Source organism: Rhododendron vialii, chromosome 6a (assembly GCF_030253575.1).
Source record: "Rhododendron vialii isolate Sample 1 chromosome 6a, ASM3025357v1".
NCBI lineage: Eukaryota > Viridiplantae > Streptophyta > Magnoliopsida > Ericales > Ericaceae > Rhododendron > Rhododendron vialii.
The window spans coordinates 10,792,510-10,864,598 of NC_080562.1; the positions used below are offsets into that span (position 1 = coordinate 10,792,510).

The 72,089-nt window shown below is 38.2% G+C and overlaps 3 protein-coding genes, 1 long non-coding RNA gene and 1 pseudogene across 7 annotated transcripts; all 5 read left to right on the plus strand.

Moving 5' to 3' along the window:
• The first annotated feature begins 6,172 nt into the window (after positions 1-6,172).
• On the plus strand, positions 6,173-10,166 carry LOC131331394 (transcription factor bHLH143-like). 2 transcript variants are annotated; one of them, XM_058365316.1, is made up of 4 exons: positions 6,173-6,339; positions 7,221-7,923; positions 8,060-8,229; positions 8,330-10,166. In XM_058365316.1, exon 4 carries the CDS (start codon positions 8,347-8,349, stop codon positions 9,424-9,426), a length of 1,080 nt encoding a protein of 359 aa, XP_058221299.1. In that variant the 5' UTR covers positions 6,173-6,339; positions 7,221-7,923; positions 8,060-8,229; positions 8,330-8,346; the 3' UTR covers positions 9,427-10,166. The 2 variants fall into 2 exon arrangements, with proteins under 2 accessions (XP_058221299.1, XP_058221298.1); XM_058365315.1 differs by having other exon boundaries at positions 6,174-6,339; positions 8,060-8,222.
• Positions 10,167-13,673: 3,507 nt separating this feature from the next.
• On the plus strand, positions 13,674-40,917 carry LOC131331395 (protein ALTERED SEED GERMINATION 2). Of its 3 annotated transcripts, XR_009201373.1 has the most exons (21): positions 13,675-13,955; positions 14,837-14,905; positions 22,114-22,191; positions 27,836-27,970; positions 28,059-28,166; positions 28,283-28,411; positions 28,829-28,944; positions 29,392-29,509; positions 32,680-32,779; positions 33,085-33,230; positions 33,354-33,524; positions 33,614-33,724; positions 34,378-34,489; positions 34,805-35,154; positions 35,841-35,931; positions 36,130-36,225; positions 36,400-36,470; positions 36,546-36,673; positions 39,598-39,695; positions 40,494-40,629; positions 40,883-40,917. XR_009201373.1 is itself a non-coding variant. In XM_058365318.1 (20 exons), exons 1-19 carry the CDS (start codon positions 13,884-13,886, stop codon positions 39,677-39,679), a joined length of 2,283 nt encoding a protein of 760 aa, XP_058221301.1. In that variant the 5' UTR covers positions 13,674-13,883; the 3' UTR covers positions 39,680-39,695; positions 39,819-39,855. The 3 variants fall into 3 exon arrangements, 2 of the variants coding, with proteins under 2 accessions (XP_058221301.1, XP_058221300.1); XM_058365318.1 differs by lacking the exons at positions 40,494-40,629; positions 40,883-40,917 and adding an exon at positions 39,819-39,855 and having other exon boundaries at positions 13,674-13,955; XM_058365317.1 differs by lacking the exon at positions 40,883-40,917 and having other exon boundaries at positions 40,494-40,839.
• LOC131331653 (small nucleolar RNA snoR100) lies at positions 14,252-14,378 on the plus strand (annotated as a pseudogene).
• On the plus strand, positions 23,847-27,262 carry LOC131331396 (uncharacterized). Its single transcript, XR_009201374.1, has 2 exons — positions 23,847-25,793; positions 26,326-27,262. It is a non-coding gene; the product is annotated as an uncharacterized LOC131331396 (long non-coding RNA).
• Positions 40,918-45,646: 4,729 nt separating the features above from the next.
• On the plus strand, positions 45,647-46,777 carry LOC131331397 (uncharacterized). The gene is made up of 2 exons (XM_058365319.1): positions 45,647-45,940; positions 46,110-46,777. Exons 1-2 carry the CDS (start codon positions 45,825-45,827, stop codon positions 46,549-46,551), a joined length of 558 nt encoding a protein of 185 aa, XP_058221302.1. The 5' UTR covers positions 45,647-45,824; the 3' UTR covers positions 46,552-46,777.
• The last annotated feature ends 25,312 nt before the right edge of the window (positions 46,778-72,089 follow it).

A 72,089-nucleotide genomic window follows, 5' to 3' on the forward strand; every position in this document is an offset into this window, starting at 1 on the left:
GACCCAACGGATTAGGTCTACGCCCACATGAAAAAACCTCAAGTGGATCAGATTCCCAACAAGTGGTATTAGAGCCAATGACTGAAAATCTATAGACAGACTCTCCTTGAAGCAGCGGAGTTCCTAGTGCATGTGGTAGGTGGCGAACAACAAGTTGACTCTCAATGGAGTGGGTATGGTGGCTCTCAATGGAGTGGGTGTGGTAAATAAGCTTGGGGTTCAGACACAGTGTTGGAGAATGGTAATAGATTAAGAATTAAGAGGGAGTTAAATGGATCAAATTGAGGAGATGAAGGGCTTGAGCCGCACCAAGAGGGGTGAAGATTACAATGCTCACTTTGGGTTTGGATGGGGTTGCAAGTAAGGAGTCTTGAAGTGGGAGATTGTTACGGCTGCGAAGCCTGAGAGCTATACCGGCTCACGCCATAGGCCGGGCGGGCAGTGCACGAAAAGGAGAAAATAAATAGGTGCTTAGAGCATCCGCAATGTAATAATCAAAAGTGAATAATCAAAACTTATCACGTCAGCTTTTGATTATTCATTTAGAGGGTAGCTAAAGTTAGTAATGTGAATTCCCACATTGTTACTTTTGATTATTCAAATGCCCAAATTTGATTATTAGTTAAGAGATTGCTAACTTTGATTATTATAATATAAGTACTTTTTTAAGTACACATTGCTAATTTTAACAATATTTTGATTTTGATTATTACATTGTGAATGCTCTTATGGAATTTCCCATTTGGTCGTTCGGAACGTGGACAAAATGAATATAAAGCCCCAAATCAGTTTTATAGGGTTAAAATATAATACTTATTGGGAGAAAAAGCTATTGTACTTGTAGAGAGGAACTTCGAGGGTTTCCTTCATTGATCATAATGAATTGGCATGGCTTTCGAGGAGTAAGTAGTTGTCGAATCTCGCAAATCTGTGTGCTCTGTCTCTCATTCTCTCCCTCTTTTTTCTCTGATTTGTTTTCTGTGATTCATAGCATCCAAGATCGTGATCGGTTTGTGTGTCGATGAGTTTGAGCGCGTAGTTCAAATAATATCAGAACTACTGATATCAGAGCCGTTAACTAACGATCTATAGGTTGACTCTCCAGGAAGCATTAGGGGTCATGAGCTTGCATGGAGAGTCTTGGAGAGCGGAAAATTCATTGTAACTCTCGACGAAGGAAAAATACCGGATGCATGAGGCAGGTTAAGGGGGAGCCAAATGGATCAAATCGAGAGGAAACTAGGCCCAATGCATGATTTCCACATGGGGGAGAGATTGTTAGATACATGTGTGAAAAATTGAGTCTCACATTAGATAAATAAAAAAAGATTGAACCATAATATACAGGGACTGGGGGGAGCTGCTGTCCCTCGAAGGGACAACAGCGTGCTGTACCGGCCGAGGGGGTCTTGCTCCGGTCTTATTCCAATGATCGAAAACGTTCACTTCGTAGAGCTCGTCGAGTTAAATAAGTATGTAAAAAATCAGTTTTATCGGATATTATTAAGTGCCTGATGAATACGTATAACTTGCCAATAATGGGTTCTAATAGATTTGATCCAGCGTTTCGGATCCATTCTTTTCAAAACAAAAAGGTTTCGATTAGACACTTAATGATATCTGATCGAGTTGATTTTTTACATATTCGTTCAACTCGACAAGCTCTACAAAGTGAACGTTTCTGATCAATAGAGCGAGACTGGAGCACAGCCCTCTTAGCCGGGACAGCAGGCTGTTGTCCCTTAAAGGGACAGCAGCTCCCCCAACTCCAATATACAATTAGATATGCAACATTCAATGTATACTGGGTCCAGATAATATGGTGTAGACTCACAGATATTCTCCAACGAAATGGGCCTACGCGCCAATAGAGAAAATCTCAGGTGTATCAAACTCCAACAAGAGAGGGTGGAGCATTTGATGCATGATTAGAGTGCCAAAAGAAATCATAATGTGATTTATTGCAACATTTCCGTATAATCCATCTTTATGACTCGGACATCAGCATAATTTTCACTCTCATGCGGAGAGAGAGATTGAAGAGGGTAAAGTGTTAAAGCTTAATGGGAAAGGTAAAGTTAATGAAGCATACTTGTCAAAAAGTGACACCTCGTGTATAATGTGGTTAGGGGGCGTTTTCGATAAACAATAAGTTTGAGTCAAGTTGTTTTCACTAAACAAGGTTTTAGAAAACGTGTCAATGATGTTTTAGTTCAGAAGGAAATAACTTAATTTTTAACAATTTTTTTACTTAATTTAATATAAACAACTTAACTATAGCAAAAAAATTGTAGTGAAAAAAATTTAAGGGAAAATGACGGCCCATGAAATATTTTGATAATTAATATCCGATAAGGATATTTTCAGTATTAACAAATGTTCTTAGCATGTTCTTGACGAATATTTATTATCAAAACACGTCATTGGGCGTCATTTTTCCAAAATTTAATGGAAACCTTAGCCTGGACTTGTTCGTTTTGAATTTTGAAGAAGGTTTTAAAAGAGACTTGATTGAAGGAAATAGATAGATAAAGAAAATATATTAAGAAGCATTCGCACATGTTTTAAAGCCCAAACAAACAAGCTCCAATAATAGAATAAAGTCATTAATTAAAAAAATAAATGCCCTCAATCCATGGTTTTGGAGTCTCCATTGATGACTCTCTCGATGGTTCAGACACGGCCATAAATCACATCAATGAAAAGAGCATTTTTCTAATCTTTAATTTGGTGGAGGCCGTTTCCAAATAGCCCCTTTTTTTTCCTTTTTCCTTTTTATTTTTATGTGGGATCTTTTTCCAAATGGCCTTTTTAAGCCCCCAATTTCTTTAGGAAAATGATGTTGGCATTTCAAAAATTGATGCATGCATTCCAAAATCAGTGTTAATTCAAAGCCAATTTTCATTATTTTTTGGAATGCCTCCATCAATTTTTAGAATGCCAATATCATTTCCCTTTGGCTCCGTTCAGTTGCCAGGAATGTTATACATGAAAGTTATTCTCAAGAAAAGTCAAGTAAAGTGAAGTAAAATAAAAAGAAAATTTTTTTCCTGTGAGTGTTCATTTGATAAAAGAATTTTGCAAGAATAATTAAGGTTTAGTTGTTCATTTGTCAGGAAAAAGAAACTTTCGGGAAAATTTTGTGAGTGTTCACTCATTTTCCTTTTCCCGCAACGCAAAATCCTGTGTTTTTTGCAGGATCACTTTTGCAAGAAAGTAATTCCTGCAGGAAAACTTAAAAATGTGTTTCCTACTACTTTCCTGCCAACTGAACACTACAAAAATCATGGGAAAGTTGATTTTTCCATCATTTCCTGTACTTTTCTGGCAACTGAACGGAGCATTTCTTTATATGTAGGTTATTGACGGATAATTCTGGTGTTCCCAACTTCCCAAAATATATATTTCTTTTAAATTGTGGATTTTAACAGCTCTCGAGCTCTTCCTCTCAAGTCACCTCAGAATTTAGGTTTTAGGTGTGTATGAAAAAGAAAATAATTGTTTATTTTTTGTGAGATCGCATATTCGAATCACATGGAAGTCAAAAACTTCAAACCTTGGGACTACTGAAAATTTAAACCGGTCGTTAACTCCATGATATTAGAATTAGTCGAGATGCTCGAAACCTAACTCGAACATTTGGATAGAGAGAGAAAAAAGTAATCTCAAATTTGCCAAATATACTCGATGATTAACCAAAAATCTCAGCACTCAAACACCTTAGCTGGTCAGTGGGCCCAACATTGCGTTTATACGATTGGAGTTTAAACGGTCAAGCTCCAAATAATTGGTCTTCATGTCACACATAGGATACCATCTCCTTTGATGTTACAAATATTTTACTACCTCTTTCATGTACTTTCCTGTTGGAATGCATAAATAACCAACTCTTATTTACCAGGGAAAAAAAAAAAACTTTTTAAAATGGCCAAAGTATGAGTGTTGTGCACCAGCTGCCCAACACCGTACTGTGTAGCATTCGAGCCATTCGTTTGACTCGAAACAGACAGCCCGAATGTGCACGGTGGCGCACAACATCTCTTCGGATTGGTAAATTAATCACACACGAAAGCGTTGTCAAGTTAGCTTAGACGCACCTCTATTAATATTTGTGAAATCCATTACAATGTCTATTAACGGGACTCGATTAAATTGTCAGGATAAAAATCTAGTAGATAATGACCCACAAGAGTGAACTAATTCTAAGAGGACTCAAAAGACTATGAACCTGAGATATAGGAGTACTTAGGAGAGAGCAAATTAATTTTAAATCCTCAGACATTGATAGGGAAAACCTGTGATTCGAATGCAATAGACATGATGGTACGTGCAATTAAGTGTTGAAGGTTCTAAATTCGAGTTAATGGAATAGTATTGACATCTCTATAGTAATACAGAGTAACTAAACTCACTAACCAACTACCGATAGTAATGACAATTTTTTAAAAATATCTGTTAGCACTTTTAAAGGTAATGTACAGCCTATTTTAAGCATCTTAAGAATTTTTGGCCCTTATGACACACATTAACAAATTTGCAATATTAATAACAAATTTTGTTATATTATCAGACAAAATATAAGGAGAAAAATGACAAGAAATTGTTATTAGATTGTGTAGATGTATGATTTTAGTAAGATAATTAGTAAGATTAGAAATGGAGGTATCGCTGGTGTTCCAACTCTATCTAATACTCCTATAGCACTCGACAAAGTAGTGTTGTGTGATTGGAGTTTAAGTTCTTTCTGGATGAGGTGGAAACTCATGTGCATCCTAATGTGCATTCATTGTAGTTATCTGAATCGTTCATTTTGTGGACCTGAGAGTAGTAGTATATCAACGCAAAAAATTAGCTTGATCAGACATCAATAACTATATAAAAAATTAAATTCTTATTTATAAAATGGGCAGTCATCGATAGTTTAGCTTAAAAAAACTAGTGACAGAATCAGGCCGTCTATTTTACAAACATAATTTTATTTTTGATGTAACTATTGATGTTCGATTAAGTTGATTTTTTACGTGAATATATTATTTTGCAGGCTTTACAAGATGAATGGTTCAAATTAGTGCAATGAACGCTTGGTAGGGCCCATAATGGGCAATGATACTCGTGCAATTACCGGAAGAAACTGGCTCCCAAAAATATAAAAACTAAAATTTCACTATAAAACTATGGAACATATTTGGAATGCAGGAAGGGAGGGTTGGCGTGCATGATTTTATATTATATTATAATAATATAGTTAGAAAAGAGGAAAGATTCAACAACAATGGATTCGTATAACCCGAATAATGGCTTTGTTCGTTTGCTATTTTAGTTTTGTTTTTCAATCATTACCCTACTTCTTTCTCTAATCATTACCTTATTTTTTCAATTATTACTTTCACATCTCTCTCTATCTCTCTCCAATCATTACTCCTATCTTCAATTATTATTCTATTTCTCTCTCCACCTACTACCAAAACTAAACTCTCAACCAAACACAAATAAAAGTTTTACCCAAGTGGGGGTTCGAACTGTACAAAAGAACGGGTCAAAAAGAACCGGACAGGGACTCTACAAGAATCATTATAGAGCCACTCACGGGGCCACCCACGCTCCTAATAGTCCCTTTATATACTTGCATTTCTTTTTAAAACCCGAGATTCGGGCTAATTTATGTGCACATTGAGTGAATTTTGAAGCTCTTAAATTAATGATCGGACAAAGTTTACGGTAACTCCTAAAGTTTGAAATATTTAGCTTCTGTTTAGTTTCAAATGTTCAAGCCATAGATGATGAAAATTTAGTATTTGTTTTCTTATGTACACATGATCAAACCCTCGGGTTATATTCTGGCATCTTGTTATCTTGTATCTATATCAATCATTCTAGCACCACAAACACACTCATATGCACTGTGAGTCCCGCACACACTTCACACCTTCAATGTATGTGAGACCCACGGCACATGTGAGTGTTTTTGTATATGCATTTGTGTAAGTGTTTGTGGTGATACCGTTTATACGCCTAAATGTAAATAGTCATTGATTGAACTGTAATTCCAAGCGTGCGTTCCGCACGTATGAAAACAAGACTAGAGGCCCCACCACCACCACCACCACACGAGCTAGAAGGGGCATTGATGTCAATTCGTTCTTCTATATAGTGCGTGCACTCGCCACTCTCGCCTTATCTTCAACACTTTGACTGTGCGCTCTCTCTCTCTCTCTCTCTCTCTCTCTCTCTAGCTGCAAAGCCTGCAATTGGATCTGGGTTTTCGTCGTTCTTGGAAATTCTGAGGATAATCTATTGGAATTGGGTTTCGATTTCTCGGCTTCTTGGTTAGCTCTCATTGTAAGTTCGTAGCTTTTCGATCTTTTCCTGTCTTGATATTTAGCTATGCTTATTATTTTGTCCCTTTGAGGCTGTGATGAGAAACAACGCTTTCTCCTCCATCTTCTTCTACATTTCTTACCATTTCTCACCAAATTACTCGATCCAAGTGAGGTATTGGTGAGAAACCCTACTACTTTCTTTTCTTTTCTTACCAAATCATTCAATCCAAAGGGCTGTTAGTTTTGCTTGAGCCCTTCTGCTTTGTTTTTTCTTCTCGTTCATTGGTTTATTTTAGATCCGTATTTATTTTTGTGTTTTATCCTGGAATTTTCTCCAGCTTTCGGTTCCTTAGAAGAATTAGGCAGCGATATTAGTTTCTTTTTCTTACCATTATCAGGGTTCTCAAATTACACAAAGCCCAATTTTATTGAAGCAAATTAAGTCATCGATTTCTTGAGCTGTTTTTTCTTGCTTAATAAGAGAGATCTCAGTTTGGTTGGTATTTTCACAATATATTCGGCAGAATACTTTTCACAAACTTTTTTAAAAACTTTTTTTTTTCCCTGGGAATTTTCTGTAAAGAATTCTACTTTTTAGGAAAATATCAGTTTTTTTTTTTGTTTTTAAAATTCTGTGTAAAGAATTCAACTTTTTTGTTGATGGGAAGTTTTTTGGAAGAATTCAATTTCTTTTTCCCCTGGGGAATTTTGTGTAAAGAATTCAACCTTTTAGGGGAAAAAATCATATATATTTTCTTTTCCTTCGTTTTCTCAGCAAACAACCAGGGAAAATATCCTTTTTTCAGTTAGATCTATTTCATTCCCTCTTGCATCCGTATGTGTACTGTGTAAACACACACGTATATGTATACATATGCCTGATATGTGTAACCCTTGCAGGTATTTGGAACAGGTGGCGAGGTGAAGACTTCAAAAATAGTCGTGGCGATCGGATTATTGGAACAGCATGCGGTGGTATTCTCTCTCAGTTGATGTTTTCCGGAAAGTAGTCTCCTTGAATTTGTACTGTCGCGTTATTCTGTAGCAATACCCTTAAATCAATTCAAACACAAACCCTTTAACTCGCCCTTTTTGTCAATACCTTCTTAATCCTCCATGGGATCCAATCTGTTTGTTGTCATTCCCTGCTACGTCCGCTGGATTAGCTGAACCTCTCTTGATTCCCTGCTTCATTGTTGAATCTATAATCTCTACATTTAATCCAGTCAATCACTGGTCTTTTTCCTTAGTACCTCTGTTCAATCCTTGCTGGCATTTTCTTTGATTCTTGTTTATTCAAAGGTAGCGGTGTTGTTTCGGTAAGAACTGTTGTGAAAAGTTGTGGGTTTTTCTTTGATTCTCGATAGCTGTGTTGTTTTCGATAAGAAGGGTTGTGAAGTTGTGGGTTTTGCGTTGATTCTCGTTTCGTCGAAGATAGCGGTGTTGTTTAGATAAGAAAGGGTTGGGGGAAGTTGTAGTTATGGTGTGCCAAGCAGCGAGCCAAACAAGATTTCGTGCACTGAAACACGAGAGCGGGATTGCTGGTAGTGCAACCATTATAGTCAGAGTCATAGCATGCTTTCAACCTCTGCAGGATTGCCAGGTACTTGGAAGAATTAGATTCAAATCATATTGGAGTTTCTTTTTATTTCCTTTTTTCGCTGTCTTTATCTTAGATGCCTTATGTATCTTTTGATGGTGGAGAATCTTATTCTATTCTGTTTGTTGGGCATTTGCAGGCTGAATATTTTCGTCACTTGCTTAAGCCTGTAACGTAGGTCGATTAGTTTCCCACGCATTTGTGTTTCAAGTTAAGCTGGATTATTTTAGTTCTTTTCTTTGTTCCTGGAAGAAAAATATCAAGTAATCAGTGATCAGTAATCTACAACTTCTGTTGTACTGGTAAGTGGTATGTTTCATATTCTCTATCTTTCCACTTAACTACAAAAATTTCCTCTACGTATTCTGATAGTTGTGTAATTTTCTGTGCTGTGTTTTCTTGATTTTAGGTGATTGTTGCGGTTGGATGGAAAACGACTTTGGGTCCTGGTTTCGTCACCAGATTTCTGATCGTCAATCACCCAATTTGAACGCCATGGGCACTCCATTCGACATTGGGCTGCAGAATACTATCCCTGCTCATATGAGCCCTTGCCCTAATGTCCTTCTCACGAAGGAGAATGCTCCAGTGTTTCCATTTTCCGGGGTTCCACATTTTAATGCGGGTCAACAGCTGAACGAACCTCAAGGATGGTTCTATTGCTTACCTCGATTCCGTCAGGCCTTCACGCCTGCTCCAAGCTCCATTTTCAAAGAAAAACTCTCTTCTGGTCCCAATCCAGAAGCTGGGTGTGCTCAGAAGAGGTTCCTTGTGTTTGATCAGTCAGGCGATCAAACAACCCTCATGTTTACCCCTGGGGTTGGGAGTTCCCCTGTCCAGTGCGCCACTACTTTTGGCCCAAAACTCGACAGTGCTTTTGATTTGAACAACGTAGGGCTTGGAACCAAAAGAGAGACCAGGCTGCACCTAGAGCCCATTTTGACTTGTGAATATTATGAAAATAAAAAAGATGATACGGGAAGTGAGATGTATCACGAAGACACTGAGGAAATAAATGCTTTACTTTACTCAGATGATGATGAGTATGATGATGATGGGGTTTCTTCTGAAGATGATGAAGTAGCGAGCACCGGTCATTCGCCTTGCGGAATGACAGATGATGGTAAACAGGAATTGCTTGAGGAAAGTGAAGAAGTTGCGAGTTCTAAAGGGCCCACCAAAAGGAGGAAACTGTTCGATGGAGGTTGTGAGGTGGAACCGCTCATGGACACTGCAACCTCTGTTAAGTCCAAAATATGCTTTGATTTGGAAGATGATGCTGAATCTAGTTGTGCCAATAGTAAAAATAAGGGCTTGGGCAAATTTGGATCATTGTCGGGCAACAAGAGGTCTAGGAAAGATAAAATAAGAGAGACGGTGGATATATTGCAGAGCATAATTCCTGGGGGAGAGGGAAAAGATGCAATTCGGATTCTGGATGAAGCTATTGATTATTTGAGATCCTTGAAGTATAAAGCCAAGGCTTTGGGGGTTGATACGCTCTGAGATGTACTTGTTCTCATATCATTATAATTTATAAGTAAGTTGTGTACGTGGTGTTCTTAGGAGTTCTACCTTGATTAAAGGTGTTTATGGTGCTGTGCAGAATAACGAGATGTGTCTATATATGAAGAAGTGAAAACTGGAGGTTGTGGATAGAGCTTTGAGCCGTATTGAAGTGTTTGTCCTATGATTTCGGTGGTAGCTTTGGTTTGTGTACTCTCTCCTCTCTCTGTTAGAGATATATTAGCATATTGGTGGCCATAAAGGGCAGTGAATTGGTAGTTGCCATCTTGGCTTTGAGTGAAGATAAAAGAACCTCATCGTTCATTGAGGAAAGCCTTGTCGATCTGAAAACTGCGTCAAGAAAATAACCTAAAGTAGGGGAGAGTGCACGCTTCGATGCTTTCTTTGGGACTCAAGCCTCACTTTTCGCGCATTTTATTTTCAGTTACGTGGTATGTTCTTTGTGGGATTTGCCTTTCTATTCCAGCAAAGTGTGAGAAGTGATCACTTCTCTGTGTCATGTATAGTTTCTTTAGGTCTTTCAATGGACCATCCGCCAAACATGCTTTACTCTACTGCTTCTCTTCCTTCGACCGAATTGAAGCATTGTCATTCGCGTTAGTCCACTGTGTGGAGCACTCCCTCTCTGACTGCTTTCGCGTTTTCAAAGAGATATCCAAGTGTTAATTGTATGTTTGGTGTTCTGCTGTTTAATCTTATTTGAGCTGAAAACTTTATTAGTGGCTTTTGTGGGTATTGATGATGTTGGTGTGTTGTTTTGGATATGCAATTCTATGCCTTTGTTTGGAGCTATTGCTGGTGTCTGTATGTCTATGTACTCACGTCGCATGCATGTATTTATGATGGGAGACAGCAAGTTGTGCTTTTATATTGGTGATTGCAAATTTGACGGCCTCATGAGGGGACCTCAATGTTGTATTATTTGGTTTTTGGGGTTTCATTTGCATGAGATGAATGGATGAGTTGTTGCAGCACAAAAACAGAAAAGAAGGCAATGAAAAACTGGAATGTGTCCCAACCCGGGGATCCTGCTGACCTTTGCATGGGTGTTGTACCCCTCCGAACCGTCCAAAACAATCCACATACTGACCTTTGAGGGTTAGCAGGATCCCCAGTTGAATTTGTCTTGGTTCAATTTGTGATCACATTTTTTATACAGGACCGTCCGTTGAGTTCTTTGCGGGTTTTGTTTGGTTATACTTCGTGACTGGGACCGTTCATCTGGCAACGCTTGTCAAGAACACTTGCATCATGTTAATAATCATGCATACTGGATTGTGATCATTATAATTGTGGGATACATTTTTATTGAAAACATTAAAGTCGTACGTTTAATTAGAAGTAGTAATTTATTTTAAGGTAAATGTGCTGGGATCATATGTTATCCGTTCAACATATTTTTTTGCATGGTTGATGTTAACGAGTTGTAACAAAGGAACGATTCCTTTTATCAAAGCGAAAACCGAAAACCGAAAACCTTCATAAGCAATTCATTGGGTAATTGAAAACCGAAAACTTTTTATGCTGATGATTTATGGTTGGGATCTCCCGAGGCCCAGTTCAGAAAAACTTACTGGATTTATGGTTGGGATCTCCCAAAGGCCCAATCCAGAGGACCAGAGGATTATAGTAATCATTAGTCTTTTTGGAAACTAAGGACTACAGGCCCAAAAACAAAGAAATAAAGGATCAAAATTAAGGTCGGTCTTGCTAACCTCTATCTAGTCCCACTGGGTGGAGGATAATATGCTTATAATTTTAAATAAGTTCTGATATTAATGCACATCTCATGGATATTAATACATTTTTATATATATTCATACACCTTTTCTCGGATATCAATGCACATTTTACATATTATCTAGATTTGTCAATGGACCGAATCCAATCCAAATTCGATAACGTCGATCCGATAATCTGAATCCGGTAATCCAAATACGGATTGGATTGAATTCGGATGGATTGGATTAAATCTGTTATCAATCCAATCCGAACTTTATTTTTTAAAAAAACTGTAAATTTTTTATTTTGAAAAAAAAAAAGCTTAAGAAATTGTATTTTATTTTTAAATTTATTTTTTTTGTAAAATAATATTTTTTTGCTAAATTTTTTGAAGTAAAAAAGTTTTCGAATTGGAACCGATTTTTTCTATTCAGATTACCACTATAAGATTCGAGTCTTATCGGATTCGGATCGGATTCAAGTCTTATCAGATTCGGATCGAATCCGGTCCCTTAACAAGCCTACTATTACCCCACACCATTTAGACGGAGGTTAGAATAATCGTAAAACAATTATAAAATCAAGTAGTGTATGCATAAAATACGGCGAATGACTCTTAAAAAAATAAAATAAAAAAATAAAAGACGAGGAGTCAAAAAAATGGTCAAAAGTGTTTCTTAAGAGGCTTGTGGTGATGATGAAAACCGACACTAAAAAATGGTTGCTCTCCTTAGATCTAGTTTAGAGATAAAAGTCTAAAGGGAAAAAAACTGAAATAGTCCCTGTAGTTAAGTATTTGTGTTAATTTGGTTCCTGTAGTTATAGTTGGCTCGATTTACACTCTGTACTTTTAATTTTGTTTCAATTTGGTCCAATTGCTAACTTCCGTTAGTCCGCCGTTAGTCCTTTAAACAACAAAATCATATGGCCTCCTTTTTGGGGGTTAAAATAGACTTGTTCGGCTAAATAAGCCAACTGGCTTATTTTTTTTATCCTTATTGAAGTTTTTTTCGTATTTGTTAGTTTTTCGTCAATTTTTTGGGGTTATTGTATCGTCATGACGAGAGGAATCTAAAAAGTAGAAAATTATGATCGAAATCTAATTTTTTTTGAATAAAGATGAAAAATTTGGCTTATTGGCTTATTTTTGTCTTTATTCAAAAAAATTAGGTTTTGATCGTAATTTTTTACTTTTTAGATTCCTCTTGTTATGACGATGCAATAATTCCCAAAAAAAAATGATGAAAAACTAACAAATACGAAAAAAATTTGAATAAGGACAAAAAAATAAGCCAGTTGGCTTATTTAGCTAAATAGGGTTACTTATTCCCCTTGCCCTAATATATATCTGAACCAAAACACAGCTTATTCTTCCATTCTCCATTGATAAGGAGGCACTTGGGAAAAAATTTGGTTATAATTTTCTTCAAAAAGTTGCCATCGAATTCAGCATTTTTATGATCAGTTATGAGGCATCATAACCACTGATATTGTCTACATGTTCAACTTGTGGACAAATACTAAGATGCCTTATTTTTCTGCATAGTACTGAAAATGCATATTTCTCCATGTCCAAAAGTCAGAAAATGATATAGATCCAAAAGTCACAACATGATAAATAACCATGTCCAAAAGTCAGAATATTATATAAACTCAGTTCCAAATTTACCATGTCATAACCTAATTCGAAAAATTAACGAAAAACTAACAAATACGAAAAAAAATTTGAATAAGGACAAAAAATAAGAAAATTGGCTTATTTAGCCGAACGGGTCTTTTTTAACCCCAAAAAAGGGGACCATATGATTTTGTTATTTAAAGAACTAACGGAAGTTAGTAATTGGACCGAATTGAAACAAAATGGAAAGTACAGAGTGTAAATCGAGCCAATTATAACTACATGGATCAAATTGACACAAACACTTAACTACAAAGACTATTACAGTTTTTTTCCCAAGTCTAAACAATGAATAGTCTAATCCAAAAAGTCTACGAACACAACTCTAATTACAACTATGTTCGGAGTCGTTAGATATATGTAGGCCCATGTGCATTCAACAGTTCTAAACACAGTTGTATCGTGCATTTTGTTTTGAAATTGTATCTCTAGCATTGGTCACTCCAATTCGGTGCTCTGATTGCCGGTATAGTGCAGGGATCAGGCCTCGTTTTACAAAAAAAAATTCAACTTGTCTTTCTATTTTGTCCTTACTTAAATGTTTTTAGCATTTTTTTTTGTTTTACGTCAAGTTTTTTGTGAATTATTCTTTTGTATATTTTATACTTTTTCTTAGATATTTCAAAAATATTTATATAGAAGTCATGAATTTTTATTTTTTCAAATTTTTTCTTTGTGACGAATCAATAATTAATAAAAATTTGACGTAAAATTGACAACTGAACAAATTTTTCTGAACAAGAACAAAACGAAAAAAGAAGTTGTCTTTTTTTAGGAAAGTGCAATTGACTCTCACAATCACAATCCACTCGATGCAATAAACAGCGAGCTTAAGCCCAAAAAAACAAGAGCGTTAAACGGATTTAGGCAAAACCGACTCTCTCGTCTCTTCTGCTCTGTATGTGTACCCAAAAAGAGAGAGAAAGGAGCTACGAGATACCACCCCAGACAGAGATCAGATAACAGTAGCGATAACCGATCGACTGATCGAGCTTTAGGGTTTCCATCGCTTCTCTCTCCTTCTGAAGCTTCAGCAATGGAGTCTGTCGGCTTTCACGACGGCAACATCACCGACTTGATCGATAAGCGAACTCTCCACGTCCGCCACGTATGTCGTCCCCCTCGAATACAATTTCAATTCTTTAATAAATTCGTCAGCTTCACTGTTTTTGTTTTTTAATTATGCATCAAATGGAGCTACACTGCGTTTCCTTTTTTTTTTTTCTGATTAAAATGAATAGGGAATTGAACTTTGGTTGGGAAATTTCACCATTCATAGTTGATCAAGTTTATCTAAAGAAGCAGCTTGAAACTAGAATTTTACACCAGATGAATTGGAGACAATAGTTGTTTCACTGTGGTGGTGTTTATTTTTTATTTTTTTATTATAATAAAAATAACTATCAATGAAGGAAGCACGGTAATCATGGTAATGTGCACATAAATTGAATTGGGTCGAATTGGGTCTCTAGGCCTACCCTCTCTTTTGCCATTCGGTTTTGATTTGGGAGCATGGTTCCGCAGCAAAATAGGTACGGGGCCACTGTTTCAGTGGAATTTTGAGAGCAGTCACTTTGTGTATATTGTCAAAGATTAGGTCTGTCTCTCCTCTCCCGCCCATACCCCCGATGATTGGGGACTACATGGGTTTTGTTGTTGTTATTTTTGTATAATAAAAAAATAACTCAGGTGGCCGGGTTAGTTTACGCGCACCTCGACTAATCCTGGGGACAAATCCCACCGCCCATTTGCGGGGTCCCACTTAAAGCCATAGCGGACTGGCCCTAAAGGAAACAAAGCTTTTTGTTGCTGTAGTTGTTCATTTTTGAATTTTTCATTAATGTACACATAGTCTACTTCAATCAGATATGCTGCCTACTTCTGTATTGTTTACAGCGCCTTCTGTATTTTTTTTTCTTTCCTTTTTCTCTGCGTTAGAATGTTATTTTATTTTTTGCTTTCTGTAACCAATGCCTGATCATTGTGCAGGACATTAGGCCCAGTTTAGAAATGCACTCTTCGTTGATACAAAGGCTTTCCCAGGAAAGAGAATTGGAGGTTTGTGATGACGTGCTTGAATAATTTTGATTAAGTTTGTTATGGTTACCTGTTGCATCTGTTGTACTGTCCTTGTTTTATTTGCATTATCTGCATTTCTGGTCTTTGTTTATTGATGTGATCACATGATGTTTTGATTATGTCAAAATTTAGATTGGAAAAGTCCCCTTTGAAGTGAACTTGGGAGACTTAAGTTTACCTTGTAGCTTATCTTAGAGTGCGGTGGGAGTCCAGGACTCCAAGCTACATGAAGAATTACGGCAAAACTATTGCATAGAATTGAAGAGGAAAAAAAGTTCCCTTGGGCTATCGTGTTTTGTACAACTCCTACTTCTGTTGTTTTCATTTTGTTTTGTTTTGTTTTGTTTTTTTTTTCTGGATGAGTAGTAGAATATGTTCTATAAGTGGGCATTGAGAGAATGCCCCCTTGTACAAAAATATAGACCGAAACCAAAAGACCTTGTACATCATCCGTTTGCATCAAAAAGCTCTATGAAGTCTATTAGATTGTTAACCACCAACTCATCTAAAAGCTTAAGGTGTTAGAGAGAGTGACAACTTTATTATTTATATTCTCAACACACCCCCTCACGTGTAGTCAGACTCTCCTCCATAAGCAGGCTAAACACGTGTAAATTTTAATCATTAGGTAGGCGGTGAGTTTCAAATCTAGGATCTATTGCCTGCTCTGATACCACATTAGATTATTAACCACCAACTCATCTAAAAGCTTAAGCTGTTAGAGAGGGGCAACTTTATTATTTATATTCTCAACAAAGTCTAAAAATTGGTCAAGAGAGAGGTTACCCTCTCTTGACTCCTGTCTAAGGAACATAGAATTAATCTAAATTATATATAGAGGGCTCTCACGCTAAATGAGCCAAATCAAGTGCAAAGGAGTCGCAAATCCATCGCATTTTCTGGAATCACTTGTTGCATACCCACTCAAGACAAAACCGAAGTCTAAAGCTCCAAGTTGCCGAGTAATGCAAAACAAGGTGTGGCACTTCATATTTTTATTTATTTGGCATGAAACACCATTTGAATGTTAAAAGTCTTGAAGCATCCAACCTCCAAAAAAGGACATTGTCCCTTGATACAGTTCGCCGAATGGTATAGATTCTGATTCTATGGAGATGTCATCCACCTCCCCAACCCTGAATCTCCCTTTGGAGTCTAATGACTAACACAACTTCTCCCGATGTCTATGTGCATAGTCAACCCAGTCACTTGCTATAGTGCCTCTCTCTAAGTATCTATTGCCACTTGTGATACCTCTATCTATTAACAAAGGGTTGTCCAATGCTCAAGGCTCTTACTATTGCAGGATCTGGGGAAGGGTTGGATGCACGCAGCCTTATCTCGCAAACGAAGAGGCTGTTTCCGTTGTAGTGTCTATTAATTAGCAATTGTAAATAGTTCTTTGAGCTTTTCCCCTCTATACTAAACTTCCAACCAAAACCTTACCCCTTTGGCCATCCCCCACCACAATTTTATAACATGACATAGTGCTCCCAATCTTTCTTAATTCCCTAAACAATTGCACCAAATTAGTCATGGTTTACCTCTTGCAACATCTATCACACTTATTAACCTTCCGCCCCTATCTTTCCCTCTTAAGTGAATCTCCATTAGTACTCACCGTATGGATCCGTGTTGAACTACTTCTGGATTTAATCCCCAAACCGCCTTCTCTAATGATGTCACACTGTCTCCTAATCCGCCAAATGATACTTGAACTCTTCCCACCCATCCTCGTGCCACTTATGTAGGGATGACGAAGTGGGACAGGAAATAAGTTGGTAGGCTTGATAAAGTAATTTTTTTTTATCGAACTAAGTCGTCTCTTTTTATAAAATTAGTGCCTCTTCCAACATGACAACTTCTTTTGGATCTCTCTTCTATGGAATACTATCATGGCCTAAATAGCTGAGCAATATAAATAGATAAATACAAGAGAAGGTCTCAATTTGTAAGTAGAGTAGAAATGTAGCCTGCTTCTCCCATAGGCACATCAAGAAAATGTTCCTCTTGGTCTTATAAATAAGAATCTACCAATTCATAGTGCATGGACTTACGATCCTGAGAGCAAGCAGCACAACGTGAAGCGACCCTTAAAAAAGTTGTATATCCACCACTTTCAGTAAAAGAGTAAAACTCTTGCAGAGGTTTTCTCCATAACCTTTCTTCAGGGAATCTCACCACGTTGCTCTGTCCTCCTGCATGCCAAGGCTGCATCTGTGGCAGCAACGACCAACTCTTATCCTTAACTCGGTCCAAATACTTTTTCAACACCGGGCCATCAACTCTAGGAAAAAGCAAAGAAAACCCATCCTCACGCATGTTTAAACAAGTAAGAAGCAGAGAAACTATTGATGAAGTCGATTTGTACTTGTTTGCGACCGCTTAAACGCATTGTGCTGGAAACATTGACCATCACTCCACTAGCAATACAAGCCATCCCTCAATTCCAAATTCGGTGCAATGTTCTGACATTGCTCGAGAACAATTCAAAAACCTCTCTTACAAAGCTTGTCTTCAATTTTCCATCTACACTTTGAAGCAGCAGTTAGATTTCTTTTTGTTCTTGGATGAAGAGAGGCAATTTTAATTGCATGATTCATGATCGATTTTGGAGGAGGAAAGTATTTAGAATAGGAAATTACCCATAGGAGAGAGAGAGAGAGAGAGAGAGAGAGAGAGAGAGAGAGAGAGAGAGAGAGAGAGAGAGAGAGGGGCAATTTCAAGTGCATGATTCATGATCGATTTTGGAGGAGGGAAGTATTTAGAGTAGGAAATTACCCAGTCGGGGAGAGAGATTGATTTTAGGGACAGGTTATGCTTGCAGAAGGGGAATAACTGTGATTGGAGAAGGAAATTAAGGAAAAGATAAGGAAAAGAGAGAAATGTGGGAATAGAGAAGATATGGAGAGGAGAAGTGGTGAGAGAGAGAGAGAGAGAGTCACTTGGAGAAGGAAACATTGAATTTATAGTGGGTAATTTGCAGAGTAATCAAGCGGCAAGATTTGGCCCCATTGAATTTTCAATTTGAAATTTTGGAGCCACAATTTTTGGAGAAGTACCTTTCAATTGTACATCAAAATTTTTCTCTTAAAAGTTGAAATTCCCAAAAGTGTCAAACTTTGCGGGATGGAGGGAGTATAATCTCAAAACCAATTGGCTATGAGTGGAGAGGTCGCCCAAACTCATATACTACTTTTGGATGTGATAATTAACTAATGCGGGACAAGCTCTAACACATACCCATAGTGCGACCCCTAACTTGCACGTGGAGAGATAAACAAAGGATCCATAGCATTGGGATCATAATGACACATGGTGTACTTATGGCACAAATAATGGGGCAATCAATTAAAAGAGTCTCGTCTAAAAGCTTCCGCCTGATAAACATTCGACTCAAAACCCATTAGCTTTGAGTGGAGAGGCCGCCCAGGCTCATATACTAGTTTTGGAGGTGATAATTAACCAACGTGGGACAAGTTTCTTACAATTTCCTTACTGCAGCTCTTCCATAAGAAATTGATTTGAGTTTATCTAGCCTTCGAACCATTAAAGAGGAAAAGTAACATTTGGTATAAGATAATAGGAAGTTTAGACTATGTGTCTTTTAAAAGGGATGTGTTTTCCTCCATTTGAAAGCTATTGCTTTTTTCACCTAATCAATCTACTTTCCGAATGTTTTACAACACTATGTTACCTAGCCACTGCACTAAAGGAATGTCAAAGCAGGTGGCTAGGTCTGAAGACCCACAACCCTCCAATTTAAAAAATTCCCATTTTCGTACACTCATTTTAATCCTAAGGTAGATATTGCCTCAAAACACAAAAACACGTGTGAGATACGTTGCCTGGCTTTTGGCAACAGACCGCTCTGTCAAAAGGTGGCAAGTAGTCAGCAGATATGGATTCAGCACCTAGTTGACCAACCTCAAGCATCTGGCTTCTAAGTATACCACCATAAACTGCCATTTTAACCGATCTACTCATTGTCTCCAATATAATTGTATAAAGCAGGGTAATCAAAGGGTGGTCTTGTTGTATACTCCCTGAACTTAAGAGGAAATGCTAGATATCCATCTACTAAAACAAGGAAGCGAACAATAGAGATCCAGAATTTAGTCAAAGAGTAGCATTTGCCAATCATAGCGGTGCCATTTTCTCCAAACCAATTCGGAGAAAATCACATACACAACATGTACTCTCCATGTATTGGGCTGGATATCGGGTCATCCATTTAGACTGTCTGAATGGGCCCAGCCTCGGGAAGGCCAAGCGGCTTGACGGTCAACGCCCATTGGTGACCAAACAAGTCGCCTAGCTCGGAGCTTTGTGGGCGTGCCGAGGCGTTGGGTTGTATCTTGGAAGATCACGTATAGAAGGGTCAGCGACACATCAGAGCCAAGTTTGTTCGGTTCGGCCACTTGGCACCATTCTTGGGTTTGGCCACATGCCGCCTGACAGCGTGGCATTCGACGTTCGTCATGCATGAGATCAAACCAAGAAGTGGTAATTTGTGACATCATGGAAGACACGAGCTCGGCACGAGCTATCTTGGAGGGTAAGGCAAGTAACTCCGTATATGAGGTATAGTACTAAACCCTAGAGAGGTACGCTATCCTTGCTTATTCTAGCTCTATGCTTACCTTCCTCGAACTGGGACTTACTTTGCCATCAAAGTGCGCCTACCGGTCATCTCCGGCAGACTAGGCACTAACATGGTTCCCTATTTTGAAGAGCTAGGTTGGGAAGAAGGAGCTCAGTCCAAATCTAATTCAAGAGATGCAAGAGAGGAGATCCAACTGGAACACCACCCCACCCTCCATATGCAACTTTTATACACACCTGGGACCAACACTACACAACCTCATAAGGATGTGACTTTGTCCCATGGAAGGATTTTGATAATAGGAAATAAACCCAGTGAGGTACCTGTGCTTATAACTTCTCGGTGTGACTTCTTCCTTTCATTGCGTTTGCATGTAACTTATATGACGATCTTTTAGACTGCTGGGGAAGAAGAGAAACCTATGTTTTGGAAAGGACGGCCAACACATCGTTGTTACACATGTGGTTCTAACTTTGTGAACCCTTCTATATGTCAAGGGAACACGTCATTTGGTATTCCATATTTTAGGAATCTAAATTGCATTTGTAGAGGAATTCCTACTCTGAGAAATTGTTAATCTACATATGTTGAGATACTGCTTGACGATTTCCTAGTCCTAAATTAATGGGTTGCCCCAAGCATAGGACGGAGACCGACGTAGCACAATATCTGGTAAGTCTGGAGTCGAATCCACAGAGACGGTGATGTGTGTTCCTCAAAAACTCGGGTTATTACTATTAAAAACGGGCTCTTAAGTAGCCACTCGTTGTTTTATGCGGAGATTAATTAAAACCTAGAAATTGATTGTACTTTTCAAATAATTAAAAGAAGGTACGGTCGTAGGGTTCATAGCATTCGCAACCAAGTCAGACTTATCTGCTCCATTTGGTGTTCTTAAAAACGTTCGACTTTAGAGAGAAAAAGATACCCCAAAAGATGCGAACCTTAATGGTCGCCGTTTACCCATGCGCAGCGGGGAATGAGTTTTGGACCCTCATTCCCCCGTTCACATGAGCTCCGACAATGCCTGAATTCGTCTAACAAATGTTCTTTAATAACCTAAAATTGCTTTTGCATTACTTCCTCCGTCCCAGTTTGTTTGTCTATTTTCGACATACGTGCCCTTTAAAAAATTGTCTATATATCACAATCTATAATGTTTTATATAATTTCGAAAACGTTATATTATAGAACTAATTGAGATCTATCAAACAAGATTCATATTGCATATAAAAATCATTATAGATTGAAACATATAGACAATTTTGTTGAAGGTCCTAAATAGTGAAAAGAGACAAACTAATCGGGACGGAGGGAGTATTATTCCAAAATAGAAGCAGAATGTGTCCGACTTGGTTACGGTGTGCTAATCACCCTACGACCCTACCTTTACGACTACTCACTCAACATCAAATAAAAAACGAAAGAAACCCTAAATTGAAACATGCTTCTAAGTAAGTAATAAACAAAGGATATTAACTAATCAAGTACCAACGAACAACTTTAATGAAGAACGGAAATTAATACGAATTACCGGCGCGCGAGTAATTAAACAAAGCGTCAAAAACTTAAAGAAAAAGAGCTTTGAAGAAAACTACATAAGTCTAAAGTTGCAAAAATGCTGTTCAAACCTCATAATCATGCAAATATAAAACTCCATTGAAATAATAGTAAAAGATTAATAAACCCCGAAGCCTTCGTTTCCGATGTGATACGCTTTCTCGTTCTTTGTTTCTTTGGGTTCCAGCCGTCCTTGTGTACTGCGTGATTTTCCCCTTAATAAAATAAAACCCTATTCCTCTGCTGCCTGGGTAAACCGTGGGCCACATTAGCTGCCTATTCCAATATTGGCTTAGGCCTCATTTTTTGACTTGGCCCCACCAGTTAATCAAATACATAAGCATTAGGCCCACCCAATTGAATTGCAAATTCAATAGTCTTGCCCGTGGATTAATTAAGTTCAGTGCTAAACTCTTGACCCATATTGACCTTCAAATGGACCAACTTCAAACACCGTTTAATATTCTAACTTTGCGCTTTTTGTATCAAACCCTCCAACTACCTACAACACAAAAATTAAGCATTAAATCCCGTATAATAATATAATGGGACTTAACAAAGATAAATTAGGGGGCGCTAATGTGAACATTTGCGCGCCTATCAGATAATCTTGGAAATATTTAATGCTAATGATTCTACCTTTCTTGTATCTGGATGCATGGGATAAGTACCAGTAATATTTACCTCCTTGTAACACAAATTGACATGGTTTTAATTTGAAGCCACTCTTTGCGCAAGGTACCTCCTTGGCTTGTTCTGCTTGCATTTGGAAAAATTCATTATGCAACCGTGGTTTCGTATTGTGACCTTTTTGCATGAGTTTTCTGTTTACAACTATCCAATAGAATTGACACATTTCCCTTGTGCTAGTGATTAATTTTGCGTCGCTGAACGAGAAATTAAACTGTCATTAGTGATGATCAATTTCTTTAATATGATCAATATCTTTGTCTTTTGTCTATGTTCATATTAGGTGTTTATAGCTGCACACAGTTAAAAAGCTATGACTTACGGTTTACAGGGGCATGTGGGTTGTGTAAATGCTGTGGCTTGGAACTCAAAAGGCTCACTCTTGATATCTGGATCTGATGATACTAGGGTATTATTCTTCCTTACTAGTAGTTTAGTGATCTTATTTTAGTGTTGGGCAATCTGTGTGTATAGAATGATTAGAGCTGATAATTTGAGGGTTTTTGTGGGGATATTATGCATTGTTAAAGAAGTATCAATGAAATATCAGTAGAAAGCATAGATATCGTGAATTGAGGTTGCCTACCAAATAGTGAATCGTAAATTTACATCATCGTGTTTAATTTAGTAGGAAAAGTATACTTTGTGGGTTCCGAATCTAAAGTTTTTTTTATACATATATAAAAAGGTAAGATCTATATCAATGGAAATGTTGTTTTGGATGAATAGTCATGTGGTCCGATAGATAAGATACTCAGCTTCTTCGCCAAGAGATTGGGTGCAAGCCTCATTTGTATGTATTATCCTATAGCAACTATGCTACAATTCTGTTAAAGCATCCAACTCCAAACCAATTGGCAAAGAGTGGAGAGGCCGCCCAGGCTTATATACTAGTATTGGAGGAGATAATTAACCAATGTGGGACAAATCCCAACACTCCCCCGCACGTGCGACCCCTGACTCGCACGTGGAGAGGTAAACAAAGGATCCGGAACACACGGACCACAATGAAAGAAAGTGCAACTATGGCACAGACAAAGGGGAAAAGCCTCCGAAATTCTAGCTTTGATACCATGTTAAAGCATCCAACTCCAAACCAATTGGCAAAGAGTGGAGAGGCCGCCCAGGCTTATATACTAGTATTGGAGGAGATAATTAACCAATGTGGGACAAATCCCAACACTCCCCCGCACGTGCGACCCCTGACTCGCACGTGGAGAGGTAAACAAAGGATCCGGAACACACGGACCACAATGAAAGAAAGTGCAACTATGGCACAGACAAAGGGGAAAAGCCTCCGAAATTCTAGCTTTGATACCATGTTAAAGCATCCAACTCCAAACCAATTGGCAAAGAGTGGAGAGGCTGCCCAAGCTCATATACTAGTTTTGGAGGAGATATTTAACCGATGTGGGACAAATCCCAATACTCCCCCACACGTGCGACCCCTGACTCGCACGTGGAGAGGTCAACAAAGGATTCGGAACACACGAATCACAATGAAATAAAGTGCAACTATGGCACAAACAAAGGGGAAAAGCCTCCGAAACTCTAGCTTTGATACCATGTTAAAGCATCCAACTCCAAACCAATTGGCAAAGAGTGGAGAGGCCGCCCAGGCTTATATACTAGTATTGGAGGAGATAATTAACCAATGTGGGACAAATCCCAACAAATTCTAACACTTCATATCATACATTTACATGAAAGAAGTTAACATGTCTCAATTCCCAAGGAAGGATAACACAAATCCTTTATGACTGAAGTAATAGAAAAGTCACGCCTAAGGGATTCAAGTACCCAAATCTTTCACTTGAGGTTCAAAATATTCCTTTTGTGTAACCACTTGGTTGTCTCTTACAGAACAAGAATGATATATGTATGTGTGTATATATATATACACCAAGCTTCTATTAAGGGCGCCCTTAACTTGTTAAGGACTTCTCTTTCCCGATCAAATTTTGATGATTTGAATCGTTCAATGTGTGTAGAACGTGATTTTAAGCGTACACGCTAGAAATTGGCAAAAAATATGACCGGGAAGGGTTTGATCCGAATCTTAGTTGCAGGGAGCTCCTAAATTGGTGCCACTCCCACCTTGGGAGCCCGTTTTTGCGCTCCCAACTAAGGAGCTTGACGGGAGCCTAATCCCATTAAGATGGGAGCTCGGTCGTTACAAAGATGGGAGTTTTTGTATGATCTTTGCATAGAAAAACAGGGATTTATTACTTGGCTTTATTAATTGGTCTTTGATGAACTCATATATCTAGCCCAAGTCATGATATCTTGAAAAGAAAATCATACTATATTGTAACACTAGCCCATTTCTTACACTTATGGAGGACTTGACCCGTATTTTTACTTCCAAAAATGATTGTACTTTTAAATTGTATACTCTATGCTACATTATTTTCATAATATACGTACACGCTCCCAACCTTGGGAGCTTCTACATTCTCTCGCTTCCACGCTCCCGCCCCCGCTTCCACTCCTGCACCCGCTCCCGCTTCGTGCAACTAAGATCCGAATAGGTTTTCATAAAAATGCATTTATAGCGTTTTTATGAAAAACTACTCGGATCAAGTCCTTCCCGGTCATATTTTTTGCCGATTTCTTGCGTGTACTTTTAAAATCACGTTTTAAACATATTGAATGGTTCAGATCATCAAAATTTGATCAGGAACAATGTCAAACTCATGAGGTCCTTAACAAGTTAAGGGCGCCCTTAGTAGAAGGGAACTGTACATATAATGTTTCAAATGAGGACCTCTTAAAATGCGGACTCACCTTTTCCGATCGAATTTCGATGATCCGAGCCACTCAATATGTTCAGAATGTGATTTTAAGGGTACGCGCGAGAAATCGGCAAAAAAAAATGACCGGGAAGGGCTTGATTTGAGCAGTTTTTTATTGAACCATTCAATAAAAACCGCAAAATATTCCATTTTTGACATGCCAAAGATAAACAATCATTGAACAAATGCTCAAGGGAATTGATTTCCGCACTCCCCTTTTTACAATTCACGCTCTTTTTTTTTTTTTTGTTTGTCTTTATTCACTTGAATTTACTATCTTGCCCTTTATTCAATACATTTCTTCACACATCCAAGGATAATATTGTAAATTCATGTTGATAAAAACAAAAAAGGGAGTGTGAATGGCTAAAGGGAGAGTGTGGAAATCATTTTCCATGCTCAATTTGTGAATCTCCACATCATGATTTCCAATATCGAGAAACAAAGACTAAATGTTACAAAACAACCCATGATTCCTCAAAACCCATGTGATGATCGTCACTTATATATGATGAATGTACCCAAAATCATGGACAATCTGTCAATTGTCAGTACTGGGTAGCTATTTACATTTTTCAACAATTGACTTTGAAGCATGCCGGATCAGTTTGAAGCAATTAAAGTAAGGCTGACAAACGATTTTGTTGAAATTTTCAAAATAGACATGATTTCTCTCCCCCATCAAATTCTCCCTCACTGGGCAACCACGATTATATCCCTAGAATTATGAAAATAGGTTGTGAAGGAGGGGAGATTTAGGCAAAACAATTTTGGCAATGGTCGATGCAATGGTTGATGAGGTGGTTATGATATGGTGAGTGGGTGGTGAGTGGGTTGTGATGGCGGTCATGAGAAGTGGTAGGGTCAGGGTGTGTCAGAGAGAATCTGTTTTGCCAAGAAGAGAAGGGCTCAGTGGTGGGATTCAAGAAAGAAGAAAGAGGTGGCGGAGGGCCTGGAAGGTTCAGTGGCGGAGGGCGTCGTGCCGGTCAATCTTGTAAGGGAGAGATAAGAAGAAGAAATGGATAAGGATGCGCATAGTTATTAAATGCGATAGGTGCACTAAGAGCCCAAAGGCCTATTGGGGCCAGGGCAAGTACGAGCCTTATTATTCGAATGCCATCTTGTTATCTATGTGCGATAGGCGCACTAAGGGGCCAAAGGCCTATTGGGGCCAAGGCAAGTACGAGCCTTATTATTTGAAGGCCATCTAGTCAGTGTTCTAAATGGCGGCCGCTGAGGCGCTTGGAGGTGCCTTGCCGCCACGCCAATACCCCTTGGCGTTTGATTTGGCACCCAGGGAGGTTTGGCGGTGTTTGGCGGCCGCCTTGGCGGTCTTGGCGGCGTCTTTGGAGGCCTTTGGCGGCCTAAAAATGTATAGTATTAAACTAATGGAGATCAAGTTTTGGAAGGGTATGGAGGAGAAGAGTTAAAGGAAGGAGATGAACTTTGAACTTGGCATTAGGGATCTCCGATCTCGTTTATTTCTACTTATTGTCTTATTCAACTTATTTGCTAGTTGCTACTACTTAATTTCATTTGGGTTTGTACATTAAACTTTGCATTATGGTTATGTAGAACTTTGAACTTGCATTATGGATATATAGAATATAGTTTGATTGGATAATGGTTTGTTAAAAAAAAAAAAAAAACGCCGAATTGCTTGGTGCTGCCTAGGCGGCTTGGCGCTTGGAGGTTGGTCTCCGCCCTACTAGCGCCAAGCGCCATTTAGAACATTGCATCTAGTCCAGCATAGATAACAATATTATATTTGCAAAGATTCGTAGTTTACTTTAGGAAAACTTATTAGCACATGGAAATTAACTTCCTGTTTATGAACACCGATAATAAAGAGCAAGTATATAGTCCAAGGATACGTAGGCCATTTAATAGAACACCTGATGCACGATAACATCTATACGAGTAAAAGTCACACCCTTGTTACCAATACAAGTGACAATTTGCAAAGAAAAAGAATCCAAAGAAAGCTGACCCAAAAGACAAAAAAGTAAACTTGGTGGTAGAGGCTTTGATAAAAAAGATAAAGGAGTATACCTGATCCACCAACTGAAAAATTGCCCTTCAAGCAGGATTGGCAATCGGTTGAGTCTTGTGACTACTAGAGACTTCAATTGAGCTTGTGGATTGCACCAAAAAAATTTTAACATTTTTTTTTGCTTTTAGGGTTAGTATTTTAACTCTTTCTCTACTTTTTAAGGCTACCTGAAAGAGGAGCGTGCGTATGGTGGGTTTCTTACACATTGCCTTGCCCCACCCTCTGTAACGCACACAACCTGAGCCTCTTTGAACCTCGGGTGGTGCATACCTAGGAATGCCTTTAACAATTATCCAGGTACTGTGGGTGCCTAGCGGCAGTGGGGAGCAGTGATGTTGGGGAGGGAGTGATGAAAATGGTGCTTAGTGGGGAGAGAGCATATGAATATGTTCTTTGAAGTGGGCGTGCCATGTTGGTCAGTGTTTTCTATGCTGAAACAGGAGGTTGAGGAGTTTTCCAGTGGATTAGGATGCTTAAGGAGACTGATGGTACTATCAGATAAAAAGAAAAAAGGTAGGGAGAGAGCCCCTACAATGGGATAAATTTTGAGAGGGTAAGTTCCTGTGCGGTAGGCCTATACATTTTATGAAAAATAAATGGTGTTTCAGCCAGTCAATTGGCAATATGAAAAAGATGTAACAATTCTTCTCCATTATGATGGTGCTTGGTGGGAGAGAGAGAGAGAGAGAGCATATGAAGATGTTTGTTGAGGTGGGTGAATCATGGTGGTGAGTGGTTTCTGTGCTACAATAGGATGTTGAGGAGTGTTCCACTGTGCTGGGATGCGTAGGGAGACTATGATGGTGATAATTTTTGAGGATAAGTTCCTGTGTGGTAAGCCTTACATGGTTGAAAACTTAAGTGACGTGTCAACGAATCAAGTGGCAGTGCATAAAAATGTAAAAAATCTTCTCTGTTAATTGCATCCAGCCGATGTTACGGGAGAAGTTAGTGTCATTTCAGCAACCATACAAATTCTTGTAGTGTTAGAAACCTCAGGGGAGGTCAATGATAATTTATGAAAAAAAATATTAGTTGATTGTCGTACTATGTACACGAGGTGTTTTTGGTAGAAAGAAGATATTAATGTATGAGTATTTACCTCTGTGTATCATCACTTTTTTTTTTTTGGCAATGGCAACAAAGTCTTGCAATTTGTGTCTTCTACTCTTCTTGCAACTTATGAATGTTTTTGTTTGCTACAGGTCAACATTTATAGCTATTCAAGCCGAAAGCTTTTGCACTCTATTGAGACTGGGCATTCGGCCAACATATTCTGTACAAAATTTGTTCCTGAAACTTCTGATGAATTAGTGGTCTCTGGTGCTGGTGATGCTGAAGTAATGTTGTGATGGGTGAACATTCATGGTCAGCACACACTTGTTTTCGTTCTCCACTTAATGCTCTTTTATTCTTTCCACTTTCCAGGTTCGACTTTTTAATCTGTCTCGTCTAAGGGGTAAAGGACCTGATGAATCTGATATTAGTCCGTCAGCAGTATTTCAGTGCCATAGTAGAAGAGTGAAAAAATTAGCTGTAAGAACTCGTACTGCCATTGTGGGCTATTGCCGTAACAAAGCTTCAGTGTTGACATTACATTCCTGTTTTTGCTTCTGGCTCACTCTTTTTGGTGACTTAAATAACTGTTGCAGGTGGAAGTAGGAAATCCTAATGTTGTTTGGAGTGCAAGTGAAGATGGGACTTTGAGGCAGCATGATTTTCGGGAGGCTTCATCTTGCCCTCCAGCTGGATCGGCTCATCAAGAATGTCGCAATGTTTTAGTGAGTGCTGGATTTTGTTTGCTCTGTAAATTCTCACTCTTTGTTTGTCCTACCTCCTCTCTAACTCTTTGTTTGTCCTACCTCCTCTCTAACTCTTAACTTATGCAACTGGATGGTATAAATAACTGTATCAGTTCAACTAATAAACTTACCCCTTTCATACATTGATAATATATTTCCCTGCTGCAGTAAAATCTTTGTTGCTGCATATTTAATTGGACACACAGATCTTCCTTGCTTCCCTAGTCTACTGTTTTTTGCAAACTTTTTTGAATGATATTCAAGAAAAGAATATTTTAGAAAAATTCATAGAACTAACACCTTGGATCCCCTTTCCTTCCTACACCGTGCTAGTAAGATATTTAATATGGTTATTCAAACAATATTTGGTCTTACAGTTTTAGTACTTGATTGCAGCTTGATTTGCGATGTGGAGCGAAGAGGTCATTAGCTGATCCTCCTAAGCAGCCGCTGGCTCTGAAATCTTGTGATATAAGTTCTGTTAGGCCTCATTTGCTTCTTGTCGGTGGGAGGTATTGGTTCCCTCTTTTATGTGTCTGGATCCTCTCCTCGGAAATGCCCTCCCTGAATCGAAGTATTGGTTCCCTACATTTGGTACTCATGATCTAAAACCGTTATTTTTGTAGGGTCATTGAGTAGATTGTCCCCGAGTAAAACAAAGTTTTAGATTTCGGTAGCTGCAATCTATTACAGCAGTTTCAAAGAAATGGATGGCTAGTATGATGCATAGGATGAACTATAAGATAACTGCAAGATAACTGCATTGCTACTTCTTTAAACATGTGAAGGGGCCACAACAAAATGAACGATTCAGCTCATGAATAAAGAATGTAGGTGGATCCACAATTGAGCTCCAGGAGGTTATTTTAAAGGAGAGGATTCAAACTCTTTTTTGCTGGTGGATTTTTTGTTTGCATACTTATCTGTTTATTCTGATCACTCATTGCGAATGCTTGCAGTGATGCTTTTGCTCGTTTATATGATAGACGGATGCTGCCACCGCTCTCATCTTGTCGGAAGAAGCTATCACCACCTTCTTGTGTTAACTATTTCTGCCCGATGCATCTTTCTGATCGTGTTAGTCTGTTCTTTCTTGTTCCTTGATTAATTTATGAGTTTTGTTGCTTGAAAATGTTACACTCACATGCATTCAAATCTGGAATTCTATGTTTTAGAGAGAGATTCCCAATTATACGGATTCAGTTAGCAAAACTTTCAAAACTACAGTCGTTGATTACAAAAATCGTTCAAGTAGATGTCTGAACGTAAATTTATGGAGTATTATTTACTCCAGATACTAGGTGACAGTTACATCAGGACTCCCCCTCTTAAAGGAACTTGCCCTCATATTTGGGCAGCAGGGAAACCCCAAGAATCAACTGCAAAATAGGGCACAAGCTTCTTCAAAGTGAAGATGTTAGAGATGCTCATATAGGGAGGCAGCTAGACCATGTATGCTGTCATTAATATTGCACGAAATTTCACAATGACCCACTTTTCTAGCATCCAATTCCATGTGGGGACAATGGGGCTATCTTTCTGCGGTCTTTTATTTGACATTAGTCTTCCCAAATTGTGCCCTCACTTCAGCATGAACATGTGCACCAGCAGTGATGCTTCAACCAAATGGCTTCTCAACCCTTTTGCTTCATTGGACAAGCAAGAAGTAATCAGCGTTCTTCTAACTGAAATTAGTCATGTAAGACTGAGCTGCTAAGCTGGAACTGGCTACCCGAGCTGAGTGTGCAAGACCAGAGCTGTTCCATGTTGCCAGTGGCACCTCTAACTGATGCCTTTGACCAAGAATCAATTTGTTGGAAATAAAAAAGTCACTGCGCCAGGTCACTCTTCAAAAGTCAGCCATATCTTCCTTCAGCCTTGGAGTGCCCCTTCTTTGAGATTGGTAAAAGATCAGAAGCCACCATGCTAGAAGGCCGGGTACCATAACCACCTCAATAGAAGAACTATTAATGGTCCTATTAGGGGAAGAATTATGAGAAAATTAAGGCGTAGAAGAGTTCCAACTTGAACCTTAGGGCAATCGCCAACTAAACATCTCAAGAAATTTAAAGCCTTTGGTTCCTCGGTTTGACCATCTGGTTGTGGATGAGAAGTAATATGAAATTGCAAATCAGTCCCAATGTGCTTCCAGAAAGTTCTTAAAAAATTCTCAATTCGACACTACATATAGAATCTCCATGAAGCTACTTTGTGGAAAAAATGAATTGCATTATTGGTAGTATTCACTATCTTCCGCTTGGTATAGAATGTGCCATCTTCCAGAAATGATCCACCACAACCATGATTGAGTCACTCTTCCTTTGTGTAGAATTGTAGATGCAACAACCCCAACAGAAAAACCAGACTTAATGGATTTCATGGACCATTCGGCATGGTTGCAGGCACGTGTTACCCCACTTGTTGTTCCTCTCTTCAACAAATTTATCACATTCTCTCATTTTTGCCCGCATCCTTGGTCATCCTAGGCCAGTAATATCACTTTGGCGCAACTTAAGGTGTTTTATCCTTGCTGAAATGTCCCAATTTGTGAAATTTAGCCAGCAGTTACTCCCTTAAAGAGCAACTGGGAACTCGTTATTCTAGCCTCTTGAAGAGGAAACCATCCTTCAACATGTAACTAAGATGGGCAGCCCTTTGTCCCCTCTACAGAGCTCGGAGATATTGCTAAAATAGGGATGAACTGTCTAACTCAGCAAAGCCAACTACTTGAGTCTTAATTTCCAACAAGAAATTGACCCATCACCCGTCTATAGGCTAATATTTGAAGTACCCCAACTTGTCTCTCAAAGGAAATGTAGGTATTGCAAATTAGCCATTTAGCTCGTATTTTGTATAAATATTGCTGGCAATTAAGGTACTTGGGAGCTTCAAGATTGGTGTGATATCTTTGTAGGCTAAGTAGTTTCATTGGTTGATTCCTAGATTGCATAAAATCTGTTAAAGAATCCAAACAAAACCAATTGGTAATGAGTGGAGGCCGCCCAATGTGGTTCAAGCTCTAATACTACCTTGCATGTGCGACCCCTGACTTGCACGTGGAGAAATAAACAAAGGATCCATAACATAAGACCACAACGAACAATGAAACAAGGTGCGCTTAGGCACAAACAACCGGGTAATCAATCGAGAGAGCCTTTGGCATAGCTCTAATGCTATGTTAAAGCATCTAACTCAAAACCAATCGGCAATGAGTGGAGAGGCCGCCCAGGCTCATATGCTATGCTAGTTTTGGAGGTTATCATTAACCAATGTGGGACAAGATCTAACAAAATCTACAATAAAACAATATTAAAAGACCAATAAAGATTAATCTTCTGTCCACGCCGCATGTAGGTGCGGGTGATCTGGGCCTTGTGCGATCTCCATCATCTTGACTTAAAGCACCATCGTTTCCTTTACCGGAAGCATCACATTGAAGCTCAGAGAGTCTGAAAGTCTTGTCTAAATCAGGTAGTGCTGAATTGGATAGGCTTAATTTTCAAGGATTGAAGCTATCATCGACCTATTGGATCCATTCAAGGGTCTTTTGTTTGAGGCAATTGGTTAGAGGGGCTGGAATGCTACTAAAATTTGAACAAACCACCAGTAGAAGTAGCAAACAAGGAAATTCCTTATTGGATTCTAGAAGTAGGTCAATCCGCAATGGCCTTGACATTGTCTTCATGCAGGAGGACCCCTTTTCAAAGCTAAACATAGCCTAAGAACACCACTTTACCAACAGCATATAAATACGTGGAAGTGTTTGTCTCGATACTAATATATGAGAAAGATGTTTTCTACTGTGGTAGATTCGTTGCTTTTCAAACCTGTACAACAGTCTAATATTGTAAGTTAGAAGCGGGGAGAAAAGGTTAAAAATTAGAAGCTTGAGAGGTCATTTGACATCCATGGAGTACCCTTTGTTTGTGCCATTTTAACCTTATTGTTAGGTGAAAGCAAGACATATGTATGCATGTACATGTCTTGACTTTCTTCATGAGAAAATAAATCATGAAAACAACTGAATGTTTACATAGACTTAAGGTCCTTTTGGTCCTTTTTGTTCTTATAATGGTTGCATATATTTGTCTCATCAGCAATTATTTCAGCACTTATCAGCAACATTAAGGTGTTTCTGTGATGTTGTCTGAAATAGTCACCATCTAGGAAATTAGATATATTGAAAAGAACGAAACCAAATCAGCGCTATAGCTGTTCTGACTCTCTCTCTCTCTCTGTGTGCCCAGGGTCGTTCTAGCTTGCACCTGACTCATGTTACTTTTAGCCCAAATGGAGAAGAGGTTCTTCTTAGTTATAGTGGAGAACATGTTTATCTAATGGATGTAGGTATGTATTTTGACACCCCACCTCCCTCCTTTTGACTGCTACTGTTGTGGTTTCCATTCTGTAGCCTTTGTATCTGCTGTGTTTATTTGTTTAGTATTTACTAAATGCCTTATATTTTCTTGTTTCTTATCTTCGTGAGGTATTCAAACTGCTTACTTTTTGTTCTCTTTTGAGAACTATGCAAACTAGTTACTGTTAGCGTAATAAAGAACTTGCCTTCTTGTACTTTGTGATCAGTTTTACTTCTTTTTATCGAAGTCCTAAACGTACAATGTATGAGCTGACGTATTGTGTTATATTTGCAGCTGGTGGCAGTGCCATGCAATATACGCCTGCTGATGCTTCGAAACTCATGACCTTTACTCCACTACTAAATGGAGTAGAACTGCAGTCATCAAAAACTGGTGTCTTACGAAATGGTTTCCCTTTAAAAAGCAATTTCTCTGCCACGGTGAATATTTTCCTCATTTAATCATCTCCATATGTCTTGGTTTATTGTTTGTCCTTCAAGTAAATTGGATGCTATCTACTGGTTACTTGTATATAACTTGGGAGTCTAATGTTGTTTCTACAGCTTGACAAGTGCAGAAAATTGGTTCAAATTGCGGAAAAATCGTTATTAGAGAATACGGATTATTATTATGGAATTGAGGCTTGCAATGACGTTTTGGATTGTCATGGTCGTGAGATTGGACCTATGCTAATGCATGAGTGTCTATGTATCCGTGCAGCCTTGTTACTCAAGGTTTATTATGAACTGTTTTGTTTTCTGTGTTTGAATCTCAGTTATAGTGGTGTTGCTACTGGATATGTTTAATCTGTTATCTTTTTCAGCGGAAGTGGAAGAATGACGCTTTTATGGCTCTAAGAGATTGCCACCGAGCTAGGAGGATTAATGCTTCTTCATTTAGGCCACTTCATATACAGTCTGAAGCTTTATTCCAGGTAGGTTCGATTTGTTATGATAGCAAACTAGCAGACTTGATTCAGAGCGCAATTACCAAAATTACTTACTCATGGCCTAGGAACTCATCCTGAGCTGGAAGCAACCTATCACTTTCTATGTGTACCCATATCTTGTTATGGCTACTTATGTTATAATTGATTTCGTTCAGTAACCATGTCTAGGGTTAGGTTCTTTAAATTGGGAAGACCTCGGAGACGTGGAAGGGGCAACAGAGTGCCGTAAGATGGAGAATTTGGACCAACAGTTGGTTGGTTGTGCACTTGTGCGTACATGTCATATTAACATTTCCCTGCTTATGCTCTAACTGCTAAATCACATGTAGACTGGTCTAAACCTTCACTTGGCGTATCGAATAGATGCATTGTGTTGCTTGAGGCTTGATACCATCAACCAGTTGATTTTCTTTTGAGCCTATCAACTTCAAACAATAGTCGATTTCTACCATAGCACTGTATTTTTGGCTTTACTTCTTGGATTCTTCCCATGAGTTTCTGGTCCATTTCTCAATTATGCTGTTTTTTTTTAAATTGTATAGCTGTCCAAGCCTTCTCTATGCGTAAACTGACATGTCCTAGGTGCTTTTGACGGTAAACTTCAGCTCCTGATTGGCGATTTCCTTCCTTTCTGGCAGCTAGGGAAACATAAAGAAGCTTTAGAATATGCTATGGCTGCTCATTCAATGGCACCATCAGATTCTGAAGTTGCAGAAACTTTGGAGCACATAAAAAAGCATCTCGCTGCAGGTTTGTCGCTATGTTGTTGCATATCGGCTATGGGTAGATACACTTCATTTTTATTTGTGTACATATTATGTAGGTATACTTCATTTTTCTTTTTTGGTGTGTATGTGGGTAGGGTTGGGGGTTGGCGAGAGAGAGAGAGAGGTGCTTTCTTTGGATATTTTCTTCGCATTCTTTAAATCTTTTTTTGGTTAATCAGAAATCATATAGTGGAATGGGCAATGATAAGTTGCATCACTTTAGCATGGACACTGTAATCCTAGTAAATTCTTCTCTTCTCTCTCATTTTGACAATACATTGCATGGTTGCACTGATAGCTGAAGATGAAAAAAATAGTAAAGCAAATGATGGAGCACCTAAGTCTGAACCACGAGCTGGAAGAGCGTTATCATTGAGTGACATACTCTACCGGTCAGAGGCTAATAGTGATGCTTCACAAGATGGTCCGAGGTCTGATAGAGAAGATTCTGATTATGAAGAAGAACTGGAGTTGGATTTTGAAACATCAGGATCAGGTGATGAAGGGCGTGACGTTGAAGCCAATGTTCTTCATGGAAGTTTGAATTTAAGAATCCACAGAAGAGGTGATTCTGCTATGGAGACTGGTCGTGCAAATGGCTCTTGTAAATCGCCTACATCATCTCAAAATGACAAAACAACTTATCTGGTATTGTTATTTTGAACACGGTAGTCAGGTTTTCCCTCGTGATGATTGCTACAGTCCTTTATCTCTAGTTTTGAATTCTAAAAAGAAAAGAAATGCATTGTCAACATTCTGGGTTGGTTGTAGAACTGCTATTACTTGTAAAAGAATAAATATGAGTGAATTTACCTTGATTCAATCTCAGGTTCTGGGGAAAACACTCATTTTCTCTCATCTTTCTCTTTGGTTTTTGTTTTTTTTTTTCTTCAAATGTTTTAGTTGATTATGCAAGCTTTTAGTTGACATTTGATTCTTGGTACTTATAAATTTGCGGAAAGCAGGGTTTTTTCTTTTGATGCTACATATCCTTTTGTTCGGAATCAATTGTAAAGTTCAGTGAAAGTGATACAAATCGTTGTGAGAAATTTGATCTCAATCCAAGCTTTTTGACAAAAATGGAAAACTACTAGAAGCTTGCAATGGATTGCTAGACACATAGTTATGTTTATTATGAGATAATTCTCGGTAAATCCGTAATGCATCACTTGCTTATTTTGTCAATGAGAGATGTTATTTGTCATTTGGGCTGCCCACCCCACCCAAACCAAATGCATTCTGTCCATCTTTTCTTTGTTAATATGTAATGTTTTATTTGGTTTTATAAGAATATTGCTGTGCAACTAACTTTGTGTTTGTGTTCATACATGCAGCCTGAGGCTGCAATAGACATGAAGCAGAGATATGTTGGCCACTGTAATGTGGGGACTGACATAAAACAAGCTAGTTTCCTTGGCCAAAGAGGTAATAACTTGAAAGTTGTGATTATTTTTTATTTGTAAAAGGCATTGGAGGAGGGTTGTTGATTATGTAGCTTAACAGACATGTAAAAGTACCCTGTCAAATCTCTAAATTGAAAACATTTGTGGTTTTCCAGATGTCACATGAACAGGATGAGATTTGATAACATGGTTGACATGTATTCATATTTACTTATTGCAGGTGAATATGTTGCTAGTGGAAGCGATGATGGAAAATGGTTTATTTGGGAAAAGAAAACTGGTAGACTAATAAAGATTCTTGTTGGTGATGACGCTGGTACTAACCTTTTTCTTTTTTCCCTCCATTTGTATGGATACTTCTGTTATTGGCTAGTTATTTGTGTCAACATTGTCATGTATTTCTCTGTGCAGTGCCATCTGTTGGATACATTCCTATTCAAGTTCTTTATTTGCTTTATATAGTCTTACTCTTACGTACTTCTTTCTGTAGTTGTTAACTGTGTGCAGTGCCATCCAGTTGATTGTGTTGTAGCTACCAGTGGTATTGATAATACAATAAAAGTACGTATGATGGTTTTTTTTTGCTGAGAAGCTTTCGAGGGTAATTTAGTAATTAATGACTGTTAATTGTTCCAGATTTGGTCTCCAACTTCTCCAGTCTCATCAATTATGGCTGCTGGAGCTGCTGGACCAGAGACTAATAATGTGGTGGACGTGATGGAGAGCAATCAACGAACACTATGCCGTAATCGTGAGATGATCTTGTAAGCTACTGAAGTAGTTAATTCCCTGCATGTATCCTGTCATGATATTGGTTTTCGTTTTGCTAATGTCACTGAGTCTGCACAAATTATCAGTACGATTTTTAGGTCTTTCTCATGCGTGCTACACTTCTGTCGGATAATTTGCAAAGCATGCAGACAGAGAAACAGTTCATTTCATCAGGGCCCATGTGCAGTTGTGAACTTCCGAAGTTTTGAATCCAACCAAAAAGCTTAAGCTATAGGTGGAGAGATCCCTCATGCTCATTCCATACCCAAGCAATGTGGGATTATAGTGTCTAACATTCTACGCAACCGCTTTTTAAGTCAGTCATGTATAGCCTCTTTTTGAGTCTATCATTGTACAACCTTTTTATTGAGTCTGATATCTTGAGTTGTTTCACCTATACTTATTTATTCTTTTAATATCTGATGGAATGGGCCAACCCTGATACCATTTAAAAACTCTGGATCCAACCCAAAAATTTAAGCTATTAGGTGGAGAGGTTCTTGTGCATAGTAAGTGGTCATCCATTCCCTACGCTAGCAATTAGCTGGCATGCTAACACCCATTATTTTTGTACTTCATCCTTGCACCCTATTCAGTATTTCCCCTCTCCTTGCTGCCAATACATACTGCTGTTGATTTGGTTGGTGACTGACACGCAAAACCATCTAAATTCATGGTCATAGATGTTCCACATCCGTCTTCCCAAACTTCGTGCAAGTTTGCTTGTCTCTAGTTATTTCTGTATTCTTGACTCCATCTTCTAAATATTTATGGTTCATTGTTTTATGCATGTCATTTCATCATTGCCAAATGTTTTGCTTAATTAGAATTTGCCTGGTCTTGAAGTTGTATGACACTTCCTATTTGAATTAAATGAGTGCTTTGGTTACACCATCTGGTTGGAGGCACTCTTTGATTTATTCGTACATGGTCAAACTGTGGGCAAAATCTCATTTAGAAGTTTTTGCTTGATGAATTGAGCAATTATCAAGTGAGGCATCTTTCCTGTAGACTTCTACTTCTACTTGATCAAGATGACTTGCAAAGAGAACAACAACGTTATGACTAAACTACCCTTAAAATTAATATTAAATGACAAGTGCCCTAAATCCCTAATTGAGGGCATCGAGAGTTTGTGATGGAGGAAACGAAACCGAGCAGGGGTATGTGTCTTTGTGAAGAAGTCGGCTAACTGAAGAGAGGAGACAAAAGGTGGAGCAGTACTCAAATGAAGATGATGGCGAACAAAGTGACAATCAATTTCAATATGCTTGTACTCATGAAAAATCGAATTATTGGCAATCTGAATAGTTCTCTTATTATCACAATAAAGAGGTGTAGGGGAAGAGAGTAACATCCATATCCGATAAAGGCCAGTGGAGCCAAACCACTTCAGCAGTCACACGGGCCATAGCACAATACTCAACCTCTGCAGTAGAACAAGCAATAACAGATTGCTTAAATGAGAGAATTACCAAGAAAGAAACAAAATCCAGAGGTAGACTTGCGATCAGAAATACCACCAACCCAATCAGCATCCGCATGAGCCCTTAGAGTCCAGTCCAAAGTAGAAGAGACAAATAAACATGGGAACATGGTCCCATGAACATACCGTAAGATACGAAGCAATGCAGCTCAATGCATAGTCCGAGGGGCACAAACAAACTGACTAATAACATGCACGGCATAGGCAATATCTGGCCGAGTGACAGTGAGATAGACAAGACAACTAACAAGCTCGTGATAGTCGGTAGGATCATCCATCTGAAGCAGAGAACTTAACATGTAGCTCAATAGGATTATCAACAGTTTTGTCATCAGTGAGTTGAGCATGATGAAGAAAGTCAATCGCATACTTAGTTGAGTTATACTCAATACCTGCATGTTGAGTTATACTGTTAGAGAATAGCATCCACCTCACCACCTTGAGACCTAGTGCCTGGCCAATTGATAGGCGGATATAGCGGGGCTTAAAGTCCGTCCAAAACATTGACCTCTTGGGGGCAGTTCACTAGTCTACATGTTTTGTTTTCTTTGGGGGTGTTTGGATGGGCCATTTTTACATTTTCCAATTCTAATTTTTGGGTTTTGGGTGTTTGGCAAGAAGAGGAAAAATGGGTTTTGAGGAAAATGAGTTTTGGGTTTTGATGTTTCTAAAATAAAACCGAGAATGAGGGAAGAGGAGCTTTTTGAATTGTCATTTTCCCATTTTGGAATTCTGGCATGCCAAAAAGACCATCCTATCCTCTCCCTTTTGGAATAATCTCCACTTTGCCCTTGAAAATATCAATGTTACCTGTCCAATTTCGGAAGTACATTTAAAAAAAATGTACTTTATACACCAGTGATTTCAGTTCATGCACTAGTCCAATTCGGAAGTACATTTTAAAAAAATTAATTAAAAAATTATTTATATATATTATACACCATTATTAATAACCGGGGGCAACATAGTAAAAAATCAATCCATAATTCATTTTTATTCCATATCTTCCAAACACTACTCCTACTGCAAAATGCATTCTGCACATATCATCCAAACACTCTACCAAATACAAAATACATTCTGATCATAATCCCAAAAGTCAAAAAGGCAAAAAGTGAAAAATGAAAAGCCAAAAAGTTGCCTCCCAAACACCCCTTATATGGTGGTAACGTACGCATGGTATGCGACGTATGACTACTCAAAGTAGTGCGATATGTTATTACTGCACTGCTAAGTGGAGCCTGAGGCTCACTGCAAATCCATAATCGAAGGAACATGCCCCACATTGCTGGTGTAAAAATGAGATATATTGTCTAAAGTTTTAATGCATGTTGCCTGCCTTACGCCCATTTTTGAATTCTTGATGAGGCTACTTCTATCTGATTTCTGCATGATTTAACAGTAATGATATGTTCATAATGCTGTTTGCAGGCCCTTTGAACTTTTGGAGCGGTTCCGGATGCATGAGTTTTCTGAAGGAACCCTACATCCATTTGAATGCGCACAAAGTTAATTCAGTCCCAATACAGGTAAATATCTAGCTGATTACAAACACATTTGTCTGTTATATTACTTTTATCTTAAGCACAATATCTTCTTCCTTTTTAACCTCTGGAGACCATCTTAGGGACTGACATTCTTCCCCTGACCAGGAGTTTCCCTCTAGGTTTGGGTTCCAATCCAATCCCAAATAAGTAATTTTCTCATCACTTGCTATCTCCAGTTTTTTTGCCTTACTTTTGGCTTAGCATTTGCAAGTTATATCACATAATATACAGTTTGAGGACTTGGTTATATGGCACAAGCCGTTATTTGGAGTTGGGCCAATTGGTCGTTGTAGGAGCGATTACAACCTCTGGTCTGGTTGTTGAAGGGGAATTCTTCTGGTCAAATAGACATGAAAACTTTGTCATTCTTTTCCAACACTTTTTGAAAGTTAACGCTTAGTTGTTTGGAGTTTTTATCCCGTGAAAGTTTGGGCAATAGAAAATGTTGGTTTTTTTTACTTTGCCTTCGCACGCCCCTTCTCCGAATTTCGACCATCAAGATAGGAGCCTTTCTGTCTGTAGAATGAAAATTAAACCGGAAAAACCAAACTGGCCGAAAAACCCAGGGAAAAAAAATGGTTTGGTTTTGTTTGTTTTATAACAATTCCCATTCGTTCCAGTTTTGTGTTCCTGAAAGTATCTGATTTAGGTTTGGTTTTGGTTTTGGTTTTGGTTTTTGTGATGAATAACTGAGGGTACTTTGTAGTAGCTTATAGATTATGTCATTCCTCTGTGTGAATATTTCTGAAATCGGATTGATCCTTCTTTGCACTGTTGCAGCTGCTCATCTCGAGCTTAAAAACGGTGTCGTACATAGGTGGAATAACCAGGCATACCTGCTGAAGTCGGTGTAAAGTTGGGGATGTGTGTATATCGACTGTGTAAAAGCTGCTTTGGGTCTACAATAAATTGCAAGGTTTCTATTTGTTTAGTTTTTTGGTTTCTTCTTCATCATCATCATCATCTTCTATTTCTTCCATAAATTTCTTTTGTTAAATAAATTGGAGTTCAATAAAGTACTTAGTCCACCGGCATAGTGTTTGGTAGAAAATTAGTAATCCTATTGCTATAGAAAATGTCAATTTTGTTTTGTTCTGTAAAATTTGCAAATATTGTGTTCTTGTTATTCTCGTGTAAATCCTTTATAGTTGTGACTTTTTTCCCGATAGGCAATCCTTTGGCTTTTCGTCAATATTTACAGAAAGGTTATTGCCAATATTGTCCCGAAGGGGGTGGATTTTCAGTTGTACAAGGTACGTAGGTGAATGCCCCTGTAGTCCATTCTGGTAAAACCTCAGGTGAAATGTCAACTAATGATGCTCTTTTCAGTAAGATCTTATTTAAAGTGCCCAGAGATCAAATCAATACTGTAACACCCATTGGTGGGGGTCTTAAGTTCTCCGGATTGATATACCGTACGACTCAAAACGTGACTTCTCTCCTAATTATCTTTGCTACCCGGGAAGCTCCTCTGCTCTGACCTCCTAACTGGCTTGTGCGAATTCTTATATTTATAGAGCATACAAAGTTTCATCCTAGAATGAGCACATTCTCGTGAAGCAAGTGTTTGATTTTCTAAACCCTAATGTTGAAGTCAAAGGCTTCTAGATACCCGAAATATGAAATTCTAATTGTTTCAAGAACAAGAAACTTTAATGACTTGTATGTTCCAATGGTGTTTTATGCTGACATTGTACCTTAGAGAATTTGGAAAATGAATTGGAACTGAACAACAGGAAGGAAAACAGGAAGTGTCACGCGCTGGAACGGATTTTGCTGCATTTAAATGGATTTTGACCTATACAAAAACAGAGTGTGAGTTTCTATTTGAGTACGATGGAGTAAAACCTGGTGTAGGTAAACTCAAGTCTATGGGTGTTGGCAAGCTCTGTGCGAGAAACCTTTGATTCGAAGATAGAAATTGCATTCTTCAGAGTTTTACAACACGGTTTTCATGTTAACCAAGTAAGAATCAAAGTACAATTATCAAGACTACTAGTTTGCCAGAATTAGAGATTATCTCAGTTCGAGTTAGTTTCTATTCGAACCCAAGAAGAGGTGGGAAAATCTCATGCTAGAGTTGCAGAAGCTGTCTATTTATTTCTTAAGAGTTTCGATATCTACAGTTAGTTTTTCTTTTCTTCGGTTTGAAGAGCGTTTGTGGTGTTAGCTTTTGTTGGTTTTGCATCTTTTGGCTCTCTAGACTTTCGCCTAGCATTTGGTGACAGCAGCTTAATTAGAATTGCTTGAACGGAGAATCTTCGTCAAGGTGTGGATTTATTGACTTTTGGCTAAAGACTAATAAAGGGGGAGACCTCCCAACTCCTCCATTGATGGCAACTCTCAACTCCCATCATCCTTTGTTAATGGCAAATCACCCACAAATAACACCCAATGATTTCGTAAAATCAATAAAAAGATTTTGGAGTATATATTGGGAGCTCTCAACTCCCAACACACTTTTATTTTATTTAATCAAAAGTGTGTTTACTACAATTATGTAGTATGCATTTGTCTATCTTCCGTTGGTTTTATCATTCAACTATTGATCAACTAATATGATAGAGACTTCTTGACACATTGATACGTGGTTCATACACTTAATCGTGGATTCCATGACAATATGTGGTATTGGAGTATCTCGAAGTACTACATGGCCTTGCTCCGAGAGCATTAAATAATTAGACATCTCCCCCTCACTAGTAAAAACTTTGCAAGTCTTCATTAATTTTATAAACCGTTTAGCAGGTTTTCTGCTCGTATCGGTTAGTCGCACCCCCTCCCCTATGCCTTCCCTATAACAAAGTGTTGGTTGGTATTGAAAGTAAAATATGCAAATTCATGCATACCATAAACCTCGATAATGATGGAATTAAATTTCATATTCCTAAATTTATCTCCTCACGACAAGACCAGAATAGAAAAATAAGACATTTCTAAGTTAGTTTACAACTTTCAAGTATTCTATCCACCTCTCACTTTTCTTTTCCCCGGGATCTATGCATGTTGTATAAAACTCTCAAACCTTTTCATTTATAAAACTCTCTAAAATCTTTGTTGGCGATTCCCAGCTGCCTACCTCTTGTCCCTTATAGTTTATCTAGAACCACTCTTTCTTCATTTATCCTCGGACATCAATTTTTTTGGGTGCCCTCGTTCCGCTAAGATTCTTAATTTTTAAGTACTTATTTTTTCGTTTTACGAGATAGGTCATTCTCTAACAATACATCATACAATTTTATAAAAGGTGGGTTGGTGCTACATATCCTTGAAAGTTGCTAAGCATTTTCCTCGGACAGACAACAATTTTTCGAAGCATTTTCGCTAAGAATGTTGTCGTTTTGCTCACAACGTACTCATTAATTAATCCTTATCGATGGGGTTAGCTCGGTGGTTAGAGTTTAAGCGTCGAATTTTATAAAAGGTGGGTTGATGGCTAATTTATCGCTCACTCTTTGTTGAAGTGAATAATTTCAAGAGCTAAATGTTGAAGTGAATAATTTCAAGAGCTAAATATGATGATTTGCGAACATAAGTGGAACGGGAACTACATGTAGTCACAGATTACGGAAATTAGGGTTGCAAATGAACCGAGTCATTCGTGAAACTGTTTGAGGCTCGGCTCGGTAAAAACTAGTCAAGTTTGATTCGTCAACAAAGCCAACCGAACCTGAGCCTCAATTTTAGTTTCATTTAATAAATAAACCGAACTTGTCAAACTTGTACCAATGCTAGGGCCGGCTCAGAATTTGTGAAGCCAAAAGCGAATTTTTTAAATGGGCCCCTCAATCTACTTTGCGTAGTTAAAAATACTGAGGGAAAAAAACCTTAATATGGAAATCATTACAATCATTTGGGAGCATAAGTACCCAAAATCGATAACCATTAGAATCACAGTTTTTATGTAGACCTAATTTATGGGCCTATAAAATTGGGGGCCCTCAAAATTGGTAAAAAAAATCAGAGGCTTAAAGCGGTGGTTTTACGAGCTTTAACTCAAAGCCAGCTTTGCCTGAACATGACAACTTGTGAATCTAGAGTATACATATATATATCTCATTAGAATATGTATAAACTTGTACATATATACGTGATGAAAATTTTATAAAGTGTATACAATTTTAAATGTACAATACACTTACATTTCTATATGTTTTACAATCTTATTTATTTGCGGCTAGAGCTGCATGAGAAAGGATTATTTAATAGTATTTTTTACTCATTACAGCTCGTGAACAAGTTCGAGTTCGACTCAAATATAAACGAGCTCAACTTGAGCTCACCTTGTCATATTTTCATTGAGCTCTTGTTCGTTGAAAGTTAAGGAAAGAATTTGAACATTCTAAAGCGCAACTCAATTCGACTCGTTTGCAACGGTGCGGACAATCCCTTATGTATATTCTATCTAGTAATCTAGTTCTATTTTATAGTTGAACCATCCTTGTTCTTTTAGCCGACTCCCTGTCCACTTCCGTTACCTTCGTTAAGATCTCACAAATCTTAAAGAGATGATCTCATACATCCTTACAATTAGCTTTGACTAGATATCGATAATAGCACTATTGGAGCACACTTCTTAAAATAAATATAAATGTTGTATATATTTATAAATGCAGCAAGTTTTGGGGTTGATATTTTCTCTGCTGAGTCAACTAAAACACGGTTTCGATTACCAAATGGATCCAATATGGGCCCAGAAATAATAAAAACTACTCGGTTTAGTCCCTTGATTTGTTCCTATAACATACATTCTTAGAGCATTCCCAATGGGAGATGGAAACTAGTTGCTATACTTAAAATACAACCGGATGCAAAAAAAAAAAAAAAAATCCCTCCGATGGGGATGTAAAATGGAACAAATTGGGTGGTAAAATGACAGAGATGGAAAATGAGATGGATATTTCCATCTCCATTTGACTACAACTATAATTGACAGGTCATCACCCAACTGATTCTATCAGAATTTTGGACAGCCGGAGTTAACTGATTTCATCATAAAGTTGTCGGAATTTGGAAGAACGCGCCGGAATCTGCAAGAACACGCTGAAAGCCCACCGAAAACTGATTCCAGGTCCGAAGATTACCGTCTCCGACCCCGATTCTTGACGATCCATGGACGGTATAGATGCATGCTGCCGGCTGTGCCCTTCTGAAACCCTCGCCGGCTGTGCCCTTCCAGCCAATATTTCCCTTCGGTTTGGAGAGAGAGAGAGAGAGAGAGGGAGAGAGAGTAAAGTAATTTTTTTTTAAGTCCTCGATTACTGGATACCAAAATTATTTTTCGACGGAAGTAGTACTTGAATTAGGGTTGAGAAAGTTGGGTAAAATTAAAGAGGAGGGAAAGTTCGTTAATTGTCCATCCATTTTTTACATTTCACCATTGGAGAGGGGTGAGTTCTATTTTACATCCAATTAACTTTTAACCACTTTTTTCATCTAAAATAACTATCCATCCGGTTCCAAAATACATCTCCATTGGAGATGCTCTTATAGGGTTAAAAACGAGCTGAGTTGAGTCGAGTTGAGTTTTGAAGTGTGTAAACTCGGCTCGTTCAAAACTAGCCTTGCTCGTGCTCGACTTGAACCCAATTGATTGAGCTCGAGCTTGAGCTTGACTTGTTTAACATCAAGCTGTTTGGGCTTGATTTGTTTATTAAACAAGCCTCTACAAATGAACCGAGACTCCACGAATGAGCCAAGTTATAAATAATTTGAACTCGACTCATTTACTAAATAAGCTTAAAACTCGAGTTCAAACTCAATTCGTTTGAAGAAAAACCGAGCCAATGACTTCGAGCTGGTCAACAGCTCGGTGCGTTTGCGGCCTTGGCAATTTGTCAAATCTCCACGTCCGTATGGTACCTATCAATAATATTCCGTACCCATCAGACACGCAATATTAATTAACCCATTACCGTCCACGATACATCACCCCTCTTTCTTTGTTGTGTGGTCGACGGCCTACGCGGCTACGCCTAAATACGATACATCACCCCTCCCTTTCTTTGTTGTGTGGTCGACGGCCTACGCGGCTACGCCTAAATATATTTACAACCCCCTCTCAGCCTCTCTCTCTCTCTCTCTCTCTCTCTAAAAACTACATGGTACAAGATGACAACAGGCAAGGCAGGTCCTGCACCTAGTCTTGAGTGCTGCATGTGTGGAGATTGTGGCCTTTCCACTGAGCTCTTCGACTGCAAAGTTTGCCAATCCAGGACTCAGCACAGGTAACAACCGAACAAATATCTTCGATTTTCTAAATCTTGAATAGATTCAAATCCAAATCCCCGAATTCCTTTGATTTCTATGTTTTTCTTATCTGGGTTTTTCAGATTTCGACTCAAATTACCGAAAAAAATTGACAATTTTTGCTTTTGGGCAATTCAATTTTTTCAGGTACTGTAGCAACCAATATCCAAAAGCAGAGTCGTATAGGGTTTGCAATTGGTGCCTGATTCAAACAGAGAAAACACAAGTCTCTCCCAATAATTCATCATCATCAAACAAGACACCCAGCAGCCAAGATCACGATCACGTGATCAAGAAGAAGAAAAAGCTTATCAATGGAAGCGGAAGTGATCACAATCATGGAGGTCAAAAGGGGAGTTCTCCTTTTCAGATTCCAGTCAATACCCCCATCAAGAAACAAATAAGGTCGCCGGAGGAATCGCCGGCGGCGGCAGTAGCTCGGAAAAGGCTCATCACCAGTGGTGGTTTGGAGGGGAGGTTGACAAGGACAAAGTCAGAGGAAATATCAAATGGTGGGAACCTCACAAAACAAGTGTTTAGAAATAAGGTGAGGAGGTATAAGCTCTTGGATGAGGTCTCAAGCCAGTGATTGAGAGTTCAATAATTGAGATGACTCATTTTGATGTAAGTATATATGGTTGTGGTTTTGTTTGGTCTTTAAGTTTTTATGGGCCCAATTAAAAAGGGTCAAAGGATACATAGCATGTAGATAAGTATGGAGATGGGGATCAATGTGTGTGCGGAGAACCCTGGGGTTAGGGCGTCTCTAATGGACCTTATAAAATACTAGTACTCAATAAGTTGAATAGCTAAAATTTTAGCTAGTGACTATGCAAAAACTAATTTCGATGAACTAGACAAATTAGGTCCATCCACATTTCAGTATTTTTTGGTATTAGTAGTATATAATATAAATAGATTCTTGTCAACCCTAGCTAGCATTGGCTAATTGATTGATTGAGAGAGAGAGAGAGAGAGAGAGAGAGAGTACATATCATTTACAAAGGAGATTACTAATCGCCCCCCTCCTGACACGGCTCCCCTTTTCCCCTTTTACCCCTACCCCTCTCTCTCTCTCTCACTGCACCCCCTCTCTCTCTTTCTCTCTTTTTTTGTAAAATTTTAAATATTAATAATTTTTTTTCAAGTATTTTTTTAATAAATTATATATTTTTGAAATCTACTCAACGAAACCTATCAAACGAGCCTAATATTGATAGTGTAATAATCTAAAACGGAAAAATTATATTTTTGTGGTAGTTTAATATTAAGAGGACGTTCGGCTAAATAAGCCACTTGGCTTATTTTTTTGTATTTATTCAAATTTTTTTTTTGCATTTGTTAGTTTTTAGTCAATTTTTTGAGAATTATTGCTTCGTCATGACGAGAGGAATCTAAAAAGTAAAAAATTACGATCCAAACTTAATTTTTTTGAATAAAGACAAAAATAAGCCAATAAGCCAATTTTTTCGTCTTTATTTAAAAATAATGAATTTCGATTGTAGTTTTTTACTTTTTAGATTCCTCTTATTATGAAAAAGCAGTAATTTTCAAAAAATTGACCAAAAACTAACAAATGCGAAAAAAATTTGAATAAGAACATTAAAATAAAATAAAAAATTTGCTTCCAACCATCGGCACCAGAGAATCATTGGATGGATTTTATAACGTTGGGACTTGTCCGCATCAAGGTACAACGTTGTACTACATACATTTAATATGATTGGCTTCGAGTTGTCTCACTCACTTGCCGTTGAGCTCCCATCCAGTTCCATTCGCAGCGCGCAAACATATAGCTATTGGCCATGTTAATGGAAATCACTTCGTGCAAGTTTTCCTATACCATCATTATCCTCCTGTACCACCCATTTTCATATGGTGGAGGCGAAATGCATCAAATGAAGCACACAGATGGACTCATCCTTATGAAGCACGCCTCCAATTGTGGTATGAAGTAATGGGGATAGAATCGCCGGGACGAAAAAAAAAACAAAGGACAAAAAATAAAAATAAAGAGATATTATACTGGGTCCAAAAAAATCATTTAATTTAAACACATTATTTCATATTCAATATTTGACTTGTTTGATAAGTTTCGTTGAGTAGATTTCAAAAATATAAAATTTATTTAAAAAAAATATGTGATTTCAACATCTTTAGACAATTTGTATATTAAAAAATATAGTTAAAAAATTAAATATTTCAAATTTCAATCCTTTTGAACCGGTGGAAAGATTTTAATTTTTTGATCATTTTATCCTAAATGGTCATAATTAAATTTTGACTCTACGATCTCGTTGATTAACCCTAATAAATATTTGATTCAAACGGATTGAAATTTAGGACACTCAATTTTTCAACCTCTTTAGACAGTCTAAACTACCAAAAAATATAATTTTTCCGTTTTACATTATTTCACCATCAATATTAGGCTCGTTTGATAGATTTCGTTGAGTAGATTTTAAAAATATAAAATTTATTTTAAAAAAATACGTGCAAAAAAAAGTTATTAACATTTAAAATTTTATAACAAAAAATAAAATAAGAGAGAGAGACAGCGGAGAGAGAGAGCAAGAGAGCGCATGAAGAGTCGGGGGTAAAACGGGAAATTGAAGAGGGCCCGTGTCAGGGGGGGCCTGACACGGGGGTGCAGGTAACAGCACTCTTTACAAATCCCATTCAAGAACTCTCTGTCCCACGTGCTTACATGCTTTTTCATCGAGTTTTTGAATAACAAAATTAACTTCACCTTCAACATGGTAAGTTAGTTCTTTAGCTATAAAAGAGGTATCCTTCTCTAAACTTAGTGCATTGGAATTTTTTTTGTACCCCTTTCTAGAGGTGAGAAAAAAAGAGAGCAGCAATGAGTGCCAACATGCTAGTTTTAATAATGGTAGTCATCGCAATCTGTCTTAGCCTGATGACATATGCAGATTCGTCGAGGACTATTTCATTCAGGCATGCCCCTTTTGCTGGTAAGTGCTAGATTCCATAATGCCTAATTATGCATGTGTATGTATAGATTTGGAATTAACATGCATAATTAGTCATCATGGAATCTAGCACTTACCAATAAGAAAGGCACGCCTATATGAAGCAGTCCCTTACGGAGCTGCATATGTCATCGGGATAAGGCAGATTGAGATGATCACTACTATTATTAAAACTAGCATTTTGGCACTCAATGCGGCTTTTTTCACTTGCCTTCCTACCAAACACCTCGAGAAAGGAATACAAAAAAAATTTCAATGCACAAAGTATAGAGAAGGGATACCTCTTTTATAGCTAAAGAACTAACTTTATAAAAAAAAAGATCGTGGAAGGCGATATTAATTTTGTTATTCAAAATCCGATGACAATGCATGTAAGCATGTGGAACAGAGAGTCGTTAGACGAGATTTGTAAATGCTTCTCTCTCTCTCTCCCTCTCTCTCAATTAGCCAAATGTTGGGGTTGACAAAAAATCTATCGATATTATATAACTAGGTGGACTGGTCGTGCATGCTAGCACGAGGATTTTTTTGCTCGTTGTTTTTATGGTACATGTATTTTATTTTATTTTACTGTTTCTTATGTGGAAATGTAAGCAAGATATATGTAGCAGACATATCATCGAAGTCATTGTAATTTACAATACTAAATAGTTTGGAAGCAAATTACAAAAATTTACACATGTTGTAATTTACGATGATTCGAAGTTTGAAATTTGCTAAGTTGTGAGAATTCTGGAAGTAAATCATGCAAACCACCATGGCCGAGGACCTTGCCCGTTGGTTGTTAATTTTCTACATTCATATGCACCCAAAGTTTGCAACAAAATAACGTCTCTTTTCCAAAATCTAAATCATTCATCAATTCATAAGCAATGATTTACAAATTTCCACACAAACTGTGAAAACATTGGCAAAATTAAACTCATTAACCCAATAGACATCTTTTGGAATCTACTAGGGACACCAAAGCCTCGTTACAATACCTACATTGCGCGAACGCATTCCGTTACAAAACATCTCCCTTAATAGGCCGCTACAAAACATCTCCCTTAGGCAATTTGTCAAACAACCATGAAATGAGGCTCGACTTTCTACTTAAAAAACTGCACACTACAATAGCAATTGAGCCCATTTGGTTGGTTGTAGAGAGCATCAATTATACCCAAAAATACACTACTAAGAACAATTTTACTTGCCCACATCTACGATCAAGTTTAGGCCTAACAAAATTATGCATTTGAGATTGGAACTACTAAAAATCAAAAAATAGGAAATCTAGCATTTGAAAAGCAAAAATCGGTATAGTGTTTTCGTGTCTAATTGTTTTAAGTGTCGTGGAGTCCCCCTCCCCCCCGATATCAAACTTCCTTACCATCTAAAACAACCCTTGAAATTACTTTGACATACTTTTCAACAATATACAAATCCAAGAGGACTATACCTACATCATTAGCATTTTAAAATGGTTTAAATAACATGATAATGCTGCTTATCATTCCAATGTCAAGGGTAACATTTGCTTTTCATTACAACATTGCTTCATACCAGTGAAAACAAAATCCCAAAAGGAAGAAAAGTCTTAGCATATGATAATTCAAAGAACCAAAATGCTGGGAAAACAATAAACAAACTATACCCTCCTAGACTGAACAATGCAAAGAAACAAAAATCAAGCTCAACATAACATATCGCCTCCAAGTTGTCACACCCTCGATTTTGAACACATAATATTAATAGCTCTCTCTCATATAAAATATCATCATTTCCATGCAATAATACCCATAAATACCAACATCCTTTCACAATATGCATTCGAGGATCACCGCCCAATATTCCATAAGTTTGAAAAGAGAGACAAAAGATAAATATTTTTACATTCATCCCAAATCAAACGGTATATGGGTAAAGTTACAATTCCATCTACAAAACATGATCTACACTAGATGGTAAAATAACTCTTCTATGTCAACTTCCGAAAGAATGTCCAACCATGCACTTCAAGCAATCTATGTTACTGACCTTGATTTGTACATGAAAGATGGAAGGGTTGAGTATACACCTACCTAGTAGAAAAATCTCCAATTAACTCTAAATATAAATGTAGTGACAAGTACTAAGGAAATTTATAATACGAGCAATAATGTTTAAAATAAGATAAAATAATGTTTAAAACAAGATAAAAAACATACGGTACCACTGTAACTTAGAGAAAATCATAGAGCACACATTATCACCACTTGTCTCACACCTCAACGTATCGTCTCCCTCATTGCTATCGTCAAGTTTCCTTTGTAAGTCTAATAAGCCAAAGCAATTAGGGCTGTTCGCAGTTTGGTTCGGATTTCTAAGAATCCGAGGACCGAATCGCTAGTCACGGTTTTTACAAAATGAAATTCGTGTCCGGACAAAAAGTCTTACGGTTCGGTTCTAATCCGATTCGTGACTCGTGGATCAGTTACGATTGTCCACGGATTTTAGCAAAAATAAAGCTAAAACATATATCACACACTAAAAGGGAAGAATGTTACATTTAGAATTAAGTTTAACACTACCAAAAAGTACTTGTTACATAAACTACCAAATGCATACTTACAGAAATCAGATTCAAAAGAATCTAAACACTAGTAGGATTGTATCATTATACTCCCTCCGTCCCTTTTTAAATGTCTTAGTTTGAAAAACACGCAGTTTTAAGAGTCAACTTTCACCTCTACTTTACACTTTTTTCATCAACTTTTCTCTTCACATTTTTCACATCAATTTTTACCTCTACTTTCCAAAATTATTTTCCACTTTATACTTTTTACATCAACTTTTACTTTCACTTTCCAAAATTATCTTCCACTTTACCCATTAACTTTTCAAAGTGGACACTTATTTTGGGACAGCCTAAAATAGAATACTGGTCATTTAAATAGAGACAGAGGGAGTAGTACATAACATAAAAGAACTGGAAAAGAAACGAACTACTGAAACTCAACTAGGGTTACCCATAATTTATACGAAAAAACTATGATTTAATCCCTATATTTTATGTACATCTACAATATATCCATTATTAAGATAAAATACTAAAATTGGGAGAAAAAAGTGTTAACATTCTATCAATTTATTATATAAATACACATATATATTTATATAAAATAAATATCTCACGGTCCGGTTCGGTTAATCTACGGTTTCGTAATGAAAATTCGTGGACCGAACCGCGAGTCACGGTTTTCTAATTTTTCAATCCATGTCTGGACCATTAATCCAATGATAAAATCCAAAAGGTATGGATTGATTCGGTCTGGACCAGTTTCATGGTTCACCGGATTTTTTGAGTAGCCCTAAATGCAACATAATCCCTCATTAATTCATCATGCCTCAAGGTATCAATTGTCTTTTATTATCAAACAATTTACCAAATGAATATCAAAATAACAAACAACAATAATAAGGGTATCCAAGCCCAAGATGAAAAACCATAATTACCAATCACCAAATCCTAATTGTTTTCTCAATACTTAGCTCATTACGTCCAATCTCACCCTTCGGGTTACCACGGTTTCACACAGGTTTTCCCCCCTAATCTTCAATGCAAACATGATCCCAAACATAGATAGCCTCAAAAAAGAAACCAAGTCTTACACTTACTAGCTCTCATTTCTTTCTGTCATTAAGATCAACTCATCGTATCACTACGTATCAAATAGGTATTAATGATCTCAATCCCACAAATTGGAAGGAGAAACATAATGCGAGTAATAACACTTCGAGCAATGCCAACAATATGGCATCAAGGAACTTACACACGCCCACTTCAATATTTCAAATTTCAAGTTATCATCAATAGTATCATCTATCCAATCCCTTTTTGTCCATTTTCCTTTTCAACCCCAATCCATTATCATGTGATTATCAGTCGAGCATTCAAGACCTCGCAACATCCTCTGCCTAGTAACATATCCGAAGGTGGTCCTAGTCTTGTAAGTCCTATCCGCATACTAGTATTCAAGTTCTTTAACAACCATTTAATCTTGTTCTCATTTCACTAATCAACTTCTCATCAAAATGTACACACACTATGCATGTTCTCATTTCACAATAGTTTCATCATCAACACCATGCAACACGTTGTGTCAAAGATGCTCCTATGAGTTCAAACCCATGAAAGTAAGTCAAAATAATCGAAATCTAAGAGAACCATCCATTTCATTAACAAACTAATCATTCAAGAACTCAATCTCATACAAATAAGTAAGGACATCAACAGATAATGTGATAAGTCAACTTTTGTACTATGAAGGTTGTAAAAGAAAACAAGTAGATGTCGTTATTTGTGAAAATCTGGATTCAGAGCAAATGAAAGCATATATCATTATTTGTGAAAAATCTGGGTTTAAGTTTTCATCTACTCAAGAGAATAAAAGTTTAAACATCCATCACAACACCAAAAGATCAAACGCCAATTACAACACCAAAACATCTATAAACATGTAGAGAGAGTAGTGATAGACAACCAATAATGCATATTCTTGGTGCTTAAGTCTTTAGTTTTATCATATTTATGTTTATAAAATTAGTGTTTTCTTTGATATTGCACCTAATGTATGTTTTTAGTGTTTTTAGATATATAGTGTAAATAAGGTGCGTTTTGACGCCATGGATGGTCCGAGTGCGTCCAAGTACCCGAAGAACCAAGGAAGTCCCTGTTGGCCCCTTAAAATTTGTTTAAGTATGGAAAAATGACTTTCCGAAAAAAGTATTGATTTTCGAGATAAAAAATGGCGGTAATTGATCCTTGAATTTTTTTCAAAGCAACTTCAAATTTGCTAGGTTTTATTCAAAGAGCAAGGTCATGTTTTAAGCCATTACTTCTAAAGAAAAATCTGCAGTTTTCTATTTTATACTAAAAGCTGGAGGTCGACATTTTGATTGGATTGAAATCTCAATTCTCTGGTAATACCATTGTTTCCAAATGGGGTGTACTTCCTTATTTTTATTAAATAACTTAAAGTAAAGAAAAGGTAAAAAAAAGATTTAAACTGTAGTATTTACTTAAGTTGTTGTTGAAGCTGCTGGGAGTTGTGGAAGCTACTGGAAGGCCAAAAGTTGAAGAATCAGAGATAGCTGTTCGGTATCGATACAAGAAACCTTTGTATCGATACCCGTTTGCAATCAGGAATCCATAGGGCTTGAAGCCATTGGGTATCGATACAGCTTTTTGGTGTATCGATACCGAGAAGCTACGGTGGCCAAGAGGAACTGTTCAAAGCTGTTCGGTATCGATACAAGAAACCCTTGTATCGATACCGAGGTGTTTTGTGGCAGATTTTTAGGCGTTTTGAGATATTTTGTGAGAGAGAAAGAGGCTTGTATAAATACCCCATTATGTCACAAATGTCTAAGGTAGTAGGAGTAGAGAACAACACTTTTTCAGATTTAGAATATGATTTTCATTTCTTATTGCTTACTCTTACTCTATTTTTCATTGTTCTTAGTTAATTTTGCACTTTTCTACCTTAGTTAGTTGTCGTTTATCAATTTACTCTTCATTAAAGTTGTAACTGCACTTTTGATCTATCTAAATCTCTAGTTTATTTGGAATTCCGTCATGTTTTCAATATTTAGCTTTGTTGATTCAATTTCTAGTATGAGTGAGTAATTAATTAGGCTTGGTCATGGGGTGATTAACACTCCATGACTTGGATTGATTATGCTTTTCTCAATAAATCTTGTGCTGACAAAAACTTGGGTTGTTACTGTTTAAACTGGCTCTTAGGTAGCCACCCCTTGTATTTGATTGCTGAGATTGACTAAACTTAAGAAATTGTTTGTGGTTTTTTTAAATAATTAAAAAGGAGGTACTGTCATAGGGTTCAAAGCATTCGCAACCAGTCTTGGATTTATTTGCTCCGTTTGGTGTTCTTGAAAACGTTTGACTTTAGAGAGAAAAAGCTACTTCGAAGGATGCGAACGTTTATGGTCACCGTTTACCCATGCGCGGTGGAGAACAAGTTTTGGTGCCCCATTTCCCGCTCACATAGGCTCCAATAATGCCCGGGTTCGTCTAACGGAAGTACTTTAATAACCTAAAATTGCCTTTTCATTTTTATTTCAAAACAGGAGCAGAACGTGTCCGACTTGGCCACAGTATGCTAATCACCCCCCGACCCTACCTTTACGACTACTCACTATGCATTGAACAAGAAACTCTAGTTTGAAACATGCTTCTAAATACGAAATAAACAAAAGATATGAATTAAATAAGTACCTAAGAAAAACTTTAATAAATGAAATTATTACGAGTTACCGAAGTATGAAGACTTGAACGAATCGTCGAGAACTTGAAAGAGAGAAACTCTCCAGAGAAAACAACGTATGTCTAAAAATTAAGAGGTGAATCTCCATGTTGAACAACATCTTTCTCCTTACGCACATCGATATTTTCCTCGTCCGAAGCTGCTGTTCACGTTTTTCTTTTTTGCGGCCACAATTCTCTGAAGTCAGTAGGGTAAATTGCTTATATAGGGATTGAAGACCTTAATCACACAAAGGCCCTTTGGACTTCATGAAATAATAAATGAACCATTCAATTTTGAATCATTTCGTATTTTAACCCCAAACTTCTTTAAAATCTTTTTTTTTTATCCAAAATCTCGGACAACGGGCTCGAGCAACCTATAAACATAAAAACACATAATAAAAACTAGTTAACAAATATAAAAGACTAATAAATGTAGATTGGAGGGCCAAAATATTTATATATGTATATTTTGGCACTTATTACGCCCCCCAACTTACACTTTGCTAGTCCTCGAGCAAAGAAAATAAAAAAGATAAATTCTAACTACCCCACTTTCGTAGGACTCACAATTGCACTTAGCCCATGCAACAAGCCTTTTAAACCCATAGGCGATCCCCAGAGGACGAGTAGAGTCTCGTGAAGGTTTACATCAATGAACTCCCACAAACACTGTGAATCTTTTTCACATAAGACCCAAAAACCTGTAAGACAACTCATCAATATCTCAAGCAAAGAAAATGAAACCATCGCTGAAACATACCAGGAAAGAGTAGTTCTAGAGGCTATCAAATCATAAAAATAAGCCATGACACATACTCTTAACGTGTGTGAAAGGGCCTCGGTTGCAAGGTGAGTAACAACTAAAATTTCTCTCTGAACCAAGTTTTGACTTCAAATCTCATCGTGTCATGCACTCAACAAATGAATTCACTCAAAACAAGGTACATATTATGTACTCTCAACATGTGCGGGTGGAAGTTATGCAACATGAAAATAAAGTATTTTGCACACAAAGACTCGAAAGAATGCTCTATAAAGTGGACACGTGATCTCATGAACGGAATGCAAGCATCGGGAACTCTCTCTTTCCATCAATCCACATCCCATTGCCCCTAGGATCAAATAGGACTTCATTTTAGGTTATAATGTTAGGTAAGAGAAAATGTAACAAGGCTAGGGTAAAATATTCAAGTGTTTGAGAATAGGCTTACAATAACTCATATAGGGCAAGTTTTTCACAAAGTGTGCCCTCTTCTCATTCTTTTTTTCTTCAACTTCGCCACATCTCTCTTTCCTATCCTTCAACACAATCCCACACCAAGATCGGGTGTTTCTCTTTCAATAATGATTTGGTGTCCCCCTTTTCCATTCCATTTTAATGTTTTTTTTTAAATTTTGTGCATTTTTTTTTCAAAATGGGAAGATCACCAACAACCAAGAACACCACTCACCCCTTCTTCTTTTTTTTCAATAAGTGACCTCCACATGATCCAACATTCCTTCTCAAGACACAATTTGGATAGTAGAGCTCAACAAGAAAAGGTTATCATGCAAGAGGCTCAAATGGGCTCACAAGGGACAAGTATATGAAAGAAAGAAACGAATTGGCCTAAAGTGTCAAAAATGGCCTATAATCCTCTCCCAAGGACAACACAGCCATGCAAATTTTCAAACCCAAGAGATAAATAAGTATCTCATTAAGTTCCCAATACTTGACAACAAATATAATGAGATCAACTACTAATATGTTCTTCTGTGACAAATGAGAGTTTACGTGATACCACTCCAAGAAAAGATAAAGCTCTAAACTCACATGGGCATAAGTCTCCACTAAACAAGCCATTAAGAACAATCAGTATTCAACTCACAAAACGACCAAAGCCCTCATGAATGTGATGTGCAAAAGAGCTAAGAATAAGTGTCATGACGAATTTCTCGCGATAGGCTTGCAAAAAGAACTACAATGCCACATAGATATCCAAGCAATGATCGTCACATCTTAGACTTAATCAACCAAAAGCCAATCTCAACAAGTCTAGAGTCACAAGCAAAAATAATCCAACTATTTTTTTTCAAAAATTTCACTTTTTTTTTTCATTTTTATGAAAGGTGATTCCTCCCCCAAACTTACACCATTCAATGTCCGCACTGAAACCATGAACATGAAAAGAGAGGACAAATGGCAAAAAAAAGAGGAAATATATCACCTCGAACAGGAGGGACTAAGCAGGGTACAATATAGTGAGAGGGAGACCCCCCACTTGGACGGATGAACCTGCAAAATGTTACCCTCCACAACAACAAAATATAGAAAATAAAAGCAAACAAAAGAACAGCAAATTTAATAAAAATGGCAAAAACATAAGAAGGAAGCCATAAAGAAAACAAAGAAAACTCAGGCATACAATACTTGGGTTTCCTCCCAAGAAGAGCTAAGTTTAATGTCTTCAGCCAGACGCCAAATCTTCACGCGATCAATGTGTCATACTTTTCTCTCCATCTCTCACTGGTGGGCAAAGAACGGGTGGCTATACAAGACCATAATGCTATATTTTTTCTGTTTACAATTTTCAAATTTTTTTTAAATTTTTTTAAACAAGAAGTAAACGAACAACTATACATAGATTGTGCCAAAACTCGGAGCGTCCAAGTTATAGTTCTAGGCCTCGCCAACCAATTAGGGCCAGGGCTCCCTCAAGACCAAAACAAGACAAGACACCACAAAGAGCCAAGTGCCAAAGCATGGGAATTAACGGGCTCGTCTCTATGGTCCTGAACCGCCTCTGCGTGGGACTTATCGATCCGGAGGACGTGGAAAGTTAACTATAAATTATCCCTATCAGAAGAACTAATTAAAGTCTTATGTCACTGACACAAAATTGCCCTTACTAACCAGAGTTGGGCACACGATCCTTATTTTAATAGTGGTGTGCAAAGCTATAAAACCAAAGTCAATGATGAGTATCCTTATCGCTAGGAGCCGGGTCCACTTCTCAGTGAAGAGAGTGGTACGCAAAAGCTACCCGTCGAAACTTAAGATAATGGGGCGCCCAGCAGCTTAAGAACTGGGTCCCAAGTGGCGCCACACACATCCTCTACTGCAAGCATCTCTATCAAACTTCCTACCTCTGGAGAATCTAAGAAGGACGCCTCTTCGGCGGTTAAAACTATCTTCAGAGGATCCTTATACAGAATACTATCAACATGCTCTTGCACCAGCGTGTCGATTAAACTCACCTGGTATATTTCCTCATTGTCATCGACTCGGCTATCCACATTAAACACATTCACCTCCATTTTCAAATCTCCAAACGACATTTGAACTTGTCCAGTTTTGCAGTTCATGACGGCACTGGAGGTGGCTAGGAAGGGAGGACCAAGAATGATAGGAGTTTTCTCGAAGACCTCTAGAATCGGGCATGTGTCAAGGACAATGAAATCGATTGCAAAAAGGAACTCGCCCATGAATCAGAACATCCTGCACCACCCCCTTCGGAACACTCACACTCTGGTCAGCCAACTGTAGCTTGACCGGTGTGGCTCTCAAATCGCCTAGGCCAAGCCTCAAGTATGCCAAATATGGGAGCAAGTTGACACTTGCTCCTAAATCCAGCAAAGCCTTATCGAACTTCTGGCCTGTGATAACTATAGGAATGGTGGGACAACCAGGGTCTTTACTCTTGATTGGGATATCGGCCCAGAGAATGGAGCTCATCTGCTTCGTCAGGAGCATTTAATCCTGACTTTTAGTCCTCCGTTTTGAAGTACACAGATCCTTCAAAACCTTCACAAATTGAGGAATGACGTCAATGGCTTCCATCAAGGAAATAGGAAACTGAACTTTCTTGAATAACTCAAAAATATGGCAGTTCACATTGACTTTGGGTTTCGCCACTAAGCGATGGGGGTATGGAGCAGCGGGTGGCGATGGAGTCGTGGGGGCTGCAAGAGCAGACATCGCCACTTCAGGAGACTTCAACTCGTCCTCTTCCTCAGGAACACTTCCCAAGTCTGGAGAAACTGCTGGTGCAGCCACTGGCTCCAGGGGTGGAACCGATTTTTACTTTGGAGGAATTGTCTTGTCGATCTCCTTCCCACTTCTGAGAGTGATGATCGCCTTAGCCTCTTCCAGACTGGGGTTCAGATTACTTGGGCCAGAGGGATCGCCCACAAAATGAAAATCAAGGTAGTTTGTGTTTGTCTATTAAAACTTGGTGGTGTTAACCTCTTTGATCTTGCGTAGGCAAGAGCGAGCCTACTTGCCACACATAATGCTTGGAGCTATGTCATTCACTGCATTTGCTAGATGAATACTAGAACTCGCTTGACATTTCGACTCCTTTTCTAATAAAACGGTCTTAATGATAAATCTTTTGGTTTGGGAGATCGTTGACGCGTATCTCAAACCGAGTAATTAAAGAGAAAAACTGATTGATTCGAGTTATGGGTGCTAAAATCCCTTAGAGCTAGCCGCTCAGTTTAAAGCGTTTTCAAAATACACTTTTATCGCACATTTTCTCTGTTTCAAACTACTCCTAAAGTTGGCTGTCTCAAGACCGCGAATCTTACTTCTACAAATCCAATCGAGCCGTGATGATATTTCCTTGGGTACAATATCCGGACTTCCGATTTATTATGCTTCAAATGACGTATTAGGAAATCCTGCGCTTGGAGTGATCATATATATTGATATATCGACGGACGAAGCAAGTAGAGAAATCTCGACCTCAAAGGTTAAAGAGCCAACTCCAAGACTCAAGCAAGCCCTTCTACAAAATTAAATGGTCAAAACTCAAATGGACAAAAAAACTTGCGACTCCATCTTGTTTACTAAAGTGGGAAAAAATTGGTATAAGATCATTAAAAAAGAAGGAAATACAGACAATAAAGAAAAATAGTCATCCCCATCAAATAGCAGTGCTCACTACTAGAAAATTATGAAAGCAATTCTTTGTGAACACAATTTAGTAGTATTTCTTTTGATCGGCGACACAACTTAGTCTTGCCGAACATGAAACATCCAACCAAAATTACTAAATTAAATCTTACAAGTTTACACTTGGACATTTCATGTGAAAGGTCTACAGAATATATGCCGAATTCAATTAGCAGGTTGGTTGGTAGGATATACCGATTTCATGTGAAAAGCCACCAATTTCATCTGAACGTTCTTTTACTTAAATTTATTTATTTTTAAAAAAAGGCAAGGATACCAAAAAATATTGAAATGTGGATGGTTATCTTTTTTTTCACCCACTTTGTTTTATGAAAATAAATTGGCAAAGACGATGATTGCTCATTCCAACTATTCATCATTCTCCCTTTTTTGGAGCTCAACTTCACTATTCATGAATTCCAAATCTATGCATACACATGCATAATTAGACATCATAGAATCTAGCACTTATCAGCAAAAAAGGGCATGCTTGAACGAGGCAGTCCCCGAAGAATCTGCATATGTCATCAGGATAAAACAGATTGAGATGACTACCATTATTAAAACTAGCATTTTGGCACCCATTGTGGCTTTTTTCCTCTTCCTTCCTGCCAAACACCTCTAGAAAGGAATACAGAACTTTTTTTAATGCACAAAGCATAGAGAAGGGATACCTCTTTTATAGCTAGAGAACTAACTTAAAAAAAAATTCATTCGGAAGACGATATTAATTTTGTTATTCAAAATCCAATGACAATATTAATGAACGTAAGCACGTGGGACAGAGTTGTTAAATGAGATTTGTAACACACACACACACACATACACACACTCTCTCTCTCTCTCTCTCTCTCTCTCTCTCAATTAATCAATTATTAGCCAAGTCTTTTATTTATTTATTTATTTATGAAACATGATAGAAATGCATAGATAAAAGGATAATAGTTTATAGATTACATGGAAATAAACAGGAAAACAACAAATATATACAACAAAAGGAGCTAAGTAAACAAAAAACAGTGGTCAGTGGTTGCTCCGGTCCAAAAAGGAGTTCCCCGTGCAGATGGAGATGCAGAATGGGACAGCAATGCCCGTTTGGCAAGACAGTGGGCTTGATTTGCGTTCTTGCGATCAATCTTGGATAACCTGCAAAAATCTAACTTCGAGAGTTCTTGCCGAAAGTTGTGCAACAAAAAAATATCTGCGTAGTGAGGTTCAGAGCGCCTTGCTAGCTACAAAATTGCATTTAAACAATCAGAATAGATGAAAATAACATTAAATTGATTTTGCAGTGCCCATGTGATGGCTAGAAGGATGGCCATGAGTTCAGTTTGGAGAGGGGTTGAGCTGCAACAAGATACGAAGCATTGTCGAATAAAAGTGCCGTCTGGGTAGGAGGCATGGAAGCCCAGACCACTGCCCCGAGCCCCCTCTTTCCAAGCCCCATCCACTGTAATATTTGCCACTCACTCGTGGAAAAGGATGACCGGGGGGGGGGGGGGGGGGGGGGGGAAGGCATAAGCACAAAGGATGGATTTGACACGGGTCTAGGAGAGGGCCGAGATTGAGTATTCAGTGCATGAGAATTCCAGGCGGATGACCGTTTAAACCACAGGGCATTATCGGCAGCTAGAGCTTGAGTGGTGTTGGTTATGAAGCAGTCACCCGAAAAACCGTAGCATTACGAGTTTTCCATATAGCCCAGAGAGTAGCTATAAAACTAAAGAAACGGTCCTTTTCATTCGGGGATGCAGTTAGGCGAAAAATCCAGTCCATTAACCATTCACGAAAGCACATTGGCTGGGTAGGAAGGGAGAATAGAGAGCGATCCCAAACCGGTTGAATGACGTGGCAGCCTAGAAAAAGGTGTTCCAGACTTTCATCCGATGTGGCACAAAGGGGACAAGCTGCAGAGTGGTGGAGACGGGAGGAAAGATGGACCTTGACCGGTAAGATACCTCTTGCACATTTCCAGAGAAAAACTTTGAGGCGTTCAGGGAGATCTAGGTGCCACAAAGTTTTCCATATGTGATGGCCGTTTTGCAGATGGGGCTGTGACCCAAGGTTTGGGACGAGTTCTTCCTGTGGTCGTAGAGAGCACGGTAACCGGATTTTGTGGAATAATGGCCAGAAGGTGCATGGGGCCATACTATTTTGTAATTTTTGTCATTGCAGGAAGTGGTAGGAAGTTGGATGGCCAAAATCTTTTGGATGATGGGTTCTGGAAAGAGATCTCTGATTTTGGTAACATTTCAAGCGTCGCCAGTTTGGGTGGGACTATGAATACTTGAAACGGTAAGGGTGCTCGGACCCGTATAGGGGATAACGTGGCTAAGAGGCTTCGGGAAGTGAGGGATCCACCGGTCAGAATAAAGGTTGATGGACTCTCCGTTTCCTACTGTCCAAGATAGGTGGCTGTTAATGAGGTCCCGGCCATAAAGAATACTTTTCCAATGCCCAAGATGAGGAGGGATGAGGTTTCACTCTGACGGTGTGAGTACCGGAGCAGTATTTTGGGATAAGAATTTGGGCAATAAGGAGGGAGGGTTAGTCAGATTGCGCCAACATTAATTAGCCAAAAGAGCTTGATTGAGAAGGCGAAAGTCTCGGATTCCCAATCCTCCTTCAGACTTGTAGGCTGAAATCTTATCCCAAAAGAGCCAATAGAGAGGTTTATTGTCCCCCGATTTCCACCCAAAATCTGCTGAATGGCATTAATCTTGTCACAGATGGCAAGGGGGATGTTTTTTTTTTTGATAAGCACAATTCCATTGAAAAGCTCAAACGAAATACAAACTAAAAGGGGCATCCCCCAGTATGAACTCTACAGACGTAATAGGGGTATCCCCGTAGGAAACACAATCTACTTTTAAGGTATTTGCTGTCTATACAAAGAAACAACATTTACATTGGAGAAAAGATACTATCCGGAAGCCTCCATTTGTCACCCAAAGCCCTGTTCAAAGTGGAGTTCTTAACACGTCTTTTGGAGCATAGAAAATCTCTGATAAAGTTAACCACGTTAAGGGATACGACGTCAACCTGTTTGGAAAGGCCTTGAAACACTCTAGTAGTCCTCTCAATCCAAATACCATACACTGCAGCTGCTAAGGTACTATATAACACTAAATTCTTAAAAACCTTGGATGTCCCATACTGGACAAGCCAGTCCACAATGTCCACGAGGGTGTTAGGAATGCCTGGTACCAAAGTCCTCACTAGAACTTGCTGCCAGACCATAGAGGAGAAGGGACACTGGAAAAATAAATGGTGGTGGGTCTCTCTAGCGTTATTGCAAAGCACACATTTGTCGTCCTCCTGCATTCCCCAATTAGCTAACCTATCCTTAGTACACAGCTTGGTTTGAACGGCCATCCATAATACGAAGGCCCATCGAGGGACCATTTGTTTGGACCAAACAATTGCTGCCCAAGGTGGGTTTGGCCTTCTGATTCGGAGTGCTTCCCATGCAGAGGCAACAAAATAATGGCCACTAGGATGAGGGACCCAAACAACATAATCCTCTCTCAAACTATTTGGCTTTAGAGTACTGGGAGTATACCTGATTATCTCTTGAGTAACTCTCTTACGAATTCTGGGCCATCTCCACTCTCCTTGGAAAATAATGGAGGACAATTTGGCTTGAAGAGATCGCCCCATATTGCAAACCACTTCTTCCCCAAATCTCTTATGCAAAGGCCCCAAGGGATGCCAATTGTCATACCATAAGAAAGTCCCCGCACCATTGCCAATCCTATATTGGATCAAAGGTTGCCCCAAGCCCCTAATGCCAAACAATTTCCTGATGGTCCATGAAGCATCACTGGGAGTCTTCATTGTCCAGATATTCTGGTCTTTAATGATATAGGTATGAATCCATTTTACCCAAAGGGTGTCTGCCTTCATACACAAGGCCCATAGATGTCGTATCATTGCAGCTTTGTTCCAGTCCTTGATCCTTCTAAACCCCAAGCCTCCTTTTGCTTTTGGATAGCAAACATGCTCCCATTTAACCTTAGCTGATTTGTGATTCATGTCGAAACCTGACTAGAGAAATGCCATCAGAGTACCCTCAATCTCCTTTATCGTTTTACTAGCGATGATGAAAATAGAACTCCAGTAGACTTGAATACTAAACAAAACAGACTGAATTAGCTGAGCTCTCCCTCCATATGTCAAACGCATGTGGGACCACCCATGAAGTCGATTAAGTATCTTTTCTTTAAGCACAAGACAATCAACAGCTCTTAACCTGGTAGAGATGAGGGGAACCCCTAGGTATTTCACAGGAAAGGTAGCTTCAGGAATAGATAGAATGGCCCTTAAGGACCCCTTAATATCCTCAGAAACCCCGGCAAAAAAAGTAGAGCTCTTAGCCATATTTGGTTGAAGACCAGAATAGTCATGAAAATCCTTGAGCAACTGGTTAATAAGGAAGAATGAAGGCCCATTAGCACCACAAAGAACAAATAGATCATCAACAAACACTAGATGGTGAAGATTAATCTCATTACATCTGGGATGGTAGGTAAACTGACCGGAAGCAACTCTGTATGTCAACAACGCAGAGAAGGCTTCCATGACTATAAGAAATAAGTAAGGGGAAATTGGATCCCCCTGCCTTAAACCTCTTTGACCTTGAAAGAATCCCTCCAAAGACCCATTTATCACCACTGAGTATCGGACTGTTGTAACACATTGACGGACCCAATGGATATACAAAGCTGGGAAGCCCATAATTCTCATGGTGTCAAATAAGAAAAACCAATCCACTAAGTCATAGGCTTTCATCAGATCAAGTTTTATGGCACATCTAGGGACAGCATTATCTCTATGATACCCTCTCACTAACTCTTGCATAAGAAGAACAGAGATAGGTCGGGAGGGAGGACAACACCGATTGGTTAGAGTTAATTTTCCAGCTTGTGACAACGTGGATTTCCAACTGGCCAGGGCCTGTTGGGCCTTATGAATAATGAATTGGAAGCAGCCTTTCTTATTTTTGGACACACCTAATGGAAGACCCAAGTAAGAAGCCAAACCTGTGCGGACTGGTATATGGAAAAAGCTTTGGAAGCGCTGACGGAAAACCCGAGGAATGTTGGGACTAAGGGTGATAGAAGATTTTTTGATGGTTAATGTCTCGGAGTTTGGCGCAGCTTTGGAGTGTGGGTTGGAAGAAGATGAGACAGTCATCAGCAAAGAATAGGTGGGAGAGTGAAGGGCCATTAACGGAGAGTTTGAGACCCTTACAATGCTTTGAGTGGTCCGAGTAGTGAAGAGCAGAAAGAGTGCTTCCATGTAAATAATGAAAAGATATGGGGACAAGGGGTCCCCTTGCGGAGGCCGCTCTATGGGTTGAAACGTGGGAATGGGGTACCGTTGATAAGGACTAAAAAAGATACCGTGGAGTAGCATTGGTGAAGAAGCCGTAACCAATGATCTGAAAAGCCCATTTTATGAAGGATAGCATTTAAGAAATTCCAACTAACCATGTCAAAAGCCTTGCTCATATCCAGTTTTAGTGCAACCATATATTTGTGACCCCACTTCCTTTTGGCTATAAGATTGGAGAATTCGCTTGCAAGAATTGAACTGTCAGATATCTGTCGGCCTTGAACAAAGGCATTTTGTGTTGGGGAAATGTAGGAGGGAAGGATATGCTTCAGCCGGTTTGCAAGGGTTTTGGATATGATTTATACACACTGCAGAGACAAATGGGCCGGTAGTCACTTGGGGCCGACGGGGATTGAACTTTTGGGATTAGGGCAATGTGGGAGTAGTTAACTTCCTTCAAGAGAAACCCGGAGTTTAAGAAGGAGAGGGCCGCTTTGCAGATAGAAGGACCAATAAAATCCAAATGGTGATGGTAGAAACAACTAGAGAAGCCATCTGGGCCAGGAGCTTTGGTTCCGCCGTTTTGGAAGACAGCAGTTGTGATCTCATCAGCTGCAAATGGTTTATTGGGCCAGGACAAGTGAGTGGCAGAGAGACGGCTGTCGAAGTGAGACCAACCCTCCCAGCTATCCATGTTGAGATTAGGCTGAGGTTCCGAAAAAAGGTCCTGGAAATAATCGGTGAAGGCCCGGTTAATAGCTTCGGAATACTGTGAATGTTGAATGTCCACCATTTAGGGTGTGGGAATACTTTTGTTGTTAATTTTTGCTTAGGCCTACAATAAGCTGACTCCAAATACTGGGTTGGAATACAAAGACAAGCAGTTGGGCCGGGCCGCCCATTGAAGCTAACTAAACTTGAACCAAGTTCTTGATTATCAAAAACAGACCAAATTAAATGATCAGCTTCCCAAGTGGAGACCTCGCATAAGTTGTCCGATGACGCATTATATTCAAAGCCGGGAAGCCTGTCGAGTAGTACAGTGCACAACACCGATCGAGCCGTCCGTCTGTGTTTTGAATGGTCCCTAGAAGAGTTTTATTTTAATTCGGACCATCCGAAATACAGATGAAAACTCTTCCCTGTAAAAGTTTTATATATTTTAATCTGAACTATCTAAAATTAACACATACGAACGATTGAGATGATGCACTATAGGGATGCTGTGCAGAGGTGCACAGCAGGCCCCCCGGTTTCCATTATATTGGCTTGATAGTAGATGATTGGGACTTTCATTCTATGATACTATCCCCTCCTTATTTTCAACAAAGTTGGGTCGTTGTATAGATTGGATTTTGTTTCTTTCGGAATGTCAAATTTGAGGATGATAGTAGATGCATGATTGGGACTCCTGTTCTTTGATACTATCCTCGATCTCTCTACTGTGATCGAGATATTCATTAAAGTTGCTGCGGTGTATAATTGGTCTCATTGTGGCTCAGAAAAGTGGACTTTGAAGCGCGAACAGGAAGCCTCTGAATCTGCTACGGCTCATTAGATTTGAAGCCAGGGGGGGCAACACTGCATCATTCTAGTTTTGCTTATGTTGTGGACGTACGTTTTTGTTGTGACTGTACTTTTCTGGTTCCTCTCAAGTTGGATACTCGTTAGCTCTTTTCGATCTCTTTTCAGTAGCAGGGGGCATATGATTGTCCTTAGCCTAGGTGTCAACATAGTTGGGATGTAGGTATCTTTGTAACTCTTTGGTTCGGAGATTAATAAAATTATTCTTTTGCCGATCGGGAAAAAAAAAATGAAGAGGAACAAGGATATTTGCTATCCAATTGCATGCTCTAGCCTCAGAAATGCCTTTGGTCTGTCAACTTTCACCCCTGCACTACCGCTTGCTGTCTTGGGCCAGCCTATATAGAACCTTGTCCCAATTTTAATTGGGCCCCCGGTGTTGAGCAGTGGAGTTGAACCATTAGACTGATTGGTTGTGTCGGATACGGAGTTAACAAAATAATACTCTCTCTGTTCCAAAATAATTGTTCATTTTCAGCAATCGTGCCATTTAATTTGGGACAGTGGAAGTATTTTCTCAAATAGTCGAATGAGAGTTACATGGGTTGAATTTAAGATGTATCATAAATAGGTAGCCCGGGTTAGTTCTATATTTTTTGCCTATAAAACTGCAACCTGTATTTTCCGTGAAAAAAAAAAAAACTGCAACCTGTATGACTTTCATAACATCAGTATCATTTCAATTATACAAGAAATGAAAATCATTATTGAAAAGTTGAAAGACAAAGTTGGTAAGTTTTTCACTTCTTTTTTTTATAATTCTTCTTGAAAATACGGCCCTCTTTCTCTTATTGCTAGGTAGTTTCATACTTTCATTCATAGGATCAAAAAAAAAAAAAAAAAATACTTTCATTCACCAATATACCTTTATGAATTTAACTATTTAAGCCATTGTCAACTCTGGTAGATAGGTGCCACAAGTAGAAATTAGTTGGAATATATATTCTCTGTGTAATCTATTTCTTATGCCTAGTTTTTGTTTAACTATTTAAGCCATTGTCAACTTTTTATTTATTTTTCATTTTTCAATAAAAAAAGAAAGAAATTAGCATGCGGTAAAGTAGTCGGAACGCACACTTTTGGCTTGGTCGATTTGCGTAGTGGTTAAACGTTTCAAAATTTTAACATGATGACGAAATAAATCAAAGCTAGTAGTAAAATGGACGCGCGTAAAGACACCCACCGACAAGAATTAGTTTGGTACGTAAACCATGATGTCATTGTATGACATTATCTAAAGAATAAAACCACATGAAAGTATTGAAAATAGTAGCATGTATAAGAACAAAAAAATCGACAGTAGAACAGACCACAGGACGTGATAGTGAAAGTAAACAAGGACTATAAGGTGACTACCAAAATGATGGGTCATGACTTTTATTTCCCTTGCTTCACAAAAGATATCGAGAAAATTCATAGTATTTGACATGTTAGAACGGTAAAGATTGACAAAATTCATTCTTGACATGTTGCAAAGCCTAGGGTAGGTGTCACCTATTAATTTGAGCGTCCAAATTAAGATAAATAAATAAAAACAAAATAATATTGATTCAAAGTACATGCACTACACTAGTCCCATCTCTTGTGCAGAAGTTTGGCCTTAAGAATTGAAGCCGAGATCTGTTGTAAAGGACAAAGGGCAAGAGAACAGCCTCTTAACCATTTTCTACGAGACAACAAACCACCTTAAATGCTGAAACGGTGGTTTTTAGTGTATTCATGGGGAGAGATCTATCCATGATGCTACTAGTATTTTAAAGTTGGAAAGGAGGATAAATGGATCCAAAAGGAAGATCAAAAAGAAGAAACGTATTTTTGAGTTTGGGATTAAGGCGGCCAAAAGTATCACACAAAGCTAAGGTGGTGCATTCTTCTTCATTATCATCCATTGACATTCGGAATAGGAATTCTATTTTATTCGAGAATGCTACTAAGGTTATGAGTTTGGCGCATGGTTGGGAATTCAATTCATAAGAGGGAGGAACTTTAACTTGAAGAAGTTGGTTGAAATGGAAAATGAGGAAATTGCAGATAGGGAAAACGCATTGAAGAAGTTTGCGGATTCGGAAGAGGGAGACATTTCTGATAAGGAGGATGATGCCTCTATCTTTTTGGAGTTTTAGCATCCTTTGTCTTGGTATGCATTTTCTTTTGTTATTCATGTTAGGTTTTGGTGTCTTTTGGTCTTTCGATATGTTTCGGACTCTCGTTTTGGTTTGCTTTCGTTTTTGTTTTGGAGTACTTTGAGGTATTTTTTGGAGTTTTCGTTTAGGTTTTTGGGTGTTCTAAGTTAAGATTTCCTTAGGATTGTTCTGTTTTGGATGGTGTCTTGCCGCCTTTTTTTGATCTTGGGTTGCATATGCCAGTATACCCTTGTTTTGTTTAATCATTGTAATTGTTTATAAAAATTACTGATAAAATCTTTTCAGCTAAAAAAAAATATAATGATTCCAACACATAAGCCTTTATTTTGAATAGACAGCCCGCCTTATCTGGATCAAACCACGGACCCACAATGTGTTTTTCTGCAAGAAAGCAGGAAATCATTTGACTTTCAGAATATACAACGAAAGTTCTGAAATTTAGAGAAATAAATTAACTAATTCTCTATTAAAATACATAAATAGGTACTCATGAAAACTATTATGAGATCATGTAAAGAATATTCATTTACGAATTTAATTACACGGATAAATTAAGAAAAAGAGTATCAAGATATTGTTTAATTAACTTACGTATCCTAGAGCAATTTAAGTTCGATCAAATATTATTGTCGGAGAGTATCACTCATCATTTGTTCTTGTCGAAAGTAATCTGATTTCAGTATCATAAACTTTTTATGAGATTGATGAGCAGGCTTATTATTACGCTTTTGGAGATAATGGGTATGAGTTTTCATACTTTCTTAGATCACTTTAAAGATTTCTATTATTTTATTTCTTAAAAATATTGGTGCTCAAAAGAACAATCAATGAAAGTGTATAATTATTGGTACGGAAGAGGATCGAGTTTAAACTTGACATGATCATGATGGATGTATAATTGAAATAAAAAAGTATCTAAATTGACTAGGGTCTGGTTAACTATCGCCAGCTAGGCGGTGAATAATTTGCATATATTGCCAAATAATAAGTTGAAATTTCAATACATATCTTTTGAACACTAATTCATTTTTCTTGTATTTTTTTTTTTGAAGAGGTTACCGTATTATCATTAATTTGCATGTAATGTCAAACAAGTTGATCATATATTTTACGATACACACACACCAGCCTTCACATAAAGGCACCTTTAACTTGCTAAAATGTGGACCTCCTCTTTTTCAATTAAATTTTGATGATCCGAGCTGTTTAATGTGTTCAGAACGTGATTTTAAGGGTTCCTGTAAGAAATCGGCAAAAAATATGTCCGGGAAGAACTTGATTTGAGCAGTTTTTTTATTAAACCGTTCAATAAAAACTGCTCGGATGAAACACTTCCCAGTCATTTTTTGCTAATATCTCGTAGGAACCTTTAAAATCACGTTCTAATCACATTGAACGGCTCGGATTATCGAAATTTGATTGGAAAAAAGAAGTTCCGTATTTTGCTGAATAAGGTCGCCCTTATAGGAAGAGGACTGTATATATATATATACACACACACAAGCCTTCACATGCGGACGTCCTTAATTAGAAAAAATGCGGACGTCGAACGCCAGCCGTTAGATTGTGTTTTCAATGGTCCGAATCCGCAGACAAATATATTTTTACTAGTAAGAAAGCGTCTGCTAATTAAGACCATTGAAAACACAATCTAACGACTGGTGTTCGACATCCGCAAATTGTGTATATGAGGGCACCCTACCTAAAGAGGAGTGATATACACCATGGTGCCTTTGGGAATGGGCCAATCTATTTGAAGCGTTTGGGAATGGCAAGTGGATCTACGGGGAGGGTGTGATTGGTGGGCACCGCATTCATTTATTAGTATAATTGTCACGTTGAATTCACCGGTGTCATTTTCGGCCCATATATATATATATACTCCGTATTTAATGAGGCAAGACGTTCCGTGCCAAAAATCTCTATGCATATGCCGAGGAATTTTTTAGCAATTGAATTTAGAACATAGAAAAAATCAAACAATTTAACAGCCAAAAAATCTCTCGGCACAGACGCATAGAAATTTTCCAGACAGAGGAGATCCAACCATATTTAATGCCCTCAATGCTGGTTCGGAACAGAGATTACAGCAGGCACCATATACTCAGATCTCCCATATACTGGTGTCTGGTAGGATCATTAAACACTTCACCATAAATGCATGCTTGCAGGGTAAATACTACTACATGTTATTAAGAAAACATGAAAAAGGATACTATTACCTTGTTCTTCACTTACCCCATTTTAGTTCCTTGTTCCATTTCACAGTCTAACAAAAGGTTTCTTTTATGGTTGGTTCACATTACTTAACCACTCCATTTATTTAGGTGAGCACTAGTTTATGCATATGCACTTGCCAATTAAGGAGTTTAATTTAAGCAAAGAAGGAAATGAACCTAACAGACCTAAGCCTTTTGTTTTGTTTTAGCACCAGGCTTGCCTGCAGCCCACATTTGGATTACAAACGTGCGGCTGGAGTGTTCGCAACCGTCGGATGGTATTTTTAACGGTCGAGATTTAAACCATTAGATGCAAAGATGAACGCCTGTGATTGAACTGCAGGGACTCTCTGCAGTTAGTCTTCTGCAGTTAGACTAACTGCAGAGAATCCGCTTCCTTGTTTTATCGGTCTTTCTATTGTCAGCCCACTAGGTTGATAATAAACATACAAGAAGACAAGAAAAATATGTATTTCTATGTGCTTTTTACACCTTTTAATACACGTTCACATATTTGTTATTATCAATCCATTAAGCTGATTTTAGAATTTTCCATGTTTTATTTCTTCTTCTTTTTACACCTTTTACTAGCTGTTCATGATAATTTGTAAAAGTTTGAACA

Bases quoted from the DNA above. Each gene is read 5' to 3' on its own strand.
- LOC131331395 (XM_058365318.1), top strand. From the start codon at position 13,884: ATGGAGTCTGTCGGCTTTCACGACGGCAACATCACCGACTTGATCGAT. The intron at 33,525-33,613 runs GTTTATTATGAA...TATCTTTTTCAG, and splicing joins GTGCAGCCTTGTTACTCAAG to CGGAAGTGGAAGAATGACGC. The intron at 36,471-36,545 runs GTACGTATGATG...TAATTGTTCCAG, and splicing joins GTATTGATAATACAATAAAA to ATTTGGTCTCCAACTTCTCC.
- LOC131331397 (XM_058365319.1), top strand. From the start codon at position 45,825: ATGACAACAGGCAAGGCAGGTCCTGCACCTAGTCTTGAGTGCTGCATG. The intron at 45,941-46,109 runs GTAACAACCGAA...CAATTTTTTCAG, and splicing joins CAATCCAGGACTCAGCACAG to GTACTGTAGCAACCAATATC.
- LOC131331394 (XM_058365316.1), top strand. From the start codon at position 8,347: ATGGAAAACGACTTTGGGTCCTGGTTTCGTCACCAGATTTCTGATCGT.